Source organism: Staurois parvus, unplaced genomic scaffold, assembly GCF_062004578.1.
Source record: "Staurois parvus isolate SC_StPar_1 unplaced genomic scaffold, SC_StPar_1.0 ptg000536l, whole genome shotgun sequence".
NCBI lineage: Eukaryota > Metazoa > Chordata > Amphibia > Anura > Ranidae > Staurois > Staurois parvus.
In genome coordinates this window covers 1,579,651-1,651,739 of record NW_028318332.1, presented here as the reverse complement: position 1 = coordinate 1,651,739, position 72,089 = coordinate 1,579,651, and positions in this window count along the sequence as shown.

Sequence of the window (72,089 nt, the reverse complement as noted above, 5' to 3'; positions counted from 1 at the left end):
ATGCAAGTTCATTGCAGTTAGCTACATAGAAGTAGAAAGACAAACTGGGTTGATTGATTCCTGTGATACAATACAGCTTACACTGCAGAGGAATGGCATGCATAGGTGTCGTCTATGAAGGAAGCCTCTCCTAAAGCCCATGCACAAACAAGCCTGCTTACAATTTGCCAGGGCCCATGCTGAAAAAGAAGAAGACTGCTGGGACTCTGTATTCTGGAGTGATAAGACCAAGATAAATGTTTTTGGAACTGATGGCTTCAAAACTGTATGGCATCACAAAGGTGAGAAGTACAAAGAAAAATACATGGTGCTTAGAGGGAAACATGGTGGTGGAAGTGTCCTTCTGTGGGGCTGCATGAGTGCTGCTGGTGTTGGGGAGCTGCATTTCATTGATGGAATCATAAATCCACTTATGTACTGCACTATATTGAAGGAGAAGATGCTACCATCACTCCGTGCCCTTGGTTGTCGTACACTTTTCCAACATGACAATGATCCAAAACATACATCTAAGGCCACTTTTGTATTTCTAAAGTAGAATAGGGTAAAAATTAATCAGTGACCAGGTATGTCTCCTGATCTGAACCCAATCAAACATCTATGGGGAATCCTGAAGAGACAAGTTGAGCATCATTCTTCATCCAGCATCCGGGCTCTAAAAGAGGTCGTCCTTGAAGAATGGAAAAAGACAGATGTTGAAATATGTCGCCAACTTGTTCATTCCATGCGTAAAAGACTCTGTGCTGTCCTTACAAATCATGGAGGTCATACAAAATACTAGATGTAGTAGTTTTTGTTGTGGGGTGTATTCATTTTTGTAACAACTAATTTGAGTAAAACTGAAGATTGTGTAATCTAAGTTAAATTATTAACCTTACTTTCATGTAATGAGCTAAACTAATGTTCTATAATACGCAGTGTTGTCAAAATTGTGGAAATTGTTCTTGTGTTCATTGAGATATTGATTAAAATCTTATTTTCCAAAAGGGGTGTGCTCATTTATGCTGAGCACTGTGTATATATATATATATATATATATATATATATATATATATATATATATATATGAAAATTGATCAGTCCTGATGTAATGACATTTCTTGAGACCCTAAAATGCCAGTACAGAAAAAATACCCCCCTTTTTAGAAAGAGGACACCTTAATGTATTTATTAGGAGACATGATGAGTTTTTGAAGTTATAATTTTTTGTCACAATTTTTGGGAAAATGAAGAAAATAAAAAACATAAATTTTTTCACAATTTTTTTTACATACTGTCTGATGACTGACTGGTGACTGTATGTAAAAACAAAATTAAACTTTTTTTTAAACTTTTTTTCCTTTTTTTACAGTTTTGTTTCTTTTTTTAATTCTTTTTTGTCACATCTGTGACAATGTGTGATACTACTCTGGGAAGTTGATCAGGACCTTTTTATAAACACTATGATTGCTTATAACAGTAATAACCACTGTTATAAGCAATCATTTTTTTGAATGGCATCCATTCAGTACCATTATGTACTATTAGGATAGCTGTGATTGGCCCTATCTGTGCCATGTGATCACTGAGACCAATCACAGAAATCAACACAATGGCTATGAGTGAAAGCCTTTCTTTGTGTACAACTGTCATGTGATCATTGTGATTGGTCACAGAGATCACTTGATACCAGTGGTGACACAGCTGGTAACAGATCGAGCTGCAGCGTGGCTGCTAGAGTGCACAGGAGACGTGCTCCTGCCCAGCTGTCATATTACTATAGGCTGGGTAGAAAGCAGTTAAGAAAGTCAAGCCTGGTTGCATATGGACATCAGCAAACTTCTCTCCAAATGAATATACTCTGATTTACTAAGTCTGTTTAAAATATTTTCAAACAAGATTCAAATAGATTTTTCAAAAATACAAACATAAACCAGTTGAATCCAATTAGAAAGATGTATAGATCTTGAGTACAGGAAAACTGTGTTTTCAGGGGGGTAGAGTGGTCCTCCTGTACTAGGCCCAGGTCCCATCAGTTTGGCAGGGGCTTAGAGGCGGAGAGGGGACTCTTTAAATATATTTGGATGCATAAAAAGTAATCCCATAGGCCATGACTCCTAGAGAAAAAAAATGAACGTTCTATTGGCCCCATCAGTGCAGCAGCAGGGGCTGGGGACAGAGGAGGGAGCTGGTGGAGGGGGATTCTTCCATGCCAGGGATCCTGACAATGAAATTAAAGTTCAGGTCTCTTCCTCTATATCATTCCATTGGAATTGGCCTGAACACTAATTTAACTGTTGGGAGCCGCAGTACAGCAGATTATTCCACTTGACTCTGAAAATGAGAATCCCTGGCCTCTGTTGATGATGATTTCCAGGGAAATTGTATTTAAATACTGGGAATTTCAGCTGTTGTAATTGCTTTGCACCTAGAATAAGGTCTTAAGTCCCTTCTCTGTGTAGGGTGTATGTTTATGTGTGAGGGAGGGGGGGTGCCTCTCAGGCAAGCTGTATGGGGCCCCACAATTCCTAATGGTGGCTCTGAATACATTGATAAGTAGACCCCTTAAGTGTCTACTTATACCGAAGCACTGATATGTTAGTAAAATACCAGCTCATGTAGTAATATCATTGTTATCTGCACATACCATACATTATGTACAGTATATCCTTTATCACCTACTACATCTGATTATTTTCAAGCATGTTAAAATTCTATTTATTATTTATAGCAAAACCTATTATTTACAGCCACAATAGATCAGTCATCAATAAAATGAAGGTTACATTTTCTGTTCAACTACATGTACTGTACTTTGAGATTTCTTACTGTGGACATAGATGGAACGTTTCCATAAACAAAATGTTTTGATGCCAAGCATTACTTCTGATTGCAATTTGGCAGACTCATGATTTTTTTTTTATTTTTGAAACAATACCAGCTCAGGTCCCCTTTGGTGGCTGAAACACATGACTCGTGTTTGTTGTGCTTTGGGGGATGATGACGGGGGGAGTAGGCTGTAGTACGAGGGCTGCCTCAGTCATTTTCAAAATCAATACTTGCTCTCTGAGCATGGGATAATTTAGAGAACATAACTCAGAAATCTGCTATTCAGCATGCATCCTCCATCACAGAGGGTTTCATGTAGAAGACACACACACACATGAAAGTATTGCACATAGAGCTAAAATACTTTAACTGGGGAATTTCATTATACTTGTTTTTTCTGACTACATATTATCCCAGAATATAGCAGTTTCTATACAGTATACCCATAACAGTAAATACCAAAATAGATGCAAAAAAAAAAAACACATCATAAATATTGCATGCACATATACCTCAAAAGGATGAGCTAATTGACTCCTTCAAACCTGTAAATATATGAAAAAAAACCCTCTGTGCTATGGTGTAACCAAAAAACAAATATTCTATCTTGTGCAGTGCACACTATAAATCTTGCATACACCAAACATATTCAGTGTACAATTGTGCCACTTTTCTAAAGGATTTAAGAATCTTCACAAAAAGAAAAAAAAATGTTTGAATATTCACTTCTGTTATCCAATACTGTGTAAAGCAAATTCCTGTTTACTCTGAATACCCAATCATGTGCAAATGAAATAAGTATACAAGAATTTGTTGTGTACATTAGAAACATGGAAGAAAAAGACCAAGTTTGTGTTGTTTTTTTTGTCTCAGTATAGATCTCTGTTTGTCCCAAACATGTATAAATTCATTTGCTTTTGACTGACCCGTTATTTCTGCTGGAAGTCTGTTCCAAGTATCAACTACACTTTCTAAAAACAATACTTTTGAAGGTTAGTTTGAACTCCTTCTAGTTTGAGCACACATCCATGTGTTTGTGATTTGAGTTTCATATTAAAAATACTGCCCTCCTCAACCTTATTCACACCCTTGAGGTACTTTAAAGTGATTGTAAACCTATGATTTTTATTTTTTTTAATGGTTTTGCACAAAGCAGCCCCAATCCTCCTCTTTTCGCCTCCTCTCCTCCACAGGCACTTTCGAGCCTTGCTTTATACATCCATAAGACACATAAAGCTGCGGCTCCGCCCTGCCCCCCTCTGTCTCCTCACTGGCTATAATCCTACTCTTCTCAGGTCCCCTTGCTCCTGCCCTTGCAAGCCACTTGCTATGGTGCTCACTCCCAAGTCCTGCTATAGGTGTCCATAGACACACAGAGCGTGGCTCGCTTCTCACTGGCTGTGATTGAAAGCAACAGGAGCCAATGGTTCCTTTTGCTGTCTCTTAGCCAATGAAGAGAGAGAGACAAGAAAGCTGCTGCTCTCCTGCACATCACTAGATCTAGATCAGGCTCAGGTAAGTATAGGGGGGGGGGGAAGCTGGGGAGAGAGCAGACCACAGAAGGTTTTAAGGTAAAAGATAAAAACCTTGCAGCTTTACAACCACTTTACGTTTTCAATCATGAAACCTTTCCCTTCTTTCATCAAGACAGTATATATCGAAGTGGAATTAAAGTCCAGCCCCAACTAAAATGTCCCTTCCCCCTTTTGCCTCCCTATCCTGCCTACCCCGTGGAGAAAGGATATGTGTACTTTCCTTATTTTAGTATGCTCCAGTCTGGTCATGTAATCCTGCAGGTCTGGCTCCTCTGTGTCAATGAGCTGTGGTTGCAGTGAAGAGGAGGGATCACTGGCTGGGCCACGAGAGCCTATGGGTGATGTCATAGTTCCCAGAATGCCTAGGCGCTGTCAAACACTCCATCACACAGGGGAACCAGAACTTCAGGATTACATGACCGGACCATTCTGAAAAAAAAACACAAATATTTTTAACACAGGGTAAGCAGGTTTGGTAGGATAAGGGGGGAGTGAACAAAGAGGAGTTAGTGTTAGGATTTAATTTAAAGTGATATTACCATGCACATTATACTTACATGCTCTGTGCAATGGTCTTGCACAGAGCAGCCCCAATCCTCCTCTTTTCGCCTCCTCTCCTCCGCAGGCACTCCCGAGCCTTACTTTATGCATCCATAAGACACATAAAGCTGCGGCTCTGCCCTGTCCCCCACTCTCTCCTCACTGGCTACAATTGTCAGCAGCCAATGGCTCCCGCTGCTGTGTCTCAGCCAATAAGGAGAGAGACCCGGGACAGCAGAGGCTCTCATGTACATCACTGGATCGAGAGGGGGCTCAGGTAAGTATTAGGTCGGGGACTGTGGGGGAGAGCAGCACACCAAAGGTTTTTTACCTTCATGCACAAAATGCATGAATGTAAAAAAAACATCAAGCCTTTACAACCACTTTAAGTTCCTAAAGTCTCTCCTGATGTGTTTTATTTCCCCAAACTTCTCACCATTTTTGTTGCCTGTATCTGGCCTTCTTCTATCTTATCAATACTTTTTTGTAACTGAGGCCTCCAGAACTGGACACAGTATTCTAAATGAGGCCTAATTATTGATCTATTAAAGAATCAGGACCTCCTTCCTCCTGCTGGTGACCCCCGAGTGATTCATCCCAGAATTATATTTTTTTTCCAGACTGCCTGACCACACTACAATCATTGCAAAAATTAAGTAAATTATCGCATGATTGATAATGTAAGAAATTTCCTTGGGTAAATCAGCCTGACCTATAGATCATACACTCAGATCCATTGTGTGATATAGTAAAGAAATAGTTCATATCCTTATATTTCTTCTCCAATTGCAAAAATATAAATACGTTCCCAAAGGCATATCACTCCATTGCCTGTTGTGTAATCCTTTCACCTTGTGGACTGAAGCTCACTGCAAAGGTATGACAAGCAATGAAGGTAGGTTAAAAATTGCCCGTGAAATCCTCCATATGGTATTGTAGCATACAAAGGGTTTCTCCTGGTAGATTCACTTTTCTTCTTATCAGCATACCCAATATAATGTGCTAATCTGAAGGCCACATGAAGTTTAGAGGTCTTTAGTTATTTACTCTTCAGACAGTTGGTGACTTCTGCGCACTATGCACTGACCCCGCTCTGTCATTTTATGTGACCCACCACTTCGCGGCTCAGTTGCTGTTGTTCCCAGTTGCTTCCACTTTGTTATAATACCACTAACAGTTGGCCGTGGAATATTTGGTAGCAAGGAAATTTCACGGATGATGTATTGCACAGGTGGCAACCTATCACAGTACCACGTTTGAAGTCACTGAGCTCCTGAGAGCGACCCATTCTCTCACAAATGTTTGTAGAAGCAGTCTGCATGCCTAGGTGCTTGATTTTACACACCTGTAGCCATGGAGGTGATTGGAACACCTGAATCCAATGATTTGGAGGGGTTTCCCAGTACTTTTGGCAATATACTGTATATATATATATATATATATATACATATATATTGTGTATGTACACTTACCGGCCACTTTATTATGTACACCTGTTCAATTGCTTGGTAACACAAATTGTCAATCACATGGCAGCAGCTCAATGCATTTGGACATCTAGATGTGGTGAAGGCGACTTGTAGAAGTTATAAAAATACTCTACCTGCTCTACTACATTTACTTTTTATAGGGTCCTTGTTAAATGATATTATTTAGATATAAGTGCACTAAACCCTGAGGATCTTTGGACTTTTCCCTTGTTCAGGTAGATCTGCACCTTTTCAGGGTTGACTACCCTTGACTTTGCTTGAAATGAGTGCTAGATGCTGCTGTAAACACAAATACACTATTATATGCAGGTTATATTTTGAAAAAATTATGAAGGCTTGAAGAAATTTGTCTTACCCAGTCCACTGTATAATCATGACATTTCTAAGGCCTGTGGTTGGCTTTGAGGAAGAGGTTGTGTCCTCGAAACGCGTTAGTCAGTTGGTCATCCAGGGTTTCATCGTATGGACTCAGATGTTGTTTGGATCATACACCTTGTTCAGTTTGACATGCCTGTGTTATGATGTCCATTGTGAGTATGATACCTATTTTTGTTTCTTTAATAAATTATTTTAAACGATAATGCACTAGGTCGGTGCGCCCTTTTTCTGTTTCTCCATTTGCATCCAGTGTATTTGGACCACCCCGGTCTGTTGAGGGCAGCAAGCAGTGCATATTCCAGAAAATTCCAGAACATTCCTATTGGGTCTACTGAGTCCTTTGCTAGCGCAGGAGTAAAGTGTTTGTTGTGTTGGACACTATTATATGCAGGTTATATTTTGAAAAAATTATGAAGGCTTAAAGAAATTTGCCTTACCCAGTCCACTGTATAATCATGACATTACTAAGGCCTGTGTAGACATCCTTGGCCAATCCAGTGGAGGATCCCTTTTCCAGAACACTTAATGCCAGAAATTGGAGGGTAATAATCGTGTATGCAAAGTATTCAACATACCACCAGTATAGTAAATCCAAGCAGATTTGTTTGTCATTAAACCTGACTACTCATCAATAATGTGTAGACATTGCAAGTTTGAGACCATGGTCATATGACGTCTAGCAATCGCATTTTAACTTTGTTAATCAAATAAGTGAAAGATTAACTTTATTTGGTTGTCTTGTGCTAAAAAAGTTTACACAGTATTCTTTGCTTATTCATTACTATTGTATGTGTATCTTAAAGCAGTATTAACCCCCCCCCCAAAAAAAGAAAAAATAAATAAACTGCAGTTTACCAATCCTTAAATGTGGTGGCTAGATTAATTTTCTTTTTTAAAGCTTTTTTCCCCTTATTTTTGCCAGGTAATCCAGCCAGTAATGCGTTTCCTGTCTTAGGATGTCCCCATGCCACTGGAGAAGCAATGGGGCAACCCTCAGGTAGCAGCATTGTCAGTCTGGAAAGCATTTTCTTTCTTCTGGAAGAGGGACTTTCAAAACTAAGCACACACTCCTGCCTGCATGCCTAAGGCTAGGTACCCACCTATGCAGGTTGCGTTTGAGCATTGCAGTTTGCATTGTGTTTTTGCACTTGAGTTTTTTATGCATTCTTGCCATGTTTTTGATGCATTTTGCAGGGTTTTTTTTTTCATTTTTTTAAATTTTTCTTGTTGCTAGGCAGATTTAAAACGCAAAACGCATCTAAAACGGGCAAAAAATGCATAGCAAGCACAGCAAAAACACAATACATGATTTTCTGCAACGTTTCCATTGAAGTCTATAGAACCAAAAATGCAACTTGTTGAGTTCAAAAAAGTCTCTGACCTTTTAAAAAAAATGCAATGGGTGAAAACGCACAGGTGTGAACATGTCCCATAGGAAATCATGTTAAATGGACTGTACAAAACGCAAAACACTGCAGAAAACACTTGGATGTGAACCAAGGGTAAGGGCAGCTGGATTCCAGAAAGTAAATGCTACATGATGTAACTGCCCTTAACATGACTGTGGCTAGAAATTCTAGGGGGGGGAGGGGTGTTCAAAGTGATTTTGCAACTAAATAAAGCATTGCATTATGGATGGATTGATGACTTTGCTTTGACTACTAAAAATGTGTTAGCATTTCCAGTTTGTGGTGCTCAGATGCAGATAGATTCCACTTTAAATGGTTTGCCATAACCCTCCCACTACAATTTTTGCTGGACAGCTTGGTCTGTTGAAGGAAAATTAAAAAACAACAGATTTACTTTCAGGATAAACAAATACATAAAGGAAAAAATAAGCTAAAAAAACTCATGCAGCCACAACTTCTGAACTGGTGATCTGCAATTTAATACATTTTGGTTTTGGCTTTAAGCCATGTTGTTTGCTCACAGTCAGCATGAGGCTGGCCCTGATGTATTGGGAAGCTAAAATATAATACATTTTTGTTTTTGGGTTTAGTACCGCTTTAAGCTGGAATTTAAGCAGTGGAAAGAGCCATCATGTGCAATAGTTTGAAATGAGCAAATCTGTTGCAAACAGGTGGATTTGGTTAACTTCAATATAAGTACAAACTTGTTAATAAAATACAGCAATTCCATGTTTTTGATTTGCCTAAGGCTGGCCATACATTATACAATTTTCTGTCCAATTTCTGCCCAATTTCCTTTAGATTTAGCTTCAGCTATGTAGTGCAAGGGCCTGCTTAATTGGATAAAATTAAAAGTGTTGTTTAGGTTTGACCTCATATTATATGTTTTTTGGTAAATCTAAAGCAAAATTCTCAAGAAAATAATGTATGGCCAGCCTAATGCAGGCCATAAATGTGTGGAAAACTGGCCGTTTTTAAAAAAACGAAAAATCGGTCATTCAAAAAGGCCGAAGTTACCACCAACGATAAAAAAATCGGCCAATTTTTGTCCCATCTACGGCCGGCATTTAATTACTTCTGTCCCTTCAGAGAGCTCCGCTATTATATTTGACATTAAAAAGTATTGCGGTTGCAACATTGCATCTATTTGTATCCATTTCGGATACAGATGTTTTTATTCGGATACAAATAGATACATTGTTGCAACCGCAATACTTTTTCATGTCAAATATAATAGCGGACTGGAATTCTTCTTCCTCTTCTTTTTCTACTTCTTCTTATTCTTTTTCTTCTTCTTCTTTTTCTTGCAGGTCATGGCTTATGCTCAGATTTTTTATCAGTAAAAAGATCGGCCGATTTGCCCATCATTGCCGTGGAAATCGGCTGATTTTTTCCAACTTTTCCCGATAAAAAAAATGTGCTAAAATCCATAAAAACGGACGACCAATTAACCCATTAACGGTGTGAAAATCGGGCGTTTTTTTTTTCGCCCGAAAAATCGGTCGATTTTCGACCCATCTATGGGCTGCATAAGGCTAGGTTCACATCTGTGCAGGTGCTGCCACTGCGGATCACACGAAACTCCATGCAGCCTCACTAACCGCACAGAGGAGTGCCGACCCGCGGGCGGGTGCCATTAGTTCTAATGGCACGCCGCCTGCACTGGAAAACGCAACCGTACTGGGAACCAAGGTTCCCGTGCGGGCTGCGTTTTCAGAAGTGCGTGACACGGGGCACGGGAGTCCATTCAAATGAATGGGCTCTTGTGCCCGCGCAAAACGTGGCCCGCACAGTCGCATATATGTGAACCAGGGCTAAATATGCCCAGGAAAATCTTCAGAGAATTATTCAATTCAGAAATCAAGGCCATTTAGATCTGTAGACTGGACTGGAATTTATTCTTCAAGAACATATTTAGCCAAAATAAATAAATAAACAGATGCATAAATATATAAAACAAAATGTATAAATAAATAATACATACGCAAAAGAAATTGAAGATTATGCAATTTTAATTATGTGTAAATGAACATGTTCTATCCTACATGAATTCCATAGTAGAACACTTTATATTCAATTTAATAAATACTTTAATGTGAATGTATTATAAATATACACATCATTATACAACCTTTGGCATCAAAACAGTTAAAACACATTCTCCCGAATTTCAAGCTACCCACTAACATAAAGGTCAGGGGAAATGTACACTGTGATTTTGTGAACAAGGAGGCAAGCTTACCATGTAGACAATCATACACAATCATTTGTAAATTAATTACAGACTGTATATCTTGCATGAAGTGCTGCCACAAAACGACCAATGGCTGCGCTGTATTAATATGCTTTCTTATTAGGGTCTTGTGGATATTTCCAACGACAGTGCAATTTACTGTGTAATGGGTAGTGGGGTCAGTGCCCCACCCTGACCGGCAAACTGCTGCTGCTGTCCATTTAGGTCTCTATTGTTCTCCCTTCCTCTGCTGACCACAAGCAATTCCTACTAGTGTAATCTCCGGAGATTTCTGCCTCCACAATGGGGGCAGGGCCATTTACTGCGACTACCAGATAATCGTTTACAGGATCCTTCACGCACACAATGCTTTTCAAAATCTGACATCCACGGACAGAAGCAACAAAATGCACAAACTATGATTTAATAATCTGCATTGTTCTGGCTTCTCGCTGGCCATATAGAAGATAAAGCTGCTCTTCGGAGATATATAGCTGATGATGTCATGTTCTCAATCGCTGTATAGAACGCACGACTCTGAATATATATCTCCTGTGAGTTTCACACGGACGTGCTCCTTACTTTGCAATTGTAAAATTGAAAACTTTCACATTTCCTTTTGTAAGATTAAAATGAATCCAAAATCAGGTTATTCATTGACTCATCCTGCCATATGTATGTATTAGGATTGTTGGTCGCACTAAAAATGCACAAAGTGGCTTACTACATAGAGCAGGGTAGAGAACAGTGACAAAGTACGCCATGCAGTAACCTATGCTTATGGCATGTACAGGGGCGGACTGACCATTTGGAAACTCGGGCACTGCCCGAGGGCCCAGGGTCAGTAGGGGGCCCCATGAGATGCCCCTGGTACCATTTTCATAGGCTTTTTTGAGTTTAGCCAAGGACACAGGGGCCCCATGATCCCCTATTGCCCGGGGGCCCCTTGAGTTGTCAGTCCACCCCTGGGCATGTATTAATGTAAAGTGATCTGAACACTGGAAGATGATAACTACGCTTTGCATAAAACTTTGCCTAACTAAACAAAAATTCTGTGGAATACTACCTGCGTTTAAACTGGCCAGCATACTTAAAGTGATTCTTTCCTGAAGTCCTAGTTCACACTGGTGTGGCTTTGAGATTTCAAATTCACAATTTGCACTGCTGATTTCACTGTGGCTTGCAACTACATATAACAGAAGTCTTTACAAGTTGCAATAAAATGAGCAAAAAGTAGTGCAGGAACCTTTTCACAACATGAGTTGTGGCGATACAAATGGCTCCATTGCTAGCAATAAGGTGCAAGTTGTCATGAGATTTGGAATTGTCAAAATGCATGACAAGACACACCGGTGTGAACCAAAGCTTAAGGCACATTAAAAAAAAAAAGCATGTTATACTTACCTGCTCTGAGCAGCCCCAATCCTCCTTTTCTGGGATACCCCACCAGCGCTTCTGACTCTTCCCCCCTGCCAAGAGTCTCCATGGCAAGCTGTTTGCTCTGGGGACACTCATGCATGCTTGCTCCCAAGCCAGCTCCGTGTGCCTATATACACACAGAGCACAGCTCGGCCCCACCCCCCGCTTCTACCCTTCAACAGCTCCCTCTGCTGCCTCTCTGTCAAATGAGGAGAGAGAGCTGAGAGAGCCGCTGCTCTTGTGCACCTCACTGGATCGAGATTCAGGTAGTGTAAGAGGGGGCTGGGGGGAGGGAGCTGCATACAGAAGGTTTTTTTACCCTAATGCAGAGAATAATTAAAATAAAAAGATAAAAACCTTGTACTTTTACAACCACTTTAAAGCCGACCTTCGGTCTCTTTTTAAGTTAGAGCGATTCTAAGCCCTCACGCACACTTGACATTTTTACAGCTGATGTTTTTGGCTTTTTGCCATTTTTATTCTACAGCCAGTAAACCCCCCAGCATGTTATCCTATGTGTCCATGCACACATAGACTGTAATCAATGTTTTTTGGCTGGGATGGTTTTTTGCTGGAAAAATAACCCAGAACTAGTGGGTTTCCAGAGGAGTGTTTTAGCTGTAAAAATGCTCTAACTCTGAAAAACGCAGTAAAACACCACAAACTGGCATTTTTGGTCATTTTTGATCAAAAAAACTCTAAAAACCGCAAAAGTGGAAAAATGTGGGAAACCGCCAATAATTGCAGCAAAATGCCACTAAACACTAATGCAAAAATGCTAAAAAAGCTGGAAAACTTACGTTTTTAACATGACGTTACACAGCTAACATTACCAGCGTTATCAAAACATCTAGTGTTCATGAGGGCTAAAGGTTAATGTTTGGTGAAAATTACAAACATGTTATACTTACCTGCTGTGTGCAGTGCTTTTGCACAGAGCAGCCTGGATCCTCTTCTTCTCGGGTCCCCTGCAGGCTCTCCTGACAGTGCCCCCCTGACAGTGCCCCCACAGCAAGCAGCTTTCTATGGGGGCACCTGCTGCTCCATGTGTCCATTCACACATGGAACTGTGGCTTGACCCCTCCCCTCTCTCTCCTCATTGGCTAACTGGCTGTGAATGACAGCAGCTGGAGCCAATAGCTCCCACTTACTGTCTCAGCCAATGAAGAGGCAGAGACCCGGGAGACAGTCTAGGCTGTGGTTCACATCGCTGGATTGCGATGAGGCTCAGGTGGGCTGGGGGCACTGCTGCACACAGAAGGTTTTTTACCTATGCATGAAGGTAAAAAAACCTTGAGCCTTTACAACCACTTAAACAACGACTTTAACATTTTCAAATCCTCTCTCCTTCTAATATTTTTGTATGTCCTTTTTTTTAACTCTTTGCAGTCTTCTTCCTACTTCATTCGCCTAAGTATCGGGGCTCTAATCCTGTTGACTCCTGGGATATCGTTGTCACTAAAGCCAGATTTTATCCTGTGAGATTTTGTTAGGAGGAGAGTGGAGGAGGGCAGGGGAGGGTAGAGGAGGTTCAAGGAGGGCGGAGAAAGGTAGAAAAGGGAGGAGATAGGTAAATATGGGCGGAGACAGAATGGCCCTGGGCATGCAGAGCCGCAGGATGGCAGTGCACAGGCGTGGCTGAGGTGTGTCTTTCTATAGGCGCACCCTTTGGATGTTGGTACGTAGGATGACAGCGGCTGTGGGATGACAGGGGTAGGAGCAATTGTGAGTATGGAAGCACGGCTGGGTGGTGTGAGTATACAGGCATGTGATTTTCTTGCATGAAGTGTGGGGAAGCTGCTGGATTCCCCAGAACGGGTGCTGGCTTCAGCTGCCCTCAGTTAAAATGCTGTAATAACATAATTTAAGCAGAGAAAATCACCTGATTTTCATTAGTGAAGCAAATAGATGTCATAAACAAGCATTTGATACCGGTATGTTGAAGGTGTTTTTTTTTGAGAATTACTTAAACCTTGACTGAAGTTCCCCTTTAATTCCAGTGCAAAAAGAAAAGAAACACTTTTTATATGATTGAACACTTTTTATAAAAAAAAATTGCAGAGCTTTGTGCCCTGTGCAATGACATGGGCATTCATCATGTGTGAATGTGGAAAACACTAAATGTTATTAGGCTATTTTGTCCCCAGGTTAAATGTTCTTTAAAGTGGTTGTGAACTTTTACATATATCCAGTGACGTGACTGGCCTCAGGGGATACACAGAAATGAAGCAAATCCTTCTACTTGATTTGTACCTGTTTACCTGCAGCCTCTCTCCTCTACATCAGTTCAAAGTCCAGAATTCACACAGCTTGTCTGAGCTTTTAGAAGCAGGGGGCGGGGATCTGAAGTCACAGACTTTACAGCATAGAGCAGGAAGCTAATCTGAGATCTAAGTGGATGGAATGGACACACCCTCTCTACACTCTCTCATAGGGAAACATGCACAGCTAAGGCTTTGAATCACCTGCTGCATGCTGAGAGTCAGGGATTGTCTGGTGTCAGCATAAACTGTCAGAAATGACTCATTGTATTTAGCTGGCTAGTAGGCATGGAGGAGAAGGGAGGGAGTGGGTTGTCATTCACCACTGTATATATGCTCATTAGTGTGATTCTACAGTCACATGGGCTGCTCAGATGTGATAGGGAGGAAATGCTCAGCATAGGAACTTTTGGAAAACTGAGCATGTGCAGTAGCTGCCTACACTGCTCTGCAGATTCCCCAACTGCATTAGGGACATGCACAGAAGGGGGAGATAGAGAACTAGCAGGATCAACCAGTTTTTTGCAGAATACAGAAAACAAATCCCATAGTGACTGAATTAGTATGAATAGCATGTAATATAGCATTTATTGATATTTTTTTATGATATGGGTTCTCATGCCCCTAACTATCAGGTATGTGTTGCAGAAAAAAAATGAAGGGGTTTGTGGCAGCTCCTTCTGTCTATGATAACAGGGCACAGATTGCTCAGGTTTTCGCTGATTTGTTGTGCTATCACTCAGTATAATGCAGAGTAGTGGGTGTACACTGAAACACATTTTTTAGATGTCAGATTCAGTGCCTATCACATTGTCTTTACAAGAAAAATAGAAAATATATAAAGTGTTTTTTTTAGTGATTTCAATAACATACCTCCCCAGTTTATTTCCCGAGAAAGCAGAAGCAGAAACTCTTGTGTGAATGTCTCAGCAAAATAAGGAGTAATAATGAGCATATTTCAGCAATCCAAGGCTGACATTCGCACTGCAAGGTGGAAAATTTCTATTCCCCCAGTGTGTTGTGAATTAGGAAAGGGGTCCTTTTAGTTCACTGACCTCCAGTCAGCAGGACACATGGGATCCTGCTTCTATTTATTAGCAGAGGCAAACTACTCTAATAACAAAGTGCTATACTTCTTAAAGGGGAACCAAACTGTATCTGAGTACCACAAACTGAACGTGCTATTTAATTCATTTGTAATATTCAAAGCAAACTCCCCCATCCATCCACGTCCGTGTTTTATAGTGTTGAGAAATCACTTTGAAAAACATCCCCTAGCATTTTTAGCCATGGCCATCTTGAGTAAGGACAGATGATTCAAGTATCAAGTAGCATTTTCTTCCTGGAATCCATCTGCCCTTAGCTCAGACATGCAGACAAGAGGTTACGCTTAGCTGAGAAAAACCATCCTCCTATCCTACAGATGAAAACTCCTGGGATGTATGACATCATTTTGGCCTAGGCCAGAAACAAGGAAGCAATGGAAGAAATGTTAAATAAAGATTAAAGGGCTAGTTCCCACCAGAACATGATGTGGGAAACCCGTGTTCCTTGCTCATGTCTTGCACCATGTTCAAAATGCCCTGCAGTTGCCATCTGCAATGGGTGTCAAATGTTAACCAAACGACACCCCAAATGCAGGGTGCAAATGCAATGCATTTGCTGGCACTGGATCACATGGTACAGTAATAAGTAGTAATAAGTAGTACAGGGGATTTGGGGATCTGGAGTAGCGGTTCTGTGCGCTGCCCCCTCCACCTGTCAGAACAGCGATGCTCCATATAGCTGATGACACAGGATCACTGTGAAACTACACAGTTTCAGTACCTGCCCCTATCTCCTCCAAGGTAATGAAACTGTGTACAGCCCCATTTTTGGAGCGAACCTGTGTCATCAGCTATATGGAGCAGCTCTGTTCTGACAGGAGGAGGGGGCAGAGCACAGCACCACTCCTCCAGACTGTAAGTTGGGAGGATGGGGGGAGGGGGGGCTTACAGGCAAATTGTACATAATGGGGGGGGGGGGTGTGGGGGGAAAGTCATTTGTGCTTGGAATGAGAAGGGGCTATCTGTACTGGAAAGGGTAATGGCGATTTGGGGGGGGGGGATTTCTTGTAGGAGAAGGATTTGGGGGGATTGAAGCCAGGAGGGGGCTTGGGGGGAATTTTTTGTGCCTATTTATGCTAAGAGGAGGTGGGGGATTTGGGCTAAGTGGGGGCAGAGGATTTGGAAAGGGAGAGGATCTGTGCTGGGAAGGGTACTTTGGAAGACGTTGTGCCAGGAGTAGGAATTTAGAGGAATTTGTGATAGGGAGGGGAATGGAGGATGGGGATTTGTGCTAGAAGGGGGATGGGGGTTTGTGCTAGGAGAGTGGATTAGTAGGGGGGTTTGTGCTAGAAGGTGGGGTGGGGGGGTTGTGCTAGGAGAGGGGATTAGTGGGGGATTTGTGCTAGGAGGGGGGATTGGGGGGATTTGTGCTAGGAGGGGGAAGGGGGAATTAGCGGGGGGGATTTATGCTAGAAAGGGGATTGGGCGGTTCATAATAGAGGGGGGATTAGTGGGGGGATTTGTGCTAGGAGGGGGGAGTAGTAGGGGATTTGTACTAGGAGGTGATAAGGGAATTTGGGTTAATAGGGGGGACGGGGATTTGGAGATTTGTGCTTGGATGGGAAATTTGAAAGAAAGGTAGATGTGTGCATGGAGGGATGATTTTTTGAGCGAGGGAGATTTGTTCTAGGACAGGGGAGTTGGGGGCATAGGAGGCGGGATTGGGGGGCAAAGATTTGTGCTGGGATGGGGGTTTATACTGGGAGGAGGGGGGAATTTTTGCATTGTTGCTTGGGAAGAATTTTGTCTTGCAGACAGAAGTTATGCTTGGGGGGAGCATGCTGATTCGTTCTCTTTTTTCTCTTTTATACACTGCCCTGTTGACCTTGCATCCTCTGCCCCCCTGATGTTTTTTTACTGCACCCCCACGTCAGACATGCTAGATTCGGCCCTGGCTGTGATTGCTGTGTCCTTCGAACACAGCTTATTACATGTCCAGGCAAAGGGCCAATCAGAGCCATATTTTACTATGCGATCAGCTGTGTCCAATCATGGCTGATCACAGTGTAAATAGGAAATGCCGGTTATAGGAGAGCCAGTAAGCCTTTCTCAGAGGGGACATCTACACTGATCATCAGAGCACCGTTCATCAGTGTCCTGATGATCAGTGTAGCACCATCAGTGCCCATCAGTGCAGCTAATAGTGCCCATCAGTGCTGGCTATCAATGACCATCACTCCTGGCTAACAGTACCCATCAGTACCGGCTATCAGTGCCCATCAGTGCCGCCTTTAACCTCCTCAGCGGTCTGATTATTTCCATTTTTTTGTGCTGAAAGCGGTACCATTTTTTTGCATGGAAATATGTAGTTTTTTATTGTAGGCTGTAATTTTTAGGAATAACTCACTGAAATCTGTCCGAACAAGAGTCTAGTAAACATCCCGGGTAGGATAAAATTTGAAACACGAAATCATAAATGATAATTTAATAAATATTCATAAAAAATAATAATATAATAATAATAAATTTAATTCAATAATATAATCAAACCAGAAACACTGAAGTTTGAAATACAGAGGCAAATTCGCACATCGCTGAGCAAAGTCGCAAAATCGTTTTCAGTGTCTGATGACAAATTTCCCCACGAATCATTATCACTCAATTCTGCAAGTGGTTCTGATTTACTATCGCTGTTCTCTAGCTGGTCTAAAACCGCTGTTGACGTAAAGCGACGCTTTTTGGACTTTTCTAAGTTTCCAGGCAGAAAGACCAGTCAAAATGCAGGCAGGGCACAGGACAAAGCAGTAGGGACAAAATGTATGTGAAATGCATTGAAACAGCAATGTTTTACTATGTAATAGTCATTTTTAAAAAAATGACATTTTTTAAAAATTTCAAATTTGCTGCCGGTTCCGGCGCCTGTACGTCCCGACGTCACAGGGACCGGAACACGGAAGGCGGATGCTGGCATCGGCTGGAGGAGATGGCCGGAGATGCTGCAGGGGACACATCGTGGGAGAGAAGGACAAGGTAAGTGCTGCAGGGACTCCCAGAGCAACGCCGCATGGTAAGCCCGAGTGTAGCTCGGGGTTACCGCTTTTGGTGCTGACATTTTACCCCGAGCTACACTCGGGAATACCGCTAAGGAGGTTAAATGCCCATCAGTGCTGACTATCAATGTCCATCAGTGTTGCCTATCAATGCCTATCAGTGCCACCTATCAGTGCCCATCAGTGCAGCCTCATCAGTGCCCATCAGTGAAGGAGAAAAATCACTTATTTACAAAACTTTATAACAGAAACTAAGAAAACATGACACAGCCATCCAGAGCAGTGTACAAGAGTTAAGCACCTGCCCCTAGTAAAACATTCCCTACACACAGTTAACCCTTTGATCGTCCCTCATGTTAATCCCTTCCTGCCCAGTGTCATTAGTACAGTGTCAGTGCTTTTTTTTTAGCACTGATCACTGTATTGGTGTCTCTGGGGATGTCAGTGACACCAAGCCAGTTCCCCCCAGTGTCAGAATGTCGGCCACAGTCCCACAGTCCCGCTAAAAGTTGCTGATGGCCGCCGTTACTAGTAGAGAAAAAAATCCCAGTATCTATACCAACATTTGTAAATGCTATAACTTTCACATAAACCAATTAGTTTACACATATTAGAATTTTTTTTAGCAAAGACATGCAGCAGAGTACATTTTGGTCTAAATTTATGATGACATTTGATTTTTTAGATTTTTTTACTGGACATGTTTAATAGCAAAAAGTCCAAAATATTGTTTTTTGCTCAAAATCGTCTGTCTTTTTTTTTTATAGCACAAAAAATAAAAAACGCACAGGCAATCAAATACCATTGGAAAAAAATCTAAATTTGTGGAAAAGGAAGGATGTAAATTTCATTTTGATGCAGCGCTGCATGACCGTGCAATTGTAAGGTAAAGTAACAAGGTGCCATAACGCAAAAAATGGCCTGAACAGGAAGGGGGTAACTCCTCAGGAGGGTAAGTGGTTAATAGGTTTTTTTTGTTCAGCCAGCAGGCCAAGCTAAAAACAAACTGATTCCTCCATCTGCACAGTCAAGGTGGATGGAGGAATCCTCCTTGCTGTGCCATTGTATTCTGACAGCAGGACTCCTCCACTGTCAGATTGCACTGATCAGTGGTTGCAGTCACTTGGCTGCAGTCGCTGATTGATGCAAGCTTTCCAACATTCCTTTTTAACAGAAGCAGAAACGGTCATGGATGGATAAAAAAATTGTCCGATCCCTGCTGGACGTGGGTGAATTTTGACAGCCAAAGACCAGCCCTGTTGATAGGCACTGCTGTCTTGTAGTAGCAATTTTGGAAAACCAGAGAACTCCAGACATGGACTTGAGGAATACAAGTGATTTATTTAAACAGTGCTGTTTTGACCTAACAGACGGCTCATTCTCTCATCTGCTAAGTGATTTGAAAAACATCTCACAGAGTATACATATTAACAATTATGTCACAATGCATACATTTCTGCTTTCACTTTCTATACTTTCAAAAGGCTTTCTAAACTCTGCAGAATATCCGTGAGTATCAGCTGCAGATAAAGATACTAACTACAAGCTGGTACAAAGGACCAGGACCTGCCTTCTAATTTCTGAGTCAGTACAGAAATCACTGCTTGCAGGCAGCAAGGTACCATGGGATATGTAGCCCTTAGAAATGGAAAGTAAACAGCAAGGGAAAAGCTGCCAGAGCATGCAGGGAATACAGGAAGTTGTGGAAAGAGATGGCCAAGAGACAGGCAGAACATGAAAGGAGATTTTTCAAGTAAGCTCATATTGAATTGTCAAATCTAAATATTGTTTGTATTGTTATTACAATTCTGATATTCTACAATGAAAGTGTATGCTGTAACCATAGAACACCTTTAGGGCTGGTTCACACCAGATGCAGTCCAGTGCATTTTTTTCTGCATAAAAAATGTACAGTATGCACAATGTTTTCCATCATTTCAAAAATCAAAAAAGGAAAAATTAATTTAGCTCAGTACCTCTACCCAAATCACTTTTTCATACATTGTATAGAAGTAAGAAAAACATCCACAGATATCATTAACATACAAATTATTATGCTGCAGCCGAGTGGGTCCGGCGAAACCGGTCAAGCTGTGCAAGTCATGACGGGACCTACTGTATTATGGATTTCTTACAAGACTGATAAGTATCACTCTCATGGCATTATGGGGCATTATGTTCGCTGTGGTTGGATATGGTTACAAGTATTAGAAAGCCCCTGTTTCACATTTGTGCTAAACTGTATATACTGTATACAGGTGTACCTCGGTTTACAAACGCCTCGGTTAACGTAATTTTTGGTTTACGAATGAAAATCCAATGAAAATAATTAGAGATGAGCGAATTATTCAAAAATTCGATTCGGCTGATTCGCCGAATTTGAGGAAGAAATTCGATTCGATGCGAATTTATTCGCTACGAATTCAACTTATAAAAAGGCTTTCTAGGCTTCAGAGAGCCTTTAAATTAGTGCAGAACACTGTACCTTTAATTTAAATGCCCTTGGAGATGAGGAAGGAGAAGGAGAAGGATGAGAAGAAGGAGAAGGAGAAGGATGAGAAGAAGGAGAAGGAGAAGGAGAAGGATGAGAAGAAGGAGAAGGAGAAGGATGAGAAGAAGGAGAAGGATGAGAAGAAGGAGAAGGATGAGAAGAAGGAGAAGGAGAAGGATGAGAAGAAGGAGAAGGATGAGAAGAAGGAGAAGGATGAGAAGTAGGAGAAGGAGAAGGATGAGAAGAAGGAGAAGGATGAGAAGAAGGAGAAGGATGAGAAGAAGGAGAAGGAGAAGGATGAGAAGAAGGAGAAGGATGAGAAGAAGGATGAGAAGAAGGAGAAGGATGAGAAGAAGGATGAGAAGAAGGAGAAGGATGAGAAGAAGAAGGATGAGAAGAAGAAGAAGGATGAGAAGAAGGAGAAGGATGAGAAGAAGAAGAAGGATGAGAAGAAGAAGAAGGATGAGAAGAAGAAGAAGGATGAGAAGAAGAAGAAGGATGAGAAGAAGAAGAAGGATGAGAAGAAGGAGAAGGATGAGAAGAAGAAGAAGGATGAGAAGAAGGAGAAGGATGAGAAGAAGGAGAAGGATGAGAAGAAGGAGAAGGATGAGAAGAAGGAGAAGGATGAGAAGAAGAAGAAGGATGAGAAGAAGAAGAAGGATGAGAAGAAGGAGAATTCCAAGCCGGCAAAAAGTGTATCTGCAGAGCTCCGCTATTTCTTAGCGGAGCTCTGCAGATACACTTAGCGGAGCTCTGCAGATACACTTAGCGGAGCTCTGCAGATACACTTTTTGCCGGCTTGGAATTCTTCTTATTTTCATCCTACTTCTTCTTCTTCTTCATCCTCATCCTCATCCTCAGAAGAAGAAGAAGAGGATGAGGATGAGGATGAAGAGGAAGAAGAAGAAGAAGAAGAAGTAGGATGAAAATAAGAAGAATTCCAAGCCGGCAAAAAGTGTATCTGCAGAGCTCCTCTATTCTGCAGATACACTTAGAGGAGCTCTGCAGATACACTTTTTGCCGGCTTGGAATTCTTCTTATTTTCATCCTACTTCTTCTTCTTCTTCTTCTTCTTCTTCTTCATCCTCATCCTCATCCTCAGAAGAAGAAGAAAAGTGTATCTGCAGAGCTCCGCTAAGTGTATCTGCAGAGCTCCGCTATTTCTGACAGTTCTCTGACATTCACTCCATACAGCGGTTGAAACATTGTATCTATTTGTTTCCATAAATGGAAACAAATAGATACAATGTTTCAACCGCTGTATGGAGTGAATGTCAGAGAACTGTCAGAAATAGGCTATTTCTATCAGTTCTCTGACATTCACTCCTCAACCGCTGTATGGAGTATTGAATGTCAGAGAACTGTCAGAAATAGCCTATAATAGCCATAAATGGAAGAGAACTGTCAGAAATAGCCTATTTCTGACAGTTCTCTGACATTCACTCCATACAGCGGTTGAAACATTGTATCTATTTGTTTCCATAAATGGAAACAAATAGATACAATGTTTCAACCGCTGAGCTCTGCAGATACACTTAGCGGAGCTCTGCAGATACACTTAGCGGAGCTCTGCAGATACACTTTTTGCCGGCTTGGAATTCTTCTTATTTTCATCCTACTTCTTCTTCTTCTTCATCCTCATCCTCATCCTCAGAAGAAGAAGAAGAGGATGAGGATGAGGATGAAGAGGAAGAAGAAGAAGAAGTAGGATGAAAATAAGAAGAATTCCAAGCCGGCAAAAAGTGTATCTGCAGAGCTCCTCTATTTCTGACAGTTCTATGTCAGAGAACTGTCAGAAATAGAGGAGCTCTGCAGATACACTTTTTGCCGGCTTGGAATTCTTCTTATTTTCATCCTACTTCTTCTTATTCTTCATCCTCATCCTCATCCTCTTCTTCTTCTTCCGAGGATGAGGATGAGGATGAAGAAGAAGAAGAAGAAGTAGTAGGATGAAAATAAGAAGAATTCCAAACCGGCAAAAAGTGTATCTGCAGAGCTCCTCTAAGTGTATCTGCAGAATAGAGGAGCTCTGCAGATACACTTTTTGCCGGCTTGGAATTCTTCTTATTTTCATCCTACTTCTTCTTCTTCTTCTTCTTCATCCTCATCCTCAGAAGAAGAAGAAGAGGATGAGGATGAGGATGAAGAAGAAGAAGTAGGATGAAAAGAAGAATGAAAAGAAGAAGAAGAATGAAAAGAAGAAGAAGAAGAAGAATGAAAAGAAGAATGAGAAGAATGAAAAGATTGATCTTCTTCTTCTTTTCATTGTTCTTTTCATTCTTCTTCTTCTTTTCATTCTTCTTCTTCTTCTTTTCATTCTTCTTTTCATTCTTCTTTTCATTCTTCTTTTCATTCTTCTCATTCTTCTCATTCTTCTTCTCATTCTTCTTTTCATTCTTCTTCTCATTCTTCTTTTCATTCTTCTTCTTCTTTTCATTCTTCTTTTCATTCTTCTCATTCTTCTTTTCATTCTTCTTTTCATTCTTCTTCTCATTCTTCTTTTCATTCATTCTTCTTCTTCTTTTCATTCTTCTTCTTCTTCTTTTCATTCTTCTTTTCATTCTTCTCATTCTTCTTTTCATTCTTCTCATTCTTCTTCTCATTCTTCTTTTCATTCTTCTTCTCATTCTTCTTTTCATTCTTCTTCTTCTTTTCCTTCTTCTTTTCATTCTTCTCATTCTTCTTTTCATTCTTCTTTTCATTCTCCTTCTCATTCTTCTTCTTCTTTTCATTCTTCTTTTCATTCTTCTTTTCATTCTTCTTCTCATTCTTCTTTTCATTAAGAAGAAAAGAAGAATGAGAAGAATGAAAAGAAGAATGAAAAGAAGAATGAGAAGAAGAATGAAAAGAAGAATGAAAAGAAGAATGAGAAGAATGAAAAGAAGAATGAAAAGAAGAAGAAGAATGAAAAGAAGAAGAAGAAGAATGAAAAGAAGAAGAAGAATGAAAAGAAGAATGAAAAGAAGAAGAGGAATGAAAAGAAGAAGAAGAAGAAGAATGAAAAGAAGAATGAAAAGAAGAATGAAAAGAAGAAGAAGAAAAATGAAAAGAAGAATGAAAAGAAGAATGAAAAGATTCTTCTTCTTCTTCTTTTCATTCTTCTTTTCATTCTTCTTCTTCTTTTCATTCTTCTTCTTCTTCTTTTCATTCTTCTTTTCATTCTTCTCATTCTTCTTTTCATTCTTCTCATTCTTCTTCTCATTCTTCTTTTCATTCTTCTTCTCATTCTTCTTTTCATTCTTCTTCTTCTTTTCATTCTTCTTCTTCTTCTTTTCATTCTTCTTTTCATTCTTCTCATTCTTCTTTTCATTCTTCTCATTCTTCTTTTCATTCTTCTTCTCATTCTTCTTTTCATTCTTCTTTTCATTCTTCTTCTAATTCTTCTTTTCATTCTTCTTCTTCTTTTCATTCTTCTTCTCATTCTTCTTTTCATGAAGAAGAAAAGAATGAAAAGAAGAATGAAAAGAAGAAGAATGAAAAGAAGAATGAGAAGAAGAATGAAAAGAAGAATGAAAAGAAGAATGAGAAGAATGAAAAGAAGAATGAAAAGAAGAAGAAGAAGAATGAAAAGAAGAAGAAGAAGAATGAAAAGAAGAAGAAGAATGAAAAGAAGAAGAAGAAGAATGAAAAGAAGAAGAATGAAAAGAAGAATGAAAAGAAGAAGAATGAAAAGAAGAATGAGAAGAAGAATGAAAAGAAGAATGAGAAGAATGAAAAGAAGAATGAAAAGAAGAAGAAGAAGAATGAAAAGAAGAAGAATGAAAAGAAGAAGAAGAATGAAAAGAAGAAGAAGAAGAATGAAAAGAAGAAGAATGAAAAGAAGAATGAAAAGAAGAAGAAGAATGAAAAGAAGAAGAATGAAAAGAAGAATGAGAAGAATGAAAAGAAGAAGAAGAATGAAAAGAAGAATGAAAAGAAGAAGAAGAATGAAAAGAAGAAGAAGAAGAAGAATGAAAAGAAGAATGAAAAGAAGAAGAAGAATGAAAAGAAGAAGAAGAAGAAAAATGAAAAGAAGAATGAGAAGAATGAAAAGATTCTTCTTCTTCTTCTTTTCATTCTTCTTTTCATTCTTCTTCTTCTTTTCATTCTTCTTCTTCTTCTTTTCATTCTTCTTTTCATTCTTCTCATTCTTCTTTTCATTCTTCTCATTCTTCTTCTCATTCTTCTTTTCATTCTTCTTCTCATTCTTCTTTTCATTCTTCTTCTTCTTTTCATTCTTCTTTTCATTCTTCTCATTCTTCTTTTCATTCTTCTTTTCATTCTTCTTCTCATTCTTCTTTTCATGAAGAAGAAAAGAAGAATGAGAAGAATGAAAAGAAGAATGAAAAGAAGAAGAAGAATGAAAAGAAGAATGAGAAGAAGAATGAAAAGAAGAATGAAAAGAAGAATAAGAAGAATGAAAAGAAGAATGAAAAGAAGAAGTATTCCAGTACAGCAAAAAGTGTATCTGCAGAGAGCTCCGCTATTTCTGACAGTTCTCTGACAGTTCCTTCACATGTACAGCGGTTGAAACATTGTATCTATTTATTTCCGAATAAAAACATCTGTATCCTAAATGGAAACAAATAGATACAATGTTTCAACCGCTGTACATGTGAAGGAACTGTCAGAGAACTGTCAGAAATAGCGGAGCTCTCTGCAGGGACACTTTTGCCGGCTGATCGGGAAAAATCCGATTCGCGCACCCGAATTATGCAAATATTCGGATTCGACGCAAATCAAATTTTTCCTGAAATTCGAAACGAATTCCACTTCGCCTGGTTCGATTCGCTCATCTCTAAAAATAATGCTTCAGTTTACACATTTTTTTTACAAATTTCTTTCACAATACGAAGTATATGTCGGTGCCGATTTTTAAATGCATTTGCTGGCTTTTTTTTTCTTCACTATAGCTCACAGAATTAGCTGTCACTTTCCCTGGAGCTAAAGGATACTTTGTTTCTTTTATCTTGGGAAACAAACTAAAAGGAAACAGTGTTTCTTTTAACTCAGGGAAATAAACTAAAAGGAAACTTTCTTTCTTTTAGCTGGTAATTACATTTAATTACATTTAAAAACCGGCACTGGCATATAGTGACAGCGACTTTTTCAAAACTTTTTTCTGACCTCCATAATGGATTAATTGGTTTTCAATGCATTGCTATGGGAACCACATTTTGGTTTACAAAGTTTTCGCAATACAAAACGTCCCGGAGAATGCATTAAATTCATAAACCGAGGTACACCTGTATATATATTCCGTATGCTGAGGAATCAAGCTAAAAAGTCAATATGGATACTTTTTGAAGGACACGAATTACTAGTATGAGGGAGGCCAACAATCATATGGAGTAAACCTTGGGCAACACACACCCCTATGAGTCTGTTACTACCATCATCGTCACCTCCTCTGGACCACACTGGGGGAGATTTACTAAAACTCGGACACTCAGAATCCAGTGCAGTTGTGCATGGTAGCCAATCAGCTTCTAACTAATATATATTCTTTGTGACCACCTTTCTCATTTCTATCTATTTCTAGCTATCAGTGTCCTTGATTTCCTGAGAGCTCTCAGTAGGAAATTACGATAAACCTTTTTTAATTTATAATACGATATACAGGATGAATCCTATAGGTCCCTGCACATGATTGTTTAAGGGTTTTTAGTGGGGTTTGTTTTGTTCTGAGTGTGTTTCTGTGCCATTTTCATTAATAAATGAAATATTTTGTATGGTAATGATATCTGTCGATGTTTTTCTTACTTCTCTTCAATGGTTGAAAAAGTGATTTGGGTAGAGGTATTGAGCTAAATCCATTTTTCCTTTTTTGTTTTTTGAAATTATTGCCTATGTGGTATGCTCCCTCCCCTGCTTAAGGAGATATATAGCAAATAAACTTGTGACCTAGAGGGATCAAGTATATTTTAACTTTTTGTGACAGTGTTTTCCATGTATTCCAATGGCCCTAGTTCACACCAGTGCAGTCAGTGCCAGTCACTTTCCGGTGCAGAAAGTAGAACATGCTGAATTTTTTCTGCACAGAACTGTACTGGAACATAGCAAAATGCTTAAAAAGCACAGCATGGTGTGAACTGTAAGCAAAACCGCATCTGGAATGCATCCAGCATGCGTTTTTGTAGTGGGAACTGGCCCTTAATGTATACATTTCTGTGTAATCACACCCACACAATCATATGCAGGCCGGTCACATTTTCTACTCACAACAGTCTTATTATATGTGTGTTTATATGTTTCTATAGTGTTGTTTCTCAAAAGCAAGCCTCATTTCTAGAGCTTTTGTTCGTCTTTAGCTCCCTCTATGCCTCACATTCTATAAAAGCATACATATAACATGTTATAGAGACAACACACAGTAGGCTTCGCTGTGGGTTCTCATGACGTTTATAATATATATATATATATATATATATATATATATATATATAAAACTAAATATAATTCAAGCTTTTTTGAGCAGCTTTTATGCATTGAGGTGTTCTTGTACATTTTAGGTATTATATATTTTTGTTTTTATTTTGATCGCCATATCCATAAACAACATACTTAAAATGCACTAGAATCTGCCTGCATCACAATACAGAAAAGGCTCAGAGATCACTTGCTAAAATAAATACATTAAGACATTTATTTTTTGCATATTTTAAAAAGGAATATGAAATGCAAATACATAGCAAATATGCATAGCAGAGCCATACAAAGCAGTGTGCTTACAGTGTAAAGCACTCACACAGCGCACAGTGACACAGCACACAGTTAACCCTTTGATCGTCCCACATGTTAACCCCTTCTTGCCCAGTGCCATTAGTACAGTGTCAGTGCTTTTTATTAGCACAGATCACTGTATTGGTGTCACTGCGGATGTCAGTTACACCAAGTCAGTTCCCCCCAGTGTCAGAATGCCCACCGCAGTCCCGCTATAAGTCGCTGATCGCCGCCATTACTCGTTAAAAATACCCAGTATATATACTGCTATTTGCAGACACTATAACTTTCACGTAAACCAATTAATTTACACATATTGGGATTTTTTTTTAGCAAAGACATGTAGTGGAATACATTTGGCCTAAATTTATGACGAAATTTGATTTTTAAAATTTTTTTACTGGACATGTTTAATAGCAAAAAGTAAAAAATATTGTTTTTTTTTTCCAAAATTGTCAGTCTTTTTTTGTTTATAGTGCAAAAAATAAAAACCGCACAGGCGATCAAATACCACCAAAGAAAGCTCTATTTGTGGGAAAAAAGGATGTAAATTTCATGTGGGTGCAGCGTTGCATGTCCATGCAATTGTCAGTTAAAGTAACGCAGCGACGCATCGCAAAAAATGTCCTGGTCAGGAAGGGGGGTAAATCCTTTGGAGGGCAAGTGGTTAAACTGCAATGGAATATTAAACTATAGCTGCATATCTAGTTTGAATTTACTATTTATTTATTTGTTTTGGTCTTTTATGCTGGTGACAGTACTCAGCAAGCCCTTGAGTGCATTGCCATTGCCTGCACAGGTGATCTTGTATTAAAACGGCGAGATCTTGAAAAAGAAGTAATTTTGCACCGCAAGTCCAAGAACAGGCGTACAACATTTGTACCTTAACTTGTGCACATGACATAGGACATTCAAATCATCTCTTGAAAAAAACAAACCTTCCTCTACACTACAAGATCTGGGGGGGCTTTTTTTAACAGTTGCATTACATACATAAGATGAGGCATAAACATCAGAGAAGATTTTAAATGGTGACGTGGGTTTCTGATGAGTGGGAGGACAGAGGAGAAACAGAGCAAAAAGGAAGAGGGTAAGTACTGCTAACTGTATTATTTGTATTAAAAGCAGGATCACACCTAACTGCATGCTGAGTTGCACAGCAATCATTTGATTTGGCTGAAATCGCACTGGATCACACCAAAAGTAGTGCATGCACTACTTTTAAAAACTTACTGCAATAGGATTGCACGATAGTGCGATACCATGCGATTCAGTGCAGGCAAATACACTGTGTTAGGAGTGTTATTAACACCCACAGCAGATCACACACCCGTTGTGCTTTGAATGTGGTGTGGGAAAGGTACACAGCAAGAGGTTTTCCCGCACCATAGGAAAACTGGCTCTAATAATTTAAGAACATGAAATACAGTAGCTGAGTGGTTGCTGCTTGCTTACAGTAGTCTCCTGCACTTCAGATTACTGTCCTGTGCCAGCTTGGAATAACAATTTAGAAGATTATACGTACCCGAAATATAAATGGCATAGTACAGTTCTTTCTTTTGTGCTGACTTTGAAAACCGATATTGATAGAATTTTTATCGATTACTTGTATTATTCGTAATAATAAGTATTGAGCTTTTTTGCTTAAAATAATATTAATGGCAGATTTTGTTTTGTTTAAAAATAACAAACATGTCATGCTTACCTGCTCTGTGTAATAGTTTTGCACAGAGCAGCCCCAATGTTTCTCTTATAGGGTCCCCCACTGGCGCTCCTGGCCCCTCCCTCCTGTCTATTGCTCTCAGAGCAAGCAGCTTGCTATGGGGGTGTGACGGAACGCCTGTCACCCCGACTGGGTGATTCTGCCAGAGAACCGCTTTCTCACCACTGGGACACAGGACCAAGGTGTAATAGAAGGGCATCACACCCAAGACTAGAAAAGACTAGGAAACAAACAGGAACTCTTTATTGAACAGAAAACACAGGTTTTTATACACTTCACAAATAGGGGCAGTCCCCACATGAGACAGATATCACAAATATTAAATTTTAGGCTAAACATCCCACACTGATTATATAACATAGCAAAGCTGACATCAGTTTAATGTCATCATGTAGGAGCCTGCAAGAGGACTTGCCAACAGACAAACAATAGGTGACTCAATTAACTCCATTAACAATGGGAATGCACACCTAGGAGGCACACAGTGGGAGAAAGACGCATAACACCTTAATAAACATATTAGATGAAGAGTCCTCACATCAGGTTGGTTGTGAGCTGATTATATTTATATATTCCACGTACTTATATTGCACCATCAATTTACGCAGCACTTTACATATATATTGTAGATTCACATCAGTCCCTAACCCTCAAGGGGTGTACAATCTAAGGTTAACATTTTATTGGAGTCTCTGAGACTAGGAAGGGAGGTTGAAGCAGCCAATGATTGTTTGGGCACAGAGACCTCAAATCTGTATCCTGATCCTCCAGTTCTCAGAGTCTGTGTGTTTTGGGAGAGACATGGACTTCAATCCAAAGTAAACTACTCCAAAAGTAATCCCAGGCACACTCCAAAGAATAGAGCTTCCTCAGATGCCAGGGCCATGGTCAGTAGGCAAGAGGCTAGCTTGAAGTCCCCTCCAAAAACCCCTGTCCCGGTTGGGTTTGTCACAGGGGGTACCTAAGCAGGCTCACTCCCGAGCCACTGCTCTGTATGTCCATTCAAACACAGAGCACAACTCAGCCCTGCCCCCTGCTCTCTCCTCATTGGCTCAATGGCTGTGATTGACAGCCAATTGAGATGGGGCTCAGGCAAGTTTTAGGGGGGCTGCAGCACACAGAAGGATTTTTACCTTCATGTATAGAATGCGTATAAAACATGCACCACTTTTCTGGTAATATAACCCTTTTAAAAGGCCCTGTCACTGATTTTGGTAGCTTTTCCAAAATGTACATCAGTTTTAGATTCCTAATAGTACTACAATGAATAAGGCTACACCAAATGTAACCTTTTCCTGCCCGCACTGTATTCAAAAGACGGCTACAGCGTGGTCGTCCGGTTCTGGGAGGGTGTCTTTGGACGTCCTCTCAGAACCCCCTGCGCACTCCCTGGGGCACACATCAGGCGAGCTCTGTGATCCCTGTGTACTTCATACATCAGTGAAGGAGAAAATTACTTATTTGCAAAATTTTGTAACAGAAACCAAGAAAAACAGTTTTTTTTCAAACTCTTCGGTCTTTTTTGTTTGTTTAGCAAAAAATAAAAAAGCTAGTGGTGATTAAATGCCACCAAAAGAAAGCTCTATCTGTCTCAAAAAAATGATAAAAATTTTATATAGGTATTGCATGACTGCGCAATTGTCATCCAAAGTGCGACAGCACTGAAATCTGAACATTGACCTGGTCAGGAAGGGGGTGAAAGTGTCCAGTATTGAAGTGGTTAAAAATAATTATTTCCAGTTCCATAAATAACAAAATTGGAGGTAATTAAGACCTACTCTATGTTGGCATACAGGGACAGGCAGGGTGCCTGCCTCTATTCGATGTGTAGCATGCTGAAACTACCTCCCCTCCCACCTGTTACTGCTCACCTCCACCATCAGGTGAGCTCTTTCTCTGATTCAAACCCCTCACATGTTCTTTCTTTCCCCTGCTACAGTAGCTGTTAGCTCAGTGTTTCAGAGCTCACTCCTGTGATGGTGAAGGTGAGCAGCAACACTAGGCTTCTCTTAGCAACATCCTTAGCAATATCCTTAGCAATGTTCTAAAAGTATTCCAGTCAGGGTTCATGTGGTACATAAATGGCCTACACATATAGTAATGGCATTATACAACTTTTGGTCAATGCGGCACAGTTTGTTTTTATCTACAGACACCCAGATCTACTGTGTCAGGGGAGATTAGGCACATGTGAGGGGGTTGAATTAAAGAAAGAGCTCACCCCTGTTATAGTGAAGGTCAGTAACAGCTAGGAGTTTCTTAGCAATGTCCTTAACAATGTTCTAGGAGTATTCCAGCTAGGCTTCATGACGTATGTAAATGTCCTACAGCTATAGCAAGGGAAATTATTCAACGTTGGTCAAAGCTGATCAGCTTGTTTTTATCTACAGATTCCCTTCATCTACATAGGCAGTTTTTAGTAAAGATGAACTAATTCTAAGCCTTTCTATTGCACAAAAATAAATGGTGGTAAGAGAAGGACCCAAGGACTGCCTGCTGTACGGGGGGGGGGGGGGGGGGTTATTAGTGGAATTAAATAATTCTTTTGATTCCCCTATGTTTATTCCATTATACATAGATGGATATCTGATGCCCATTATATTTTTCAACCGTATCCTGTTACGCTTAGATGGATATTTGATGCCCATTATATTCTTCAACCTTTTTTGGACTTTATAGGCCAATTAGACCTTTAGACAGAATATATTTTTATATTTCTTTGCAAGTTAATTTCTATTAATTAACATCTCTTGATTTCTTTTTTTAAATTAAATTAGTTTATGATCTTTGTGTACCCTATTATGTCTAGATGGCTGTTTGTAGTCCATTGTTTCCTCTCCTATAGTTGTGGACCTATAGGTCAAATAGATCTTTGTTAGGTTATGCCTATATATTCTTCTAAAGCATTTAACAGGTAAAGTTGCCCAAAGTTAACCTTAACCTATTGAATTATGATCTCTTCATATCTTCTGTTAAATTTAATTAATTTATTTTTTGTCTATCCCATTATGCCTAGATGATATATGACGCCCATTATATCCTCTACAACTGTTTTGGATGTGTAGGCCAATTAAGATCCCTTTTTTTAGGTAATTTTCTTCTAGCTCCGTGAGCTTTCACATCCAGGGTGAGCCATTGAGTCCCATATATATGTATATATATTTGATTAAATACTCTGTACTGGATATATTAAATTTGCTTGGTAATTGAACAATTTTCCTTTGATATACCTTTAGACTGCCTCGGCGGTAGAAATTTCTGTAACTTTTTATATTTTGTACATAAGTTTGAATCTCAGTTGTATTCTTAGAACTGAAATTGTTTTTATGTTTCTGTATTTTTTCCTTTCTTGTTGTGTTTTTTACAAAAATACAAAATAAAAATTATATAACTTTTTAATATGTTTGGTATTCATGTTCATGCACCCTGAAAGTCCCATCTTCTCTATTGAATAGTTACACAATAATAAATGGTGGTAAGAGAAGGACCCAAGGACTGCTACTGTACTCCCTTGAATTTGGGGGGGGGTTATTAGTGTAATACACTGACAGGATATGAACTCATCACCCCAATTTCTGCAAGGCCACAGTGCGGGGAAATTGTACTGATTTTTATTGCAAATGCAAAAATTGTTGAAAAGTTATTTTACCTGCATAGATGTTTGGACTAGTGAAGGTACAATAGGGGGAAATTGTAAAAAATTAAGGTGAAACTTAAGGATAATAGCTATATACGCAAAAGGAATACACATATTTTGACTTTTTCCTGACAAAACATGTAGTTTATATACCCACCTGTGTTACATCACCCCCTCCAGCCTGCTGATTGGTCAATTTATTTGGATTATCACTTCTGTCCACATAGGAGAAGGCTGAACCAGAAAACACAGCTCCCAACTGTTCCTAATTTGGAGGGACTGTCTCTCCTTTGGAACAAAGTCCCTCTGCTCCTCTTTCCTCCTCAGTTGCACCTCATTTTGTTCTAATGTACAGACCTCTGTTAAACATGTAAATTTGTAAAAACTGAAACAAAGACAAAAAAGAAAGAGGGCACACCAGCCTAGTGCATTATCTTGAGACCATTTTACTGTAAGAGAATGTAAAATCCAATAAACTCCCAAAAAAGAAAAACAACAAGCATAAATATACAGTCTACTCTAGCTCTGATGAAGAGGGCACTGCCCTTGAAACACATATAACACACTCATGCAGATGGGCATTGTTCCAGTATTGGGACTGGATTGACTTTATGTTTGCTTTTGGTTTTCCATTTTTGTGAGTAAATTGGATTTTACATTCTCTTAGAATACAATTGTCTCAAGATAATGCACTAGGCTGGTGCACCTTCTTCCTTTTTTTTTACTTTGTTTCAGTTTGTGCTAAGGAGCCACAAGGCCATAAGTGGCAGAGTTCCTTGGGGTCAGTTCTTGTTTTGGTCTAACGATACAAAAGAGGGTGTAACATGTTAAGCATCCACCACATCACCTCCTGGCCCTCCTCTTCCTTATGACAGCAGACAGGGGACCTTCTCCCTGTACGCACTGTCATGATTTGAAAACAGCTCCACCCACATATGGCTGCGTCATTCATTCACAGAGTTCTGCAAATTAATGCCCACAAGTAACAACTTGTACTTTTAGATGGCTGGTGAGCACTCTCGTAGTCCACTGACCTTCCTAGACTTTAGTAACTGCTTGAATGTATCGGAGGTACTGAGATTCTGAAGGAGCCTGACATTGCACCCAAATCAGCAGATGCAATGTTTTTCAAGCTCCCAAGAGAAAAATAATAAATGCACATTTTCTACCTGCAAAAAATGTGCATTTATTATTTTTTTAAAGGTGAACTTAACCTTTAATTCTTAATGTAATGGGGGTGTGGTAGGGGTGTGTTCTTTGCCTACATAATTTCTGCTAATAAGTATCTTTGCTTCCCATCTCAGAAAGTTGGGAGGTATTCAAGAAGTAGTAAATCTGGTCTTGGAAGTAGTAGTGTATCTTCTTGTGGAGAAAGTATAGCGAGCGCTACAGACAAAAATGCACAAGCAGCTAGAACACCAAAAAAGGCAACCAATCCACCTTGCAATAGTCAATAATAAAGAAAAATAGGTGCAGCGCTAGAATCAAAAATACAAATAATTCTCTCTAAGATAGATGTGTAAATATCAGTGGTCAAACAGATATGCCACAATAGTAAATAATGCATTTAGTCAATGAGAAGTGCTAGAGCACACATAAAGTCCTCGTCCCAAAGTAATGGTAGTAAAGAGGTGAAGAAAATCCTGGAAGCAGATAGAGTGCGCACTCACCAGAGGTGCGTTAAAATAACGCATGTGGGGAAATAACTGCTGCAAGATCTCTCCAGCATCAGAGCTCTGGTCAGATCGCACTGCGTCCTCTCCTCTGTCTCACCGCAAAGGGCAGTAGCCAAGTTGCATCCAACCGTGTGGGCGTCAGGGAACTCCTTGGTCCAGAGAGGCACTGTAGGAAATGGTGCTCTCAGAGAGAGCCCAATAAAGGATGCCACATAGTGTGATGCTGTTTGACTCAAGTTTAATGGTCAAAAAGGGGGTGAAACAAACAAAATTACTGACCATAGATAGTTGGCCACATGTAGTGGCTAGATGTCCATAAGCTGTAGCCCCCCCTGACGCGTTTCGTGCGATGCACGTCCTCAGAGGGTCAGGGCTTGAGTCAAACAGCATCACACTATGTGGCGTCCTTTATTGGGCTCTCTCTGAGAGCACCATTTCCTACAGTGCCTCTCTGGACCAAGGAGTTCCCTGACGCCCACACGGTTGGATGCAACTTGGCTACTGCCCTTTGCGGTGAGACAGAGGAGAGGACGCAGTGCGATCTGACCAGAGCTCTGATGCTGGAGAGATCTTGCAGCAGTTATTTCCCCACATGCGTTATTTTAACGCACCTCTGGTGAGTGCGCACTCTATCTGCTTCCAGGATTTTCTTCACCTCTTTACTACCATTACTTTGGGACGAGGACTTTATGTGTGCTCTAGCACTTCTCATTGACTAAACGCATTATTTACTATTGTGGCATATCTGTTTGACCACTGATATTTACACATCTATCTTAGAGAGAATTATTTGTATTTTTGATTCTAGCGCTGCACCTATTTTTCTTTATTATAGTGTATCTTCTTGACTGTGCAGTGTGGCAGGGGGCTGTATATATTAACTGTATAGAATACAAATAAACACTGTGTATGTTGCTGTCAGCCTGAAGTAACACTTCAAGCAAAATCATTTCCTTAAAGCGAAGTTCCACTCACGCTGTCAAAAAATAAAAGTCAGCAGCTACAAAAACTGTAGCTGCTGACTTTTAAAAAAAAGCCACTTACCTGTCCCTTGGTCCTGTGGTGTGTCCCCTGCAGCCCGTTTCACTGGCCGTCCTGTATTCCAGGAGGCCGACATCTTCAGTGTGGGCACCCGGCTGTGACAGCTTGTGGCTTCAAAGCCGGGTACCCACTGCGCATGTGTAAGTAGCACTGCGCTTCATGAATGGTCCTGTAGTCTTCTGGGACCTGTCACGTGTCCCAAAAGACTACAGGGAGGGAGGACACCTTCTGTTTCCGATCAGCTAGGTGATCGAACCGGAAGTGGGAGCGGGTACTTGTCAAATTTGGGTACCTGCCCCCCCCGCCCCCAAAGGTGCCAATCCTTAATGGGGAGCGGGGAAGTAGTCCTTAAAGCGGAACTTCCCCTTTTGGGTGGAGCTCTGCTTTAACCCCTTGGTGCTGGTGCCTCCCAGCCCTTTAAGGGGTTTGTGGCACCGGGAAGCAGAGCGGGGTTTTGGGTCAAGTCACGGCGGTCACACGATCAGAAATCTCCCGGCCTGCATGTAGTAATTGGGACCTTTTCTTAAGGCACTGGTAAATGTGCCCAGAGCGTGCAGGGTGCGTGCTCTTAGCACATCTTTTGTTTACATTGGGTATGCAAATATGCGGCCCCTCAGCTGCCTAGAGGCTGAATATTTGCGTGGGCTCGGCGCCAAGGAGATAAGGTGATGTGATCATTTCATTAAGATTTCCGGAAATGGATAACAAAAATGGGCAGAAAGTCCTGGATCTAAGGAAGTACCCTAATTATATCTACAGTGTATTTTTTCATTTCTTTATCTTATTTATGTATATATCCAGCAGTGAGACGTAAACCCACAAAGGCTCTCTGGGGTTCATGTTTTTCTTAAAAGCATTCTTATTGCCCCAGGCGTGTGGACAGAATCCTCTTTTTCTTCACCCAACAAACTCAATGTTCCAGAGATTGTCAGATTTGGTTTTTAAACTGCTGTCCAACATGGTAAATTAGGAATCACTGTGAATATAAATCATCTAATGAATAATGAAGCAATCAATCAAGCGGGATCGTGCAAACACATAACAAGAATATGGGAGTACAGTATTATCATTAAATCAGCCATACAGTTTGCTTGCTTTCTCCTACATGCTGCATGTCCAATCTTACATTCCCTGGACAGACTCAGCTTTCAGGAAACAGCCAGGAAAGGAAAAAGGAGATCAATACATCGGCTGTTAAATTAGAAAAAAGACTGTCCACCTAGGTGAAAGAAGACCCGGAACATCTTTGTGTTCATCACATACTTGTATTATTTTATTGTATTTTAAATTTGTAATCCTGCGATGTTAAAGCTTGCTTGGTGACTGATATTCAGCCATGTAACCAGCAGCTTTTAATAGACGCATTGAAAATTATAGACAAGACAGATTTCTACAGAAATAACACACAGGCTTTGAGAGCTGGTAAAATGTATCCTAAGATCCAGAGCAAGATATTACATTTTGATTTTTGATATTATAATGTATGTATGAAACATAACAACATATACTGACACCATTTATTTAACATGGCTTATATGACAGTAATGTTTGGTAGACAAGATAACTGTGAAATTTAGGTCTCATATTCTATATAGCCAGATGTAAACCTAATCATTCATCTGAGCCATTGGGAGGAAAGGGTGCAGCACAGTCTATTATGGACTGAATAGCTAAAGGAATTGAGAATTGTCACGGACAACAAATGTGAGAATATTCACTTAAATTATCAAATCATGTGAAAAGCATCTGCATCTGATTAGGTCATTAAAAGTGGACAGAAAATCGCTTTTCACCTGAGTGGATGGTAAAAATAAATATTCACACAATTTTTTGAATGATGATTCTTTGCCCTGGTTCACACTGCTGCGACTTGTCACTTGTGATACATGAAGTTGCATGACAAGTCAAAACACATTCATTTAGATTGCAGATATTCCAATCAATGCAACTCAAGTCTCAGGGACTTCAAAAAAGGTTCCTGCACTACTTTGATACAATGTAGAGTCCTATAATCCCGCATGAAAGTTGCATCAAAGTAGCACTACAAAGTCACACTGCAAATTGCACAACAATGGGGTTGCAGCAGTGTGAACTGAGGCTTAAAGGGTTAGTTTACCTTTACAAAGTACTGCCTATGCAGGCAAGAGTTTTTTAAAAATAAAAACAAACTGTATGGCTTTGACTAAAGCTGAATAGTGCCCTTGCTATAGTTGTAGGCCGTTTATGCAGCTAATGAATGTGACTGGAATACTGTCAGGTAGAGATGGGAAAGCCTGGAAAAAATGGATAAATTGGGAAAAACTTTTTTTTTCTGTCTATTTCAAACTGCTTTTTTTTCTCCAGAAACATTGGAAAAAAATAAAGAAGTATGTAATGCGTTCTTTTTACAATTATAAATAATATATTTATGACATAGTATTCAAACTATATAATATGAAGATGTTAATGAAATATTTTTGAGACTTTATGCAAAGTCTTAAATTATTGCAAGTTCTCCCAGCTGATAAGCAAACCCTGGAATACAATCCAAGTAACTTTGTACTTCTCAATGCAGTTTTCAGACAAGGGAAATATGCATTTCTGCCACCAGGGGGAATTCAGGGAAAATACTCCAGTGTAGCTTGCTTGTGGGCTCCATTTTGTACCTCCTACAGTTGGGTGATTGTTGGGACACAGTAGATGATAGTTCCTGTCCTCTCAAGCCTTCATTGACAGATAAGAGGGTAAATTTGTCTGACAAATTCGTTTTTAACTAATTAGGTTTTTAAATTAGGTTTTAAACTTTACTTGATTCCTATTATTGCTCTCCATCATCACAGCATAATGTTTCCCTACAGTCTGGTCAGTAAATAGTTTTTTCTTTTCTTCCTCTCAGTAAAATGGTGAGACCAACATCTAGAGTTTGGAAACATTTCCACAGTGCAATTTCTGCTGAGACCAAAGCTACAATCTGCAAATATTGTGAGAAGAAATATTCTTTTCCAAATGCTTCAAGGATGACAAACCCATCCTGGCATGCCAGAGGTGCCCTAAAGACATTGAAAAATACTTTATGGAATTAAATGATGAGGACCATAATGAAAGTGCTTGTAGCTTTTCCCTCCAGAGTTCTCATTCCAGAAACACTCTTTCTGCTGCTTCTGGATCATCACAAAGTTTTTTCATCAGCAGCTTCTTCAAGGAAGGAAATGTTACAAACCACGGCCTCACATGAATACACAATCCCTTCATTTATAGAGAAAATGACACCTGAAAATCAGAAGGACATTGATCAAGCTCATTCTTAGAGCAATATATGCTTCTGGATCAGCATTGTCAATAACTGAAGATGCATGTTAGCAGGAAGCTTTTAACCCTTTTGTCATCAGGTTCGCACGTTGTGCATACCTGACAGCAGGGGGTTTATACACAATCAGGTGGCTGCATACACCAGGATTGTATATAATACTGACAGGCAGACTCCTGCCTGTCAGGTGGAAGCAGTTGGGCAGCTGCACTGCCACCCGATCTCATCCACAGCCCCCAGTATCTATTTCCCCCCCCCATGCATGCTTTCACCATGTATCCAGACCCCACTTGCACATCTGCAGGCCCAGGGAGTGCCATGGTGGATGCCAGTGGGTGGAGGGGAGAGCAGAGAGCAGATGTTCGATTACTCTTCTTCCCTTCTTTCTGTGACCCAGAAGGTGACGTGTATGACGTCACTTTCGGGTCATGGCTGTCACTTTTTCCCAGCTAGAAATAAAATGAACTGCATTGCAATACATCTAGTAGAGACAAGAGGAGACAGGCAGGGCCTTTTAGATCCTGCATGTCTCAATAAGGAGAACCTGTCACCTAAAATCATAACATAAGGGACTTTCTATCCCCTATGTGATGAAAAAAAAAGTTGTCATTTTATTTTTAATCCAAAACAATTAAGTTACACACAAGAACATGCAATTTCCCACAAAAAGTTTTTTAAGTGGAACTATCACTATTTCATTCTTTATTTTGTCTTCTTTCAGAAAATATATAATACTTGGGGGGTTTGCGTAATCTGCAGGCCTGAAATAATTTTTTAAACATGTGTGCAAAAAATGCAAAAACGGCTGTAGCAGTGAAAGAGTTACATTATTATGAGTAGAGATGAGCGAATCGAACCAGGCGAAGTGGAATTCGATTCTAATTTCAGGAAAAATTCGATTCGCGTCGAATCCGAATATTAGCCTACTTCGGGTGCGCAAATCGGATTTTTCCCGATCAGCCGGCAAAAGTGTCCCTGCAGAGAGCTCCGCTATTTCTGACAGTTCTCTGACAGTTCCTTCACATGTACAGCGGTTGAAACATTGTATCTATTTGTTTCCATTTAGGATACAGATGTTTTTATTCGGAAACAGATACAATGTTTCAACCGCTGTAAATGTGAAAGTCAGAGAACTGTCAGAAATAGAGGAGCTCTGCAGATACACTTTTTGCCGGTTTGGAATTATTCTTATTTTCATCCTACTTCTTCTTCTTCTTCATCCTCATCCTCAGAAGAAGAAGAAGAGGATGAGGATGAGGATGAAGAAGAAGAAGAAGAAGAAGAAGAAGAAGTAGGATGAAAATAAGAAGAATTCCAAGCCGGCAAAAAGTGTATCTGCAGAGCTCCTCTAAGTGTATCTGCAGAATAGAGGAGCTCTGCAGATACACTTTTTGCTGGCTTGGAATTCTTCTTATTTTCATCCTACTTCTTCTTCTTCTTCTTCTTCTTCTTCCTCTTCATCCTCATCCTCATCCTCTTCTTCTTCTTCTGAGGATGAGGATGAAGAAGAAGAAGAAGAAGTAGGATGAAAATAAGAAGAATTCCAAGCCGGCAAAAAGTGTATCTGCAGAGCTCCTCTAAGTGTATCTGCAGAATAGAGGAGCTCTGCAGATACACTTTTTGCCGGCTTGGAATTCTTCTTATTTTCATCCTACTTCTTCTTCTTCTTCCTCTTCATCCTCATCCTCTTCTTCTTCTTCTGAGGATGAGGATGAAGAAGAAGTAGGATGAAAATAAGAAGAATTCCAAGCCGGCAAAAAGTGTATCTGCAGAGCTCCTCTAAGTGTATCTGCAGAATAGAGGAGCTCTGCAGATACACTTTTTGCCGGCTTGGAATTCTTCTTATTTTCATCCTACTTCTTCTTCTTCTTCTTCCTCTTCATCCTCATCCTCATCCTCTTCTTCTTCTTCTGAGGATGAGGATGAAGAAGAAGAAGAAGAAGAAGTAGGATGAAAATAAGAAGAATTCCAAGCCGGCAAAAAGTGTATCTGCAGAGCTCCTCTAAGTGTATCTGCAGAATAGAGGAGCTCTGCAGATACACTTTTTGCCGGCTTGGAATTCTTCTTATTTTCATCCTACTTCTTCTTCTTCTTCTTCCTCTTCATCCTCATCCTCTTCTTCTTCTTCTGAGGATGAGGATGAAGAAGAAGAAGAAGAAGAAGTAGGATGAAAATAAGAAGAATTCCAAGCCGGCAAAAAGTGTATCTGCAGAGCTCCTCTATTCTGCAGATACACTTAGAGGAGCTCTGCAGATACACTTTTTGCCAGCTTGGAATTCTTCTTATTTTCATCCTACTTCTTCTTCTTCTTCTTCTTCATCCTCATCCTCATCCTCAGAAGAAGAAGAAGAGGATGAGGATGAAGAAGAAGAAGAAGTAGGATGAAAATAAGAAGAATTCCAAGCCAGCAAAAAGTGTATCTGCAGAGCTCCGCTAAGTGTATCTGCAGAGCTCCGCTATTTCTGACAGTTCTGTGACATTTCCTCCATACAGCGGTTGAAACATTGTATCTATTTGTTTCCATAAATGGAAACAAATAGATACAATGTTTCAACCGCTGTATGGAGGGAATGTCACAGAACTGTCAGAAATAGCGGAGCTCTGCAGATACACTTAGTGGAGCTCTGCCTATTTCTGACAGTTCTCTGACATTCACTCCATACAGCGGTTGAAACATAGCCTATGTTTCAACCGCTGTATCTATCTGCAGAGCTCCGCTAAGTGTATCTGCAGAGCTCCGCTATTTCTGACAGTTCTGTGACATTCCCTCCATACAGCGGTTGAAACATTGTATCTATTTGTTTCCTTCTCCTTCTTCTCATCCTTCTCCTTCTTCTCATCCTTCTCCTTCTCCTTCTTCTCATCCTTCTTCTCATCCTTCTCCTTCTTCTCATCCTTCTCCTTCTTCTCATCCTTCTCCTTCTCCTTCTTCTCATCCTTCTCCTTCTTCTCATCCTTCTCCTTCTCCTTCTTCTCATCCTTCTCCTTCTCCTTCTTCTCATCCTTCTCCTTCTCCTTCTTCTCATCCTTCTCCTTCTTCTCATCCTTCTCCTTCTCCTTCTTCTCATCCTTCTCCTTCTTCTCATCCTTCTCCATCTTCTCATCCTTCTCCTTCTTCTCATCCTTCTCCTTCTCCTTCTCCTTCTTCTCATCCTTCTCCTCATCCTTCTCCTTCTTCTCATCCTTCTCCTTCTTCTCATCCTTCTTCTTCTTCTCATCCTTCTTCTTCTCATCCTTCTCCTTCTTCTCATCCTTCTTCTCATCCTTCTCCTTCTTCTCATCCTTCTTCTCATCCTTCTTCTCATCCTTCTCCTTCTTCTCATCCTTCTCCTTCTTCTCATCCTTCTCCTTCTCCTTCTTCTCATCCTTCTCCTTCTCCTTCTTCTCATCCTTCTCCTTCTTCTCATCCTTCTCCTTCTTCTCATCCTTCTCCTTCTTCTCATCCTTCTCCTTCTTCTCATCCTTCTCCTTCTCCTTCTTCTCATCCTTCTCCTTCTTCTCATCCTTCTCCTTCTCCTTCTTCTCATCCTTCTCCTTCTCCTTCTTCTCATCCTTCTCCTTCTCCTTCTTCTCATCCTTCTCCTTCTCCATCTTCTCATCCTTCTCCTTCTTCTCATCCTTCTCCTTCTCCTTCTTCTCATCCTTCTCCTTCTTCTCATCCTTCTCCTTCTCCTTCTTCTCATCCTTCTCCTTCTTCTCATCCTTCTCCTTCTCCTTCTTCTCATCCTTCTCCTTCTCCTTCTCCTTCTCCTTGTCCTTCCTCATCTCCAAGGGCATTTAAATTAAAGGTACAGTGTTCTGCACTAATTTAAAGGCTCTCTGAAGCCTAGAAACCCTTTTAATAAGTTAAATTCGTACCGAATTAATTCGCATCGAATCGAATTTCTTCCTCAAATTCGGCAAATCAGCCGAATCGAATTTTTGAATAATTCGCTCATCTCTAATTATGAGGGTAAGAGAGGTGGTTGCCTGTTCTCATGTATGTAAATGTTCTTAACCACTTGCCCTCCTGAGGATTTACCCCCCTTCCTGACCAGGCAATTTTTTGCGTTACGGCGCTGCAATTATTTAACTGAAAATTGCGCGGTCATGCAATGCTGCACCCAAATGAAATTTACATCATTTTTTCCCATGAATTGAGCTTTCTTTCGGTGGTATTTGATTGCCTGTGCGTTTTGTACTTTTTGCGCTAAAAAAAAAAAAGACCAACAATATTTTCGCCTTTTTGCTATTAAACATGTCCCGTAAAAAATTTTTAGAAATCAAATGTTGTCATAAATTTAGGCCAAAATGTATTCTGCTACATGTCTTTGATAAAAAAAAACTCAATACATGTAAATTAATTGGTTTATGTGAAAGTTATAGCATTTACAAATGGCCGTATAGATACTGGAATTTTTTTTATTTTTTATTTTTACTAGTAATGGCGGCGATCAGCAAACTATAGCAGGTCTGCGGCGGGCATTCTGGCACTGGGGGGAAATGACTTGGTGTCCCTGACATCTCCAGTGACACCAATACAGTGATCAGTGCTAAAACAAATCACTGACACTGTACTAATGGCACTGGACAGGAAGGGATTAACATGAGGGACGATCAAAGGGTTAACTGTGTACAGGGTGTGTTTTACTATGGTGCCTTGTGTTTGTGCTTCACTGTAAGCACACTGCTTTGTATGGCTGTGCTGTTGACAGCCATGCTATGCAGTATGCACGAGCTGACAGGGAGGAGATCTGTTTTGTTTACCAGGACCCAGTGATCGACAGCTGCAGGCGGGAATGGCGGCGCGGGCATGGAGCCCCTACCCGGAAATGCAAAATCACGTATATACAGGTGAAACTCAAAAAATTTTAATATCGTGCAAAAGTTTATTTATTTCAGTAATGCAACTTAAAAGGTGAAACTAATATATGAGATAGACTTATTACATGCAAAGCAAGATAGTTCAAGCCGTGATTTGTCATATTTGTGATGATTATGGCTAACAGCTCATGAAAACCCCAAATCCACAATCTCAGAAAATTAGAATATTGTGAAAAGGTGCAATATTCTAGGCTCAAAGTGTCCCACTCTAATCAGCTAATTAAGCCATAACACCTGCAAAGGGTTCCTGAGCCTTTAAATGGTCTCTCAGTCTGGTTCAGTAGGAAGCACAATCATGGGAAAGACTGCTGACCTGACAGTTGTGCAGAAAACCATCATTGACACCCTCCATAAGGAGGGAAAGCCTCAAAAGGTAATTGCAAAAAAAGTTGGATGTCCCCAAAGGGCTGTATCAAAGCATATTAATAGAAAGTTATGTGGAAGAGGAAAGAGTGGAAGAAAAAGGTGCACAAGCAGCAGGGATGACCGCAGCCTGGAGAGGATTGTCTGGAAAAGGCCATTCAAAAGTGTTGGGGACTTTCACAAGGAGTGGACTGAGGCTGGAGTCAGTGCATCAAGAGCCACCACACACAGACTGATCCTGGACATGGGCTTCAAATGTTGTATTCCTCTTGTCAAGCCATTCCTGAACAACAAACAGCGTCAGAAGCGACTTACCTGAGCTAAAGAAAAACAGACCTGGTCTGTTGCTCAGTGGTCTAAAATCCTCTTTTCTGATGAGAGCAACTTTTGCATCTCATTTGGAAACCAAGGACCCCGAGTATGGAGGAAGAATGGAGAGGCACACGCTGCAAGATGCTTGAAGTCCAGTGTGACGTTTCCACAGTCTGTGTTGATTTGGGGAGCCATGTCATCTGCTGGTGTTGGTCCACTGTGCTTCATTAAGTCCAGGGTCAACGCAGCCATCTACCAGGAGATTTTGGAACACTTCATGCTTCCTTTCGCAGACGAGCTTTATGGGGATGCTGACTTCATTTTCCAGCAGGACTTGGCACCTGCCCACACTGCCAAAAGCACCAAAACCTGGTTCAATGACCATGGGATTACTGTGCTTGATTGGCCAGCAAACTTGCCTGAGCTGAACCCCATAGAGAATCTATGGGGCATTGCCAAGAGAAAGATGAGAAACATGAGACAATTATGACAAACCACGGCTTGAACTATCTAGCTTTGCATGTAATGAGTCTCATATATTAGTTTCACCTTTTAAGTTGCATTACTGAAATAAATGAACTTTTACACAATATTATAATTTTTCGAGTTTCACCTGTATACATGATTTTGCACACTCGTGCCGCCCTGTAGCAGTATTTCTGCTATAGGGCGGATGGGAAGCAGTTAACACATACAGTCCTTGTTATTCCATTTGTAATAAATTGTATACAATTTTAAAACGCAACTTGAGTTTATTTACTGAACAAGCTGTATTTTATTTCAAGCCTAACAATTTTATATACACTGCATGTCAACTTCCTAGTGTAACAAAATGACTTTCAATTTGTAAAACTATTCCACACTGAATTTTTTTTTAAATTTTTCCCAAATTTTATTTTTTTCTGGAAAAAAAAACAGGGAAAAAAAATCTCTACTCCCAGGAAGTTGCTAGGTAGGGCCTAATTGTTACTGCATACCTCTACCATCACAAGAAAAAATACAAATGTTGTTTAACCACTTGCCTACCGGGCACTTTTACCCCCTTCCTGCCCAAGCACATCTTCAGCTTTCAGAGCTATCGCACTTTGAATGACAATTGCGCGGTCGAGTAACACTGTACCCAAACAAAATTTTTATCATTTTTTTGAGACATATAGAGCTTACTTTTGGTGGTATTTAATGATCACTGTGTTTTTTATTTTTTGCTAAACAAACTAAAAAAGACTGAAAATTGAAAAAAGTTATTTCTTAGTTTCTGTTATAAAAGTTTGAAAATATATAATTTTTCTCTTTCACTGACGTGCGCTATTGAGGCTGCAGTGATGTGCACTGATAGGCCTGCATTGATGGGCTCTGATAGACAGCACTGATGAGGAGGCACTGATGGGCATTGACAGGCATCACTGGTGGGCATTGACAGGCATCACTGATCGGCACGGAAAGGCAGCACCCATATAGGGCACTGATAGGCGGTACTGATTGGCACTGATAGGCGGCACTGATTGGAACTCTTAGGTGTCACTGATGGGTGTCACTGACTGGCACTGACAGGCAGCACTGATCGGCAGCACTGATGGGCATTGATAGGTGGCATTGATTGGTACTGATAGGCAGCACTGACTGGCACTGATAGTTGGTACTGAAGACAGCTCTGGTGGGCACTGATATCTGACATTGATGTGCACTAATATGTGGCATTGATGTGCACTAATATGTGGCACTGATGTGCACTGATGGGCAATGGTATGTGGCATTGATGGGCACTGACTGGTGGCACTGATGGAGCTACACTGATAATCATAGCACAGATGATCAGTGCCCTGATGATCAGTGTACAGGTCCCTTCTGAGGAATGTCGCTTACCTCCTCTCCACGTGCGCTGTCAACGCGAGGAGAGGACTGTCGATTACCGACCATTTCCTATTTACATGCGATCAGCTGTGAATGGACACAGCTGATCACATTATGGAGCCTATATCATCTGCTCTTTACTGCAAAAGGTGATCCACTGTGTCCCAGTGACACAGCGCACCACCAATGTGCAGCTAGAGTGGGAGGACGTCATATGACGTCCTCCCAGAATGAGAGAACTGCCTTCCTCCTGTCATTTCCTTATATGGCGGGCGGGAGGTGGTTAATGAAGAATGAATGTAGTCACCCTCTATCAGGAAGTCCAATAACACCAGTAAGGAATTTGGAGTTCTGCAGGAGGCTGGGAGCAATAGAAGGGATTTTTTTTTTAGTCAAAACTACTTACTTAAATATATTTTATTTTTTAAACCAGCTTTTAGTGTTGCTTTCATTTTTCCGGTGAAGCAGGTGGTGGAGAGACCCTAGAAGAGATCTGTAACCATTACAGAATGAGATCAGCAACATGAAGTGGCAGAGATCTGCTGAGCTCTTGTGTAACCAGAATGCCTGTGGCATGTTGCCAGGGCTATGGAATTAAATGGTCTTTAGAAGTTTGTGTTATTTTTGCAAAGACTGAGATTCTTATCACACAAGAGCAAAGAATGGAATCCTGTCCTGCAGTTCAGGGACTGTTGGGGACTATGATTCTGTAAAGCTGCCTCCATTCTTTTGGAGTTTCCTTGAATCAGAGAGAAAGTTGCCCTGCAGCAGTAAAGAGCACCGTAAACCCACTCCTTTTCTGTGATCATCCTTTCGGGATTTCCTTGTTCCATCCACCTGTATATTTTTCTCCAGGCCAAAACAGCTTGACCCATGTTGTACAAAAATGTGTATTTGTATTATTTTCTGATCAGGTACAAGTAGGGTTCTATAATATCACAATTTAAAATCTTTCCAGTATTCACAATTACACAATTGCCAATGATCAGAAAGGAATGCAGACTGAATATAAAAGGGGGATAGGGGACAACACAATTCTAATAAAAATAGGGAAAATAACTGGTGACAAGGCAAGTATGGTTCTATAAGCAGGACACAGAAGAGAGACACCTAAAAAAGGGGGGAGCAGATAATTCAATAGGAGGTGAGCAGCAGATCTGTATACCTGCTTATTATTCAGGTGTAATGTACTGCAGTACCATATCTCTAGGTTTCCAAGCAAAAGAAACTATAAAACTATATAAAAATAATTTACACACTATGACTAGAGATGAGCGAAGTATTCAAAAATTCGATTCGGCTGATTCGGCGAATTCGCGGAATAAATTTGATTCGAGTCGAATATATTCGCTGCGAATTTAACTTATAAAAAGGGTGTTTCTAGGCTTCAGAGAGCCTTTATATTAGTGCAGAACACTGTACCTTTAATTTAAATGCCCTTGGAGTCTGCTGGGGAAGAGAAATAATACTGTCAGTCAGTATGACATGCAGATGAGTGCCGTCGATCTTAGAATCACCGCACACTTCACTCATTTGGGCAGTCACGGGGCCAAAACCAGAGTGTGGAGCCACAGTGTGGCGGTGGAGGCAGCAGCAATGGGAGGCCATACAGCACCCTATGACAAAATGGAACCCACCAGCAGTGTGAGGAGACCTGAAAGTGGCACATGGCAGAGTGTGGCGATGGAGACAGCAGCAATGGGAGGCCGTACAGGGACCCATGAGACACTCTGGACCTGGCAGCAGCATGAGGAGGTGGTACAGGGGCCCATGACAGATTACGGGCCTGGCAGCAGCATGAGGAGTCGGTACGGGGGCCCATGGCAGATTACGGGCCTGGCAGCAGCAATGGGAGGCCCGTAATCTGCCAGCACCCTATGACAAAATGGAACCCACCAGCAGTGTGAGGAGACCTGAAAGTGGCACATGGCAGAGTGTGGCGATGGAGACAGCAGCAATGGGAGGCCGTACAGGGACCCATGAGACACTCTGGACCTGGCAGCAGCATGAGGAGGTGGTACAGGGGCCCATGACAGATTACGGGCCTGGAAGCAGCATGAGGAGTCGGTACGGGGGCCCATGGCAGATTACGGGCCTGGCAGCAGCAATGGGAGGCCCGTAATCTGCCAGCACCCTATGACAAAATGGAACCCACCAGCAGTGTGAGGAGACCTGAAAGTGGCACATGGCAGAGTGTGGCGATGGAGACAGCAGCAATGGGAGGCCGTACAGGGACCCATGAGACACTCTGGACCTGGCAGCAGCATGAGGAGGCGGTACAGGGGCCCATGACAGATTACGGGCCTGGCAGCAGCATGAGGAGTCGGTACGGGGGCCCATGGCAGATTACGGGCCTGGCAGCAGCAATGGGAGGCCCGTAATCTGCCAGCACCCTATGACAAAATGGAACCCACCAGCAGTGTGAGGAGACCTGAAAGTGGCACATGGCAGAGTGTGGCGATGGAGACAGCAGCAATGGGAGGCCGTACAGGGACCCATGAGACACTCTGGACCTGGCAGCAGCATGAGGAGGCGGTACAGGGGCCCATGACAGATTACGGGCCTGGCAGCAGCATGAGGAGTCAGTACGGGGGCCCATGGCAGATTACGGGCCTGGCAGCAGCAATGGGAGGCCCACGGCAGATTACGGGCCTGGCAGCAGCAATGGGAGGCCCGTAATCTGCCAGCACCCTATGACAAAATGGAACCCACCAGCAGTGTGGAGACAGCAGCAATGGGAGGCCGTACAGGGACCCATGACAGATTACGGGCCTGGCAGCAGCATGAGGAGGCGGTACAGGGGCCCATGGCAGATTACGGGCCTGGCAGCAACAATGGGAGGCCCGTAATCTGCCAGCACCCTATGACAAAATGGAACCCACCAGCAGTGTGAGGAGACCTGAAAGTGGCACATGGCAGAGTGTGGCGATGGAGACAGCAGCAATGGGAGGCCGTAGAGGGACCCATGAGACACTCTGGACCTGGCAGCAGCATGAGGAGTCGGTACGGGGGCCCATGGCAGATTACGGGCCTGGCAGCAGCAATGGGAGGCCCGTAATCTGCCAGCACCCTATGACAAAATGGAACCCACCAGCAGTGTGAGGAGACCTGAAAGTGGCACATGGCAGAGTGTGGCGATGGAGACAGCAGCAATGGGAGGCCGTACAGGGACCCATGAGACACTCTGGACCTGGCAGCAGCATGAGGAGGCGGTACAGGGGCCCATGACAGATTACGGGCCTGGCAGCAGCATGAGGAGTCGGTACGGGGGCCCATGGCAGATTACGGGCCTGGCAGCAGCAATGGGAGGCCCGTAATCTGCAGCACCCTATGACAAAATGGAACCCACCAGCAGTGTGAGGAGACCTGAAAGTGGCACATGGCAGAGTGTGGCGATGGAGACAGCAGCAATGGGAGGCCGTACAGGGACCCATGAGACACTCTGGACCTGGCAGCAGCATGAGGAGGCGGTACAGGGGCCCATGACAGATTACGGGCCTGGCAGCAGCATGAGGAGTCAGTACGGGGGCCCATGGCAGATTACGGGCCTGGCAGCAGCAATGGGAGGCCCACGGCAGATTACGGGCCTGGCAGCAGCAATGGGAGGCCCGTAATCTGCCAGCACCCTATGACAAAATGGAACCCACCAGCAGTGTGGAGACAGCAGCAATGGGAGGCCGTACAGGGACCCATGACAGATTACGGGCCTGGCAGCAGCATGAGGAGGCGGTACAGGGGCCCATGGCAGATTACGGGCCTGGCAGCAGCAATGGGAGGCCCGTAATCTGCCAGCACCCTATGACAAAATGGAACCCACCAGCAGTGTGAGGAGACCTGAAAGTGGCACATGGCAGAGTGTGGCGATGGAGACAGCAGCAATGGGAGGCCGTACAGGGACCCATGAGACACTCTGGACCTGGCAGCAGCATGAGGAGGCGGTACGGGGGCCCATGGCAGATTACGGGCCTGGCAGCAGCAATGGGAGGCCCGTAATCTGCCAGCACCCTATGACAAAATGGAACCCACCAGCAGTGTGAGGAGACCTGAAAGTGGCACATGGCAGAGTGTGGCGATGGAGACAGCAGCAATGGGAGGCCGTACAGGGACCCATGACACACTCTGGACCTGGCAGCAGCAAGAGGAGGCGGTACAGGGGCCCATGGCAGAGTGGCGAAGCGTAAGCAGCTTAAATTGAAGGCCATACAGAGGCCTATGTTAAAAATAATAACATGTTTGGGGCATGATTCATGGCGGATTTAGTCAGTTGTGTCAGGAACTGGTGGTTTGAAATCCAGACTAATCCACGCCTGATTCATTTTCACAAACGTGAGTCTCTCCACACTTTGGGTGGACAGTCGTGTCCTCCGCGGAGTTACAATACCTCCTGCCGCACTAAACACGCGCTCCGATGCCACGCTACTGGCCGGGCATGACATCCTTTCAAGGGCAAATTCAGCTAGTTGGGGCCAAAGGTCAAGTTTCGTTGCCCAATAGTCAAGGGGATTGTCTACCTCGGTTGGCAGGGTGCTGTCCAAGTAGGCCCAAGCCTGTTGTTTGAGGTCCTGCTCCAGGTCCACCTGATGCTGCTGCTGCTGCGGCTGGTTAGTAGTTTCCTCACTGCGCTGGTGAAGAAAGCTACTCATCATCGACTGCAGACTGAGGCAGCCGCTGCTGGTGGAGCTGCCACTGCTCCTACCACCCCACCCCTCCCCTGCTGCCATGGCAGCGGAACGCGAGCGCACAGGGCCCACAGTGTCTGAGGATGGACGTTGGCGCAGAAAGGCAGAGACCAACTGACTACATAGGTGGTTTTTATAGTACGTTATTTTGGCCTCCCTCTCAGCAGGTGTGAAAAAGGCCACCATTTTTGAACGGTAGCGAGGGTCCAACAAGGTGGACAGCTAAAAGTCATCCCTCTGTCTGATGGTTATTATTCGGCTGTCGCTACGCAAGCAAGCGAGCATGCTATGGGCCATTTGTGCCAAGGAATGCGAGGGACTCCCTGCCTCCATCTCCACAGCATACTGCCACGGTGCGTCTGGGTCCTCTGTCTCCTCCTCCTCCTCCTCTACCAGATGCTCCTGCTCCTCCACTCCTGTCCGCTGAGTGGAAAAACCACCCATTTCACTCAATAATTCCTGAGCACCAATGTCCTCCTCTACCTCCTCCTCTTCTTCCTGTCCTGCCCCCACAGGGGTCATGTGGCGTTGAGATCTGTGCGCCACGTCTACCACACCCTGACCAGCCATTGTTAACAGCATTTGTTCCAGGACGTGCAACAGAGGAATGACGTCGTTCATCCCATAGTCCTGCCGACTCACGAATAGCGTGGCCTCCTCAAAGGGCCTGAGCAAGCGGCAGGTGTCACGCATGAGCTGCCAATGGCTGACATCTAAGTTACACAGAGGAGTACCTTTATCCGCTTGTAACATCAGGAAATCGGTGATGGCCTTTCGCTGTTCGTAAAGGCGGTCTAACATATGTAGGGTTGAATTCCACCTTGTTGCAACGTCGCAGATCAGGCGATGCTGTGGAATTCCGTTCTGCCGCTGCAGCTCAAGGAGGGTGTGCTTTGCGGTGTAGGAATGGCTGAAAAGCATGCAAAGTTTACGTGACATTTTAAGGATGTCTTGCAGTGGGATGGTGGATTTTAGGAACCGCTTGACAACCAGATTGAACACGTGAGCCATGCATGGCGCATGGCACAACCTTCCTTGACGCAGAGCAGACACCATGTTCTTTCCGTTGTCGGTCAACATGGTTCCGATTTTCAGTTTGCGCGGAGACAGCCATCTGTCGATTTCTCTGTTCATTACACTCAGAAGTTCCTCCCCTGTGTGACTACGTTCACCAAGGCATACCAGGTGCAGCACAGCGTGACACCGTTGCGCCCTGCACATGTGATATGCCGGTCGGGTAATGGGACTTGGCACGGGGGTGGCGGCTGAGGACACGGCGGAAGAAGAGGTGGTAGAGGCGGACATCTTTGCTGGACCAAGGACGTGCAAACGTGGAGGCAAAAGCGGCGTGACCTGTCCAAGTTGCTGGTGCGGCTGTGCCGGCACCACGTTCACCCAGTGGGCCGTAAATGACATGTACTGTCCCTGACCGTAGTTACAGCTCCACACGTCGGCGCTGCCGTGCACTTTGGCAGAGACCGACATGCTCAAAGACTGGCCCACCATCTCTTCTACATGTGAATGCAGGGCTGGCACTGCCTTTTTGGCGAAGAAATGCCGGCTTGGCACTCTCCACCGCGGCGCGGCACAAGCCATCATTTCTCGGAAAGGTGCTGAGTCCACCACTTGGAAAGGGAGGGACTGCAGCACCAGCAACTTGGACAGGAGGACGTTCAGCTTCTGCACCGTCGGGTGCGTGCTCGCAAACTGTTGTCTCTTGGAAACGGATTCCAAGAAAGACTGCTGACGGAATCCGTGAAGAGGAGTAGTAGGAGAAGGAGCATCTGAACGAGCGGAAGATGCCAACGAGCGACAACTCCCCTCAGCAGAGGTGTTGGAGCCATGACTGGCTGATAGAGGGCGATTGATGTCGGGTGACGGAGCAAGTAACGGAGCGGGTGATGGAGCGGGGGCTGGGGCAGGCAGAACCGCCGTATCTTTATCATGGTTTTCCCAGGCCACCGAATGGCGACGCTGCATATGCTGACGCAACGCTGTAGTCCCAACATGGGCCCCCTGGCCACGCTTGACTTTCTGGCCACATAGTTGACATACGGCTACGTTTACTTCCTCGGGCGGCTTGACAAAAAATTGCCACACCGCCGAGTAGGAAACTTTGCCCCCACTACTCCTCACTGGCTGACTGCTACTTCCTCCATGCACACCGGCACCACTACTGGCCGTGGTGGTAGGCTGCAGTGGAGCTGGTGCTCTACTCCGTGGCCGTTTGCCTCCACTGACACTGCTGCGACCCTGCTGCCTCCTGGGCAACCCACCGACTGTTTTGCTCGCTGCCAAGCTGGCACCCTCTTCTCCTGATGATGCGGAAGCAATAGCCTGATGACGACGAGGCTGCCAAGTGCGATCAGCCTCATCATCATCAATTAGGGTCTCCGCCTCACTACTAGCCCCCTCGGCTGCGTGTGGGTCAGGAGACAGACCTGTCTCTAGACCGGCTACCGAGCCACTCTCCTCGCCACTACTTCTTCGCCTGGCTGCTGAAGAGGCGGATGTCTCCCCCCGTTCCTGACCGCCCTCTGTTAGCTCTTCCTCACTGTACAGTGGGGCTGAGCCCACAGCATGCGATACTTCGCTTGGTGAGGGAACACCAAAGGACAGGGGCAGGTAGAGGACACGTGATTTCAGTGGGCTTGCTCCCGGGCCATGCCAACTAACGGTTGTGTCTGACGTACCCACCGACCGTTGGCTGTAGGTGTCAGAGGTGACCTGGGAAGAGGAAGATGACCGAGCCAACCAATCGATGACGGCAGGGTTGTCGGTGGAGACACGACCGCTGGATGACACCGGGAGCACTGGCCTCTGGCTGCGACTAGTGCTGCCTCGACCCCTTCCTCTGCTGCCACGTCTGCTTGCTCCTGAAACATTGCCTCCTCTGCCACTCCTCTGCGTGTTGTCTGACATACTCTTTAATTCAACGATTCTGTGTCCCTGAGTAACGATTCTGTGTCCCTGAGTAACAGTTCTGTGTCCCTGAGTAACAATTCTGTGTCCCTGAGTAACAGTTCTGTGTCCCTGAGTAACAATTCTGTGTCCCTGAGTAACAATTCTGTGTCCCTCAGTAACAATTCTGTGTCTGTCCCTGAGTAACAATTCTGTGTCCCTCAGTAACAATTCTGTGTCCCTCAGTAACAATTCTGTGTCCCTGAGTAACAGTTCTGTGTCCCTGAGTAACAATTCTGTGTCCCTGAGTAACAATTCTGTGTCCCTCAGTAACAATTCTGTGTCCCTCAGTAACAATTCTGTGTCCCTCAGTAACAATTCTGTGTCTGTCCCTGAGTAACAATTCTGTGTCCCTCAGTAACAATTCTGTGTTCCTCAGTAACAATTCTGTGTCTGTCCCTGAGTAACAATTCTGTGTCCCTGAGTAGCAGTTCTGTGTCCCTGAGTAACAATTCTGTGTCCCTGAGTAACAATTCTGTGTCCCTGAGTAACAATTCTGTGTCCCTCAGTAACAATTCTGTGTCCCTCAGTAACAATTCTGTGTCTGTCCCTGAGTAACAATTCTGTGTCCCTGAGTAACAATTCTGTGTCCCTCAGTAACAATTCTGTGTCCCTCAGTAACAATTCTGTGTCTGTCCCTGAGTAACAATTCTGTGTCCCTGAGTAACAGTTCTGTGTCCCTGAGTAACAATTCTGTGTCCCTGAGTAACAGTTCTGTGTCCCTGAGTAACAATTCTGTGTCCCTGAGTAACAATTCTGTGTCCCTCAGTAACAATTCTGTGTCCCTCAGTAACAATTCTGTGTCCCTCAGTAACAATTCTGTGTCTGTCCCTGAGTAAGAATTCTGTGTCCCTCAGTAACAATTCTGTGTCCCTCAGTAACAATTCTGTGTCTGTCCCTGAGTAACAATTCTGTGTCCCTGAGTAACAGTTCTGTGTCCCTGAGTAACAATTTTGTGTCCCTGAGTAACGATTCTGTGTCCCTGAGTAACAATTCTGTGTCCCTGAGTAACAATTCTGTGTCCCTCAGTAACAATTCTGTGTCCCTCAGTAACAATTCTGTGTCTGTCCCTGAGTAACAATTCTGTGTCCCTCAGTAACAATTCTGTGTCCCTCAGTAACAATTCTGTGTCCCTCAGTAACAATTCTGTGTCTGTCCCTGAGTAACAATTCTGTGTCCCTGAGTAACAGTTCTGTGTCCCTGAGTAACAATTCTGTCTCCCTGAGTAACAGTTCTGTGTCCCTGAGTAACAATTCTGTGTCCCTGAGTAACAATTCTGTGTCCCTGAGTAACAATTCTGTGTCCCTCAGTAACAATTCTGTGTCCCTCAGTAACAATTCTGTGTCTTTCCCTGAGTAACAATTCTGTGTCGCTCAGTAACAATTCTGTGTCCCTCAGTAACAATTCTGTGTCCCTCAGTAACAATTCTGTGTCTGTCCCTGAGTAACAATTCTGTGTCTCTGAGTAACAGTTCTGTGTCCCTGAGTAACAATTCTGTGTCCCTGAGTAACAGTTCTGTGTCCCTGAATAACAATTCTGTGTCCCTGAGTAACAGTTCTGTGTCCCTGAGTAACAATTCTGTGTCCCTGAGTAACAGTTCTGTGTCCCTGAGTAACAATTCTGTGTCCCTGAGTAACAATTCTGTGTCCCTCAGTAACAATTCTGTGTCTTTCCCTGAGTAACAATTCTGTGTCGCTCAGTAACAATTCTGTGTCCCTCAGTAACAATTCTGTGTCCCTCAGTAACAATTCTGTGTCTGTCCCTGAGTAACAATTCTGTGTCTCTGAGTAACAGTTCTGTGTCCCTGAGTAACAATTCTGTGTCCCTGAGTAACAGTTCTGTGTCCCTGAGAAACAATTCTGTGTCCCTGAGTAACAGTTCTGTGTCCCTGAGTAACAATTCTGTGTCCCTGAGTAACAATTCTGTGTCCCTCAGTAACAATTCTGTGTCTGTCCCTGAGTAACAATTCTGTGTCCCTCAGTATCAATTCTGTGTCCCTCAGTAACAATTCTGTGTCTGTCCCTGAGTAACAATTCTGTGTCCCTGAGCAACAGTTCTGTGTCCCTGAGTAACAATTCTGTGTCCCTGAGTAACAGTTCTGTGTCCCTGAGTAACAATTCTGTGTCCCTGAGTAACAATTCTGTGTCCCTGAATAACAATTCTGTGTCCCTCAGTAACAATTCTGTGTCCCTCAGTAACAATTCTGTGTCCCTCAGTAACAATTCTGTGTCTGTCCCTGAGTAACAATTCTGTGTCCCTGAGTAACAGTTCTGTGTCCCTGAGTAACAATTCTGTGTCCCTGAGTAACAGTTCTGTGTCCCTGAGTAACAATTCTGTGTCCCTGAGTAACAATTCTGTGTCCCTCAGTAACAATTCTGTGTCCCTCAGTAACAATTCAGTGTCTGTCCCTGAGTAACAATTCTGTGTCCCTCAGTAACAATTCTGTGTCCCTCAGTAACAATTCTGTGTCCCTAAGTAACAATTCTGTGTCTGTCCCTGAGTAACAATTCTGTGTCCCTGAGTAACAGTTCTGTGTCCCTGAGTAACAATTCTGTGTCCCTGAGTAACAGTTCTGTGTCCCTGAGTAACAGTTCTGTGTCCCTGAGTAACAATTCTCTGTCCCTGAGTAACAATTCTGTGTCCCTCAGTAACAATTCTGTGTCCCTCAGTAACAATTCTGTGTCCCTCAGTAAGAATTCTGTGTCCCTCAGTAACTATTCTGTGTCTGTCCCTGAGTAACAATTCTGTGTCCCTGAGTAACAGTTCTGTGTCCCTGAGTAACAATTCTGTGTCCCTCAGTAACAATTCTGTGTCCCTAAGTAACGATTCTGTGGCCCTAAAGTCTCTTTGGCCCTAACTCTGTCCCTAATACAGAGAGGTCTGTCTCTCTTGAATGACCGGAGGCTAATGGAGAATTCTAAGATGGCCGCAATTTATAGCTCTACCATTACACAGTGCTGGCTGGCTGGCTGCTGATTGGCTAATGCGATCACATGTCATGAATGAATGCATTATGGGTCAGCGCGCCTTGTCTGCGCGCCTTCTCAGAGATCCCCGCTCCGTCGCCACACATGTTGCCGCCATTTTTGGAAAATTTCGATTCGCGCATCCGAAGTCTGCTAATTTTTGGATTCGGCGCGAATATTCGAAACGAATTCCACTTCGCCAAGTTCGATTCGCTCATCTCTAACTATGACTATTATTTACTAAAAAAGTAGCACATGTTCACTTCCAAAGTAAATTTTCACTTATCTTGGTGAATGAGGTGATACAAGATGAAACTTAATTTTGCAAATAATACCAGTCCTAGCATGCACAACTGTAATACCAGTCCTAGCATGCACAACAAAATGTAATAAACAGGATTTTTGCATACACATGATTGGATAATTCAAGGGTTTTTTCATCCTAATGCATTTTCTGCATTAAGGTAAAAAAACCTTCTTTGTCCAGGATCCCCACCAGCCCCCCGTTATACTTACCTGAGCCTGCTCTCAATTCAGTGCTGCGCCCAAGAGCTCTCTCTGCCTCCTCTTAGGGCAGATTGATAGCAGCAGGAGCCATTGGCTGTCAATCAAATCCTACTACAAAGGAGCGGGGCAAATCCCTGATGTGTGTGTGTCTATGTATTCAGGCAGAGGGGCTCTGTAGTAAGCCCGCACGAGTACATTCTTTAGCAAATGACTTGCTAGGGGGAGGGGGAACTTGGCGGGGGGGGGGAGAGCCAGTAGAGTTAGTGGGGACCCCAGAAGAGGAGGATTGGGGCTGCTTTGTGCAAAATCATTGCACAGAACATGTAAGTATAATGTTTGTTATTTAAAAAAAAAAAATAATAAAAGGTTTAAAATCACTTTAAAATCAGTACAACTTCACTTCTTTCACTAAGCTAAGTGAAAATTCCCTTTGCAAAGAGATAATTAATTTAATTCAGACATCCAGGGGAATTCATAAAGAATGTCTAAGTGCTCATTCACAAGGAAAGAAAAAATGCAGTGTTTAGATGAATATTTTCTGCATGAATGAAGGTTCTTGCTGACCAAGCTACAAGATCCTGTGCAAGATATGAGCCTAAAATGCTTGTATTTATGCTGTTGATACTCTTTTATGTGTGCGATTTTAAATGCGTAAAATCTGCAGTTCTACGCGCATAAAATCTGCAGTTGTGTTTTACAGTAGCGCACATTCTCGTATGTAGATGTAGCTGTGTGTATGGCTCATTGATCACTAAAGTGCGGCATTTGCATGCGTACAAAACTATCAGCTGCTTGCTTCTAAATGCAATGTATTTTCTGCCTGTGTGCATGAGCCTGTAGATGCAGCTGTGTGCATGGGCCCATTTATTACTATAGTGCTACATTGTGGCATGCATAAAACTTTATGCTGTATACAGTTCTTTTCTTTCTGTGTGACTGAGCCCTCAGACACTCTTTAGAGTTCTGATATGCCTCTATGTGACAAATGTCAGTAAAGGCAACAAATTCATTACTTGTTGTAGACAGGCACGTGAATTTGTGGAATGGATCAAATGTGGAGGCGCACTGAGACCAGAGAGACCATATGGAAACGTCACCCTCAGACAACTTTCAGACAGCACAGCGGTGAAGTGTTTTGTACTCAAGGGGAGGAGCCTATTGGGGATTCACAGACACTAGTTCCCTATCAAGTCTGCTCCCCTTGTGATTGACAGCAGGCAGTGGGAGGATCCTTAGACAATAGACAGCCTGCTATTGCCTATAAAATCCACCCACTGCCTGCTGGTGAAGCAAGGTGTGAGTGGACCTGATTGGGGTAATGAGAGTCTCTGCTTCCTCATCAGGCTACTCCCACTGCAGCGTCACTGGTTGCTAGGATGCTGTCAGCTGTGAAGCCGACATTGTCCTTAACAACCAGTGACAAGGAGAGGGTAGCAGGCCATTTTAAAGAGACATAGCTCCAGAAACTGTTTGTAGTACTTTATTAAATTCCCCCCCATTGTGCTGACTTTAATCTGCCCTGTTTATTACATTTTTATGGCACAAGATAGCATAGGTATTCTTTGTAAATTTAATTCTTGTCTTGTTATACGTCATTCACTTAGATAAAGGAAAATGATGTACTTTGATAGTGAATATGCTAGTCCTTTAGAAAAATCCAGGGCATTGTGTGTAAATCATTTTACATTATTTATTCATCCAATCGTGTGCAAACAAAAAAGTCTTTTTTTAATTTCCTTGCACAGAATTTGATCTTTTTTTGCAAAGTGATTTTTTACTTTATTTCCCTTCTGGGTTATTATGTTCTGACAGCCATGGGAGGCAGATGCTGTTTGGAAAGTGTCCAAAAGGACTACCTGCTAAACATATTTCAACTGGTTCACCAGAAACTGGATGAAATTTGAACAGTGTATGCCCAGCTTTAGAGATGATATTATGACTAGTGAAAATGTTTCTACTGCTAAACACTAGTAAATAAATCAGGCAGCCATGTTTGACCCACTTATGCACCAACATGAAGAAAAAAAATCAAACATTTATTTATAACAAGAAAATGTGTATCCCACAAGAAGCAGAAATTGTATCTTTATGAAGAGGTTTAAAGCAGAATTAAATAAATCTATGACCAAAAAAGAAAACCTCTTTAACTTGACCCTGGCAGTGACATAATTAGCAGACCTAAAGGAAAAACAGACTAGAAAGCACCACAGAAATAATGTCAACACAATCTATGTCCAGAATAGATGGGAATTAAACAGCTGAGCCTCTGAGGATTGCTGAAGTATGTCTGTCTAAGGGCAGCTTTAGCACCTTTAAATCTATTATAATCTTGGCATAAACAATTCCCAATGCTGTGGGCATGCAGGGAGACTTTAAGACACACTTCATGGAGAAGAATGGAAATCCATGTCCTTGTGAAGCATTTATACCAAGTGTTTTCCCATCTTTCCAATTCAGTTTCATGGCACAGTGCAGAGTGGTGTGTTCACCTCCTTTTCTTTCACCCTTTGGTTAGAGGTCAACTTCTCCTCTTTCACCATCAGGGTCAGCTCCTTTTAATCCTAGAAATTAGCCACCTGAGGCTTGTAATGCTGTTGGAGAAAGAGAGGCTGTCTGTGTTCTGGAGCAGCACGTGCCAGTCTTGCCTCATGCAAACCCTTATTGAATCACTTATTGAAACAAATTTGTATTCTTGATAGTCTATAATTTGAAATACAATATACAACCCAATAGTATAGAAAGTTGTGTTGTGAACATGATCAGTATTAATGAGTTATTACTGCAATGTTTAATGTAATTGTTACAAGCTGTCGCTTTCTTTTTTGTTGTAATAAGCATACCTATACTTTGATTTTAAAAAATGTACTTTTATTATAAGCATAAGGAGAATTCACCTTTTCTCCATTGGAATCCTGAGTGCATTTTAACACAGACATCAAATCCAATATCATTTTTTACTTTTGGCAAAGCCAAAAGTTAAAGAACATTTAAACCCAACATTTCATATTCCTAATATGTGCCTGCTGTAACATGTACTTGTAAGCAGGTTGAAAGTAGTTAGATAGGTGCTGCCCAGGACAGGAGGGTAGGGGTTAATGCCTTTCCCGGTTGTTTGGCTTTTTGAAGGGATCTTTGGGTCCAACCCACTGCACTTATGATATAAAAGGGGACAGTGGACCAAGTCCAAGGAGTTCTTTTCCTGGCTTTGCTTCTTCTTTAGTTCCATGGTCTTGCCTGTTTTTCCAGCTCTCTGAAGTCAGCTGCACCCGAGAGGAGTACAAAGTACAATGTCACAGTCTGCGACCAAGATATAAAGTTGTCAGAACTTAGGGTTCACCCCAAAGACACCAGTGCTGGAGAATGGCTTAGAAGGACTCTATGTTCATACAGGATCTAACTCTGCAGGTATGCTGGGACAGCACATAGCCTGAATAGGATTAGAGATTAGGGATTTAGGGAAAGTCTGTGTTATGTTGGACGTTGTACTGTTGCACTTTATTCAGTTAAAGAATTGAAACTTTGCCATTTGTCTGGTATGAAGTTACTCAAAGGGGTGTAGTGCAAGTAACCTGCACTTATTCTACAGCTTGGGTCACTAGCACATGGAAAATGAAGAGTCAGCTCGTTAAGAGTCATTCCAGTGTAAGTTATACATGTGGTTACCATGAGCTATGGAAGGTACAGTTAGCAAGTAGCCTGTCGGACCTTATGCCTGCTACAGGTGGAATTGGCTCTAGCCGCAAGGGAGATGTTGTCGGCACTCCCTACACCACATTTCATCTCCCATAGCAACTGGATTAGAACTGCACTGCAGAGGTCTCCATTCTGTACAGAGGTACGTAAGTTCAATATTTAAAGTTAAGTGCATGTTTGGGCGTGATTCCATGGTGCTACCAAGACCTGTGCTGGGAAACGCTGGACAGGTGGCTGTGGTTAGTGTTCAGCACAGCCTGACTAAATGCAGGCTACAGTGGGAAGATGTACATTTACATGGGGACCCGAGAGTAACTGAAGAACAGTTCTTGTGCAAATGTACATGGTGTACGTTAATCTCTAAGAGTACAGGTTCGCCTGTCAGGGAATACTCGCCTTGAGGTCGAGTATTCCCTGACAGCAATCTTAGCCTTGTCCCAGGGTATTTGTGAAACAGCACTAAAGTAAAAGTACCCCATGTGTGCAAAGAGAGAGAGAAACCCTGTACAAGGTGCCTAGCGTAACCCAGAAGAATCCACCCTGGGTGTAGGCCTCTTATGTTTCTCAGACTTGGCAGCCAATGAGTTAATTGGAAAACATGGAGGACGTGGCTAACAACCACCAAACTACCCCTCTACTGATGATGCCCAGATGCCCTTTTTCCTTCTACACATGGGCTCATGCCAGGAATCTTGTAGTAGAGATCCCACTGTTTATTTTTGTTTACTAATATAGCAGAAAATTCATAAACAAAATTATGTAAATATGGTATGGAGGTCAAACACAATACCTTAAGGACTTGAGTTGATAAAGAGTACTGGTTTTTAATACAGATCTGTATACCAAACTTGTTCTTATTTAGATCTGCAGTTGAAGTGGAACTGGGTAGAGGAACATCTTCGACCATGTTTGACTTCCTTAAGTCTGATACCTCATATAAACCAATGCAATGAGCTGCAAATGAAGTGGGGTTTGACGACTTCTCTTTTGTATATCTAGATAGGGAGCAGATTACTACATTGGGGACCCTACCTTTTTGTTGATTGAGGTTTTAATGCACAAATGCACACATCATCTTCCCTTGCACAATCTGGTTTTGCTGCCTCTTGTTGCTGCCTCCTCTTCTCCACAATCTATTCTTGCCTCTTTCCTCCCACTCTTTTCCATTTTGTTGAATCCCCCTTCACTGTAAATTTGGTTTTATTTTCCCCTCTGCCCCCTACTCCACCATCCACCTCCTGTGCCTCCACTCCCTAGTGTGGTCTTCCTGTCTGTTCTCTTTCCTGCTCCACAGTATGTCTAGTCTTGTTGCCTCTTTCCTACTTCTCTTCCTTAACCTGGTCTTATTGTCTCCTTCCCACTCCTCTCTTCTACAGTCTGGTCTCATTTTCTCCTCTCACATCCTCCACCACCATGTGGTTTTACTCCCCCAACCCTCCCCCGGTCCACAGTCCAGTCATCTACCACAATCCCTTTTCAGTGCTTCCTCTACTCCTTCTATCCTCACTTAATCCTTCTTTCCCCTCTTACCTCCTCCTTTTTCATCACAATATTATCATATTACCTCTTCTATGGCCTTTCTCCATGATCTGATCCTACTGCCTCTTCTCCTCACCTGCTCCACTATCTAGCACCTTCTCTCTGTCTACTCTGTATGATCCATTTTTGCTGCCTCACCCTCCCCTCTTCCACAGTCCATTCCCACTACCTTCTCGCCTCCCTTATTTATTATTATTATTATTATACAGGATTTATATAGTGCCAACAGATTGCACAGCGCTTTACAAAATGAAGGTAGACAGTTACAATACAATTTGGTACAAGAGGAAACAGAGGGTCCTGCTCGTTAGATCTTACAATCTAAGAGGAAGAGGTGAGTGATACAAAAGGTAATAGCTGTGGGGGATGAGCTAATGGAGGAAGTAAAAAGCAGTTTACTAGTTAGAAGCAGGATAGGCTTCTTTAAAGAGAAGAGTTTTCAGGAATTGTCTAAAGGTGATAGATTAGGAGATAGTCGGACAGATTGGAGTAGGGAGGTGACACGGGAACTAGAGAGCAGAAGGTCTTGGGAGGATCGAGGATCGAAGAGAGTGATTTAGTTGATATTTTGAGACCAGGTTGGTGAAGTAGCTGGGGGCAAAATAGTTATATTGGGGGGGACACCAACCCAAAAACCAAAATAAACAAACACAAAATAGAGAAAACAGGTATTCTACGGTTACTTAGTATAGGCACTCGGTTGTGACAGCTTGTGGTTTCACAGCCGGGTACCCACTGCGCATGCGTGAGAAGTGCTGCGCTTTGTGAATGGTCCGGCCGTCTTCTGGGACCTGTCAAGTGTCCCAGAAGATGGGGAGGGAGGACAACTCAGCTGAAGTGGGAGCGGGTACCTGTCAAATTCAGGTACCTGCTCCTCCCCTTCCGCTCCCCAAAGGTCTGCAGTCTCTGGTCATCTCCTGTACTATGTCTGCAGTCTCTGGTCATCTCCTGAAGTATGTCCGCAGTCTTTAGTCATATCCTGTACTATGTCCGCAGTCTCTGGTCATCTCCTGTACTATGTCCACAGTCTCTGGTCATCTCCTGTACTTTGCCTGCAGTCTCTGCTCATCGCCTGAACTATGTCCGCAGTCTCTGGTCATCTCCTGTATTATGCCCGCAGTCTCTGGTCATCTCCTGTACTATGTCCGCAGTCACTGGTCATCTCCTGTACTGTGTCCGCAGTCTCTGGTCATCTCCTGTATTATGCCCGCAGTCTCTGGTCATCTCCTGTACTATGTCCGCAGGCTCTGGCCATTTCCTGTGCTATATATGCAGTCTCTGGTAATTTCTTGTACTATGTCTGCAGTCCATTGGTTCAGAATATTTTTATTCTTGTTTTCCTCCTCTAAATCCTAGGTGCATCTTATGGTCAGGTGCGTCTTATGGCGCAAAAAATATGGTATATCTATGCATAGGTAATTCAATGCAAAAAAACAGAAGATGTCAATGTACTAGAAGGATTAGAACCTGTGTCAAGTTTTTGTCACTGTTTGTGTCCTCACTATGTAGATTCACCGACTTTGTTTTCTCTAGCGGCCATTCCCAATGAGCAGAAAGTGATGGAAAATCCAGTATATTACACTTGACACCAGAAAAAAGTGAAGCAAAGTCTTCTAATGCAAACAGCTATTCCAATGAAAAAGTCTAAGAGGGGAAATCCCCTCACTTTGCGGACATTTCCTTTCACTTTCATTCCAATTACATCACTGGGACAGGAAATCTCCCCAGTTGGACACAGACAAAAAAAAATAAGCTCAAAGTGGTTGGAAACTTACTCTACACTATCAGCAGTAATGTAAGAATCTATTGCAAATCAAAGACATTTTACGGTGGCTGGATATTAGAAAATACCTACACTAAAGAAAGACATCCAAATACATGTGCATGCTTGTCCTACATCTGTATGAATAGCAACAGACTTGGAAAATATGGATCTAATGTCTATTGGAGCTTAATGCTCAATGATCTATACTATAACACCTCCCTATTTTGCCTCAGTACACTATTTGATAAAAAGTAAATATAATTATATATATTTTATACATTTATATAATGATATATATCATATATTATATTTATTTACTGTATGTAATAATATATATTATATTTATTTATATATATTTCCTGAAGAAACTGCTGCCAGCAGTGTCTCTACCTCCCACACAATCCATACAGGGCTGAAGTGGAGAACTGGAAATAGCAAAGGCCAAAGAAAGGGTAGGACTCATAGGGAGCATTCACCAACTTATAGTTAAAATAGAACTTCACCCAAAAGGGGAAGTTCCGCTTGTCTTCATTCCCGCTCCACTGCCACATTTGACAATTTATGAGGGGGGAGGGGGGAGAAAGCACCTATTTTTAAGAGGTCTTCACTCCCACTTCCAGTCAGATGCGCCACAGAGATTTGAGCCAGAAGTTCGGTCCCCCTCCTTCCCCTGCAGCCTTCTGGGACACTTCATAGGTCCCAGAAGACTGTGACCTATTCAGAAAGTGCAGTGTGCTTTGCACATGCACAGCAGGAATCGACTGTGAAGCACCAAGGCTTCACTGCTGGTTCCCCTTACTAATGATACTGGTGCCAGCTCCCGAAGCCAATTGAAGAATTGGCTTAGGTGAGGACATTGCTGGATCCTTGGACAGGGAAGTGTCCCTGTATTTAAAGTCAGCAGCTACAGTATTTGTAGCTGCTGACTTTTAATTTTTTGGGGGGGAGTCTGGAGCTCCGCTTTTAGTATATTAGCACAGTTGCATTTCCTGAAAGTTGAACTTTAGACAGACATAAAAGACACAAATTAATGCAACTCATTAATACATCATTAACTAGTTCAACTTATTGGATGTACTACAGTCAGTAGTTGGCTTGTTAGATTTACACAAAATCGAGCAGCTCAGCAACCAGAAGTGTGTGTAAAACTCTTTTTACACACTTTGTAAAACTCTTTTTGCCTCCAGCATATGACATATGGCAGTGGTGGTAAAAAAGGTTAAAGGCTATCTCTCCCTTTTAGATCATGTTACAGCCGTATTTAGGATATAACATGTATTATGGTTGCAACCTCCACCCACCCATGCCTCCAACTCAAACCTGCCTGCCTCTTACAGCATGCTGGGGTTCTTCTTCCCTGTAGCAGCTGTCACTTTTGCAGTGAATTGTTAATGAGTAAACTATATGTTCTTTCTGCCACTGCAGAGGATGGATTGTAGTTCTCAATGGAGCACAAGTGCAGCGATTACCACACTTGCAGTCCATTGACACTTTCTCCAACTCTTAAACTAATAGTATATACCTCAGCATGGATAGAGAGCTGGAGGAAGAGTCTTCAGAAGCCTATGCATTGCTCCTGCAATCCATTGATCACTGTCGCAATGCTTTGCAGGATCATTTGCTAAATATATAATAAATACTATTTTGTGCTGCAAATATTGGTGCATTTATTAATTTTTGGGTAGATTTAGCTTTTAATATATCCACTGTTATTTGTGGTCCAACATGGAGGATCTCATAGACTAGAGTTAGGACTGCACTATACAGGCAGGCCTTTATGAGGGAGTGTAGCTTTGCAATATATGTTGTGTTTAACTCTGGTTAATCTCTGTTGGTTAACAGTGTTAACCCGTTGGCTAGCTAGTGAGTGTGCTGGAAAAAATGTGGTTTTCTTTTGTTCTGAGCAGGAAAATGAGCCAGTTGGGGAGGTGATAAAATAACCCTTAGACAAAATAAAGATTCACAGAAGAATGGGGTTTTCAACAGTTACATGCCCAATATGGTTGCCTGCGTAATTAATATTTATTATGTTTATTATTTTTTTTTTTTTAATTTACTGTTTTCCATCCCATCCCTCATGCCTTTTGGTTTCTTCTGCACTGCTTTATTGTAGCATATTATGGAAGAGAACATCTTCAGCAATTAATTTATGTTATAATTAAGGTTTCATAATCCTTTTTTATTACATAGAATTAAGTAATAAGATTTCACCTCCACATCCAGCATATAAGAGAATGTTGCTGCAATCAACTGCAGCCTAACATAAATCTGAATTATGTAGACCATAAGCAGTGCTGATATTGGAAACTTCATATCTTCTTTGCTTCCCATTGTTTCATTTCTTTGTTCTACAGCACTCTATTAATAACACCCCGCAGCTAAAAAATATTCATGAAACTGAGAGCTGTCCAGATAAGAGAGGAGGTCATGACCCAGCCAGTGCAAGCTCATCACTGAATGGACACCAATCTGAGCATAAGAGAAAGCTTGTCAATACAACCTGATGGGAGAGAGCAAAATATCAAATTAAAACAAAAGAAAATGGAAGCTGGCCTGATCTGCCAGCAGCTTAGCCAAATATAAATACACATACAAGCAAACTCATACAACATGCAAAGGCAATCTAACATCGAAGAGTAAAGCAAAAACACACATGTATATTATGAGGTTAGAAAGAGATATGGTATATAAACAAAGTGTTCATGTACTCTATCTATACAAATAGCAACAAAATAACAAGGTGAGATAATCATGATTTATGAAAGGTATGTGCGCCCCTAGATACATTGATGGGACAGTGTTCTTTGATTATTAACAAAATACATTTTTTTTGGAATTCGTGACTTCCAGGGAATGCTATTAAGTAAATTGGTTAAGCTCACAATATTGCAGAACTTGGTAGTTTATTTATTTTACCAAGGGACCAAACATGCATTTTAAGTTATAGAATGTTAATTAACCACTTGCCTTCCTGAAGATCTACCCCCCCTTCCTGACCAGGCCAATTTTTGCATTACAGCGCTGAGTTAATTTAACTGACAATTGCGCGATCATGCAACACTGCACCCAAATTACATTTATGTCCTTCTTTTCCCACAAATTGAGCTTTCTTTTGATGGTATTTAATTGCCTGTTTCTTTTTTTTTTTTTGCGCTATAAAAAAAAAGGCCGACAATTTTGAGAAAAAAAAATATTTTGGACTTTTTGCTATTAAACATGTCCAGTAAAAAAATAAAAAATTTCAAATTTTGTCATAAATTTACACCAAAATGTATTCTGCTACATCTGTGCTAAAAAAAAAAAATCCCAATACGTGTAAATTAATTGGATTACGTGAAAATTATAGCGTTTACAAATGGCGGTATAGATACTGGAATTTCTTTTTTTTTACTAGTAATGGCAGCAATGAGCGACTTATAGCGGGACTTCGGAGGGCATTCTGACACTGGGTGGGATCTGACTTGGTGTCACTGACATCCCCAGTGACACCAATACAGGAATCAGTGCTAAAAAAAAGCACTGACACTGTACTAATGGCACAGTGCACAGCCATCCAGAGCAGTGTGCCTGAGCTGACAGGGAGGAGGATTGTTAGTAAACAAAGCAGTCCTCCTCCCCATCGGAGATGCTCGGTAATCAACGGGCACTGCCGGGTAATCACTGGCCGGGACCCGGTGATTGACAGCCACAGATTGCACACACACCCTAACCGGAAATACAAAAATCACGTATATGTACGTGATTTTGTGCACCCCTGCCGCTCTGTAGCAGTATATCTGCTATAGGGCGGTCGGGATGTGGTTCAGTTATGGTAAACAACTGCTAACAATGAAATGAGATTGCACTACAATCCTATTATCCACTCTTTGAAGAAACCACCAATGTAAACTAGTACTTAAAGCAGTATTAAAACCAAAAGCAAACATTTATTATATTGCAGCTTACCAGTTCTTAGATGTGAAGGCTGCATACGTTTTCTTTTTTAGGCTTTCTTTCTTCTATTTTCATCTTTCATTAAGCCAGCAAGGCTGCTGTTTTTCAGAAGTTCAAGCTCTCCAGCAGAATGTATCAATTTACGTGGATGAGACAATCTGTTTACCACTGGCTGGGGCGATTAAAATGACCAGCTTTTATTTATTCATGTAAAATCTTTATCCCAAAAGGAAAAAAATGTTTGCTGTAACCAGGGGAGGACTGACAACTCATGGGGCCCCCGGGCAATAGGAGATCATGGGGCCCCTGTGTCCTTGACCACGTTCAAAGCACACCCAAAAAAGCCTATAAAAGGTACCAGGGGCATTTCATGGGGCCCCCAACTGACCCTGGGCCCTTGGGCAGTGTCCGAGTGCTCTAATGGTCAGTCCACCCCTGGCTGTAACTGATTATAAAGTGTGACCTGGAGTTTGGCTTCAATTTGTTATTGCATTCAAATCTGCTAATACATTTAACACTCACACCCACCCCACACTTCCCAAACTGACAATGCTGCTGTCTGGATAATTTCTCCAAAGTGGTGTCTTACTAATACAGGAGGTGTGTCACTGGCTAGATCACCAGGTGAAAACAAAATAAAAAAGGCCTAAGAAAAAAATGCTGATGCAGTCAGCACATCTAATGATTGGCAAGCTGTAATATATTATATCTGGAGGAAGAGAAATTTAATCTCCAAACATGGAAAGGTTTCTTCACAGTGAGAGCTGTGAAAATGTGGAATAGACTCCCTCAAGAGTTGGTTCTGGCCAGCTCAGTGGATTGCTTTTATAAAAGGCCTGGATTCTCTCTTGGATACACAGAATATAACTGGATACTAAAATTTATAGGTAAAGTTGATCCAGGGAATATCAGTTTTGCCTCGCGGGGGATCAGGAAGGAATTTTCTTCCCAGCAGGAGAAAATTGGATAATGCTTTGCTGGGGTTTTTTGCCTTCCTCTGGATCAACTGTGGGTATAGGATTATAACTTTTTTTTTTAATAGTTGAACTGGATGGACTTTTTTCTTTTTTCAGCCAGACTAACTATGTAATTACATTTTTGGTTTTGGGTTTAATACTGCTTTAACCACTTGCCTACCAGGCACTTACACCGCCTTCCTGCCCAGGCCAATTTTCAGCTTTCAGCACTGTCGCACTTTGAATGACAATTGCACAGTCATGCAACACTGTACCCATATGAAATTTTTATAATTATTTTCACACAAATAGAGCTTTCTTTTGGTGGTATTTAATTGCTGCTGGGTATTTTATTTTTTGCGCTATAAACAAAAAAATAGTAAACATTTTGAAAATAAAAAAGTTTGTCTTTGTTTCTATTATAAAATTTTGCAAACAGGTAATTTTTCTCCTTCACTGATGTGCATTGATATGGCTGCACTGATAGGCAGCACTGATGGGCACTGATAGCTGGCATTGATGAGGTGGCACTAATAAGCAGCACTGATGAGCTGGCACTGATATGCAACAATGATGGGCACTGATAGGCAGCACTGATAGGCGGCACTGAGAAGTGGCACTGATGAGCTGGCACTGATATGCAACAATGATGGGCACTGATAGGCAGCACTGATGGGTTGCACTAACTGACCTCAGTGACTGGCGGCACTGCTGGGCAATGATAGGTGGCACTACTGGGCACTGATGGGTGACACTGCTGGGCACTGCTGGGCACAGGCGAGTGGCACTGATGGGCACTGATAGGCACAGGTGGGTGGCACCGCTGGGCACTTGTGGGTGGCACTGCTGGGCACAGGTAGGTGGCACTGGTGGGTGGCTCTGCTGGGCATTGATCATCAGGGCACTGAACATCAATGCCCTGATGATCGGTGCTGATTTGTCCTCTGACAATTGCCGATTATCGGCAGTACTTTCCTCAGGCTGTGACAGCATGAGGAAAATGCAGCCAATAACCAGCAACTGCATTTACCGGTGATCTGCTGTGTCATTGGACACGGCTGATCATGTGGTAAAAGGCTGCTATGATTGGCCTTTTACCACATCACTTGATCAGCTGTGTCTGTAGGACACAGCGATCACAGAGATCGCCAGGTGCGTGTCCCTCCCAGAACTGGCCGGCCGCAGTGAAGCCGTAATTCATCTATCTGCGGTCAGCAAGTGGTTAAAGCGTATGTAAACCGAAGACAAAATTGATAGCATTGCAAACCTGTCCTTAGATGTGGTGGCTGCATTAGGTTTCTTTTTTCACACTTTTTCCCTTTATTATAACCTGGTAATCCTGCTTAACACACTTTCTAGGGTGACAATTGTACTGAGCTGCATTGCCACCTTAGGATCAGGAGTGTGTTAAGACTACATAACACTGTGTTAGGACTGCTAGGACTACATAACACTGTTAGGACTCCTAGATTGTAAGCTCCAAGGAGCAGGGCCCTCAAATCCCTCTTGTATTGAACTGTATTATTATTATTATTATACAGTATTTATAAAGCGCCAATGGTTCGCTCAGCGCTGTACATTACAAAGGGGGACAGAACATGTGACAGAACAATACCAATACAATGCAAAACATGAGGGGATCGAGGGCCCTGCTCTTTGGAGCTTACAATCTAGGAGGGAGGGGATGGTGGCACAGGAGGAGATAGCTGTGGGGGATGGAGTGGTAGGAAGAGTGGAGGAGGTCAACAAGTTAGCAGGGGGTGGGGTAGGCTTCCCTGAAGAGGTGGGTTTTCAGGGTGCGCCTAAAGGAGAGCAGAGTAGGTGATAATCTGATGGGTTGGGGCAGGGAGTTCCAGAGGATGGGTGACACCCTGGAGAAGTCCTGGAGGCGGGCATGGGAGGAGGAGACCAGGGAACTAGAGAGAAGGAGGTCTTGTGAGGAGCGGAGTGTGCGTGCTGGGTGGTACTTGGATATTAGGTCAGTGATGTAGTTCGGGGCAGTATGGTGGACAGCTTTGTACGTCAGTGTTAGGTTTTTGAATTTGATCCGTTGCTCAGTCGAAAGCCAGTGGAGGGGGAGGCAGTGGAGGGTTAGTTGCGTAATTAACCTGACCCAGTAACAAGCGCATTCAGGCTGCAGGCACCGATTGTAGCCCATTAGCTGGACAATCGCTGTGCAGGGTGCAGCTGGGTGGGGTCTTGTTACGTGCGTCACACCGCGGTTTTAGATCGGCCGGGCCTTTGGTCATGAGTTGGCGAGAAGGTCTGGGATCTGACGCCGCGGGCGTGACGTATTACTGTTAGTCGCGGTCGTGCGATTGTCGCATGTTGGTATTGTCTCCCGCTATAATGTAAAGCACTGAGCAAACTGTTGGTGCTATATAAATTCTATATAATCATAATAATAATAAATCCTCCCATTCTTCTTCATAAAATGTGGGGGGGGGTGTTTGTAGTCTACATAGATGGCAGGGAACAATGTTATTTGATAATAGTCCAGAGGCAAAAGCACAGGAAGTTATCAGCTGATAAGTCTGGCTTGATGACCAACTTTATTTTTTTTGCACTTGTCAAATTGATCAAATAAAATGGTTTCAGTGGTATATTTACCACACTAAAGGGGAGCAAACACACTGAAAATGTTCAGACTCCATGGCTGCCATTATCATCATTGCTTCGCTACATTGTGATCAGCTTCTCTAGAACAAGCATAAAGGCAGGGGTTTAGTCTTTGAGATGTTACTTGATGTCCATTTTATTCCAGGTCAGTGGCTGACAAGGTAGCAAAGCCATAATTAGGATGACAGCACCAGAGACGGCGCCTTTAGCAGTAAGTCAGACATGGCAGCTGCCATGGTTTTATCCTCAACGGTTCACTTTAAGGTGACCATATTTGCAAAAATATTGTTGTGCAACATGACCAGTTGTGCATCACTTGAAATTGAATTGTAAGCCTTCAGCCAGGTCACCGTTTTT